Source organism: Arachis ipaensis, chromosome B2 (genome assembly GCF_059453495.1).
Source record: "Arachis ipaensis isolate K30076 ecotype BB chromosome B2, ASM5945349v1, whole genome shotgun sequence".
NCBI lineage: Eukaryota > Viridiplantae > Streptophyta > Magnoliopsida > Fabales > Fabaceae > Arachis > Arachis ipaensis.
Genome location: NC_142437.1, coordinates 6765001 through 6834731, shown reverse-complemented (window position 1 = coordinate 6834731; position 69731 = coordinate 6765001). Strand labels below are relative to the sequence as shown.

The 69731-nt window shown below is 31.8% G+C and overlaps 5 protein-coding genes across 5 annotated transcripts; 3 read left to right on the top strand and 2 right to left on the bottom strand.

Annotated features, from left to right (window-relative positions):
• Positions 1 to 19011: 19011 nt before the first annotated feature.
• LOC107626706 (uncharacterized) lies at positions 19012 to 20033 on the bottom strand. Its single transcript, XM_016329604.3, has 2 exons — positions 19802 to 20033; positions 19012 to 19721 (listed from the first exon to the last, which is right to left on the bottom strand). Exons 1-2 carry the CDS (start codon positions 20004 to 20006, stop codon positions 19012 to 19014), a joined length of 915 nt encoding a protein of 304 aa, XP_016185090.2. The 5' UTR covers positions 20007 to 20033.
• A 10027-nt stretch (positions 20034 to 30060) lies between these two features.
• Positions 30061 to 35983, top strand: LOC107628145 (protein DMR6-LIKE OXYGENASE 1-like). Its single transcript, XM_016330943.3, has 4 exons — positions 30061 to 30419; positions 31199 to 31446; positions 33155 to 33476; positions 35487 to 35983. Exons 1-4 carry the CDS (start codon positions 30177 to 30179, stop codon positions 35730 to 35732), a joined length of 1059 nt encoding a protein of 352 aa, XP_016186429.1. The 5' UTR covers positions 30061 to 30176; the 3' UTR covers positions 35733 to 35983.
• A 9802-nt stretch (positions 35984 to 45785) lies between these two features.
• LOC107626705 (isoflavone 3'-O-methyltransferase 4) lies at positions 45786 to 49893 on the top strand. The gene is made up of 5 exons (XM_088505492.1): positions 45786 to 46274; positions 47350 to 47512; positions 48339 to 48649; positions 48830 to 48894; positions 49394 to 49893. The coding sequence occupies exons 1-5, from the start codon at positions 45953 to 45955 to the stop codon at positions 49688 to 49690; spliced, it is 1158 nt and encodes a 385-aa protein (XP_088361618.1). The 5' UTR covers positions 45786 to 45952; the 3' UTR covers positions 49691 to 49893.
• Positions 49894 to 55247: 5354 nt separating this feature from the next.
• Positions 55248 to 56914, bottom strand: LOC148572932 (uncharacterized). The gene has a single exon (XM_088503519.1). The coding sequence runs from the start codon at positions 56912 to 56914 to the stop codon at positions 55403 to 55405; it is 1512 nt and encodes a 503-aa protein (XP_088359645.1). The 3' UTR covers positions 55248 to 55402.
• A 5851-nt stretch (positions 56915 to 62765) lies between these two features.
• Positions 62766 to 66839, top strand: LOC148572931 (isoflavone 3'-O-methyltransferase 4-like). The gene is made up of 5 exons (XM_088506385.1): positions 62766 to 63209; positions 64029 to 64194; positions 65234 to 65544; positions 65625 to 65689; positions 66399 to 66839. Exons 1-5 carry the CDS (start codon positions 62888 to 62890, stop codon positions 66693 to 66695), a joined length of 1161 nt encoding a protein of 386 aa, XP_088362511.1. The 5' UTR covers positions 62766 to 62887; the 3' UTR covers positions 66696 to 66839.
• The last annotated feature ends 2892 nt before the right edge of the window (positions 66840 to 69731 follow it).

The following is a 69731-nucleotide window of genomic DNA, read 5'->3' as shown; positions in this document are numbered from 1 at the left end:
AAATGAAGAAAATCAAGTATATTATTTCTAATTTTTAGATTTGGGCATTTTATTGAAAATAATTTGTGAAATTGATGAGAAAATAGTATTTTCTATATACAATTAGTGTTGGATTTAGTTTGGGTTTCAATTACTACATTACCACATTATACCTATTTTTTTGGGTGAAATTACAGATATGCCCCTAACCCTAATTTTTGAAAATGAAACCCTAACCCTGAAAACCCTAACCCGACCCATTTCACCCACACGCAATTCCCTAATGTTATAGTAGCAGCAGCTGCTGCCCCTCTCTGTACCAACACACACACATGGTTCCCAAACCAAACGAAAAGAGAGAAGCAGAGGCAGATTGAGGGAGGAGGAAAGGCGGCGTGGTGGACGCCACTGCCACCGTCGCCGCCGCTGCTGACAAGGAGGGGAAAGATATATGAGGGCCGAGAAAGGAGAAGGAGGAGAGAAAGGCTCGCGCCGGCATGCGGGCTTCACTGCCGCCATCGCGCCGTCGCCTGACCGAGGGAGAAGACCGTCGCGCCTCACTGCCTCGCCACCGCCGAACTCGCGCGCAGAGAGAGAGAAGATGCACGAAAGGGAGCCACCGCGGGGAAGCCATCACCGCCTGTCACCATCGCCGAGCGTGGGGCCTTCGCCGTTCTCCTCGTCGCCGACCAGCTTGTCGCATCACTGCTGACGCGCCGTCACCGCGCCGTCATCCTCGTCACAGAGCCAGCCGCCGCCGAGCTTCCACAGCCGTCGCGTTTCACCGCGGTTGAGGGCGTCTCCATCACCGCAACTTGGCCGACGGTGCTGCCAAACTGCTGCTCTGCGGTGCTTAGTTGGAGCTTCTGTTACTGTTGCCGGAGACCTGTGGTGGCCGAAAAGCACCACTGTTGTCGCTGCCGAAGGAGGAAGAAACCGTGTTGCGGTTCTGGCCGCCAGGAGCAGTCTTGTGGCCACCGGAAACACCGCTTGGGATGCCGCTTCATGGCTCAGTCACTTCTCCTTAGTTGCGGTAAGAGTTACATTTCTGGAACCCTTGAAAATCTGCACTGTTATAATTGGGTAGAAATCCTAAGGTTTTGATAACATAGGGCTGAGTTCGAGTCATTGCCTGTCGCGGTTAGAGCTGTTGTTGCTGTTATGAGTAGCTGGAGCTGAGGCTGCCTCCGCCGCTGGAGAACGCTCTGCCGGTAAGGGTTTTAATTGTAGTTTCTGTCCTTTTTGAATTCCGGGAATACTATAGTCACTGCGTGTTGGTTTCAGATGTCGTAATCGGAATTTGTCGCCACTGCCGCTTGAGGTGGCTGCCGGGCTGTTGCCGAGCGGGCCCGGAGACCGCCGCTGTTTCGATTCAGCCGTCCTTTCTTAGTTTCGGTAAGTAATTATGTTTTGAAAGCCTTACGTTAGTGTCCCGTACGTGTATTAAAGCCTTTACGGTATTAATGTCCTTAGAGTTTAGTAACTGAGGTTGCTTGTGGTAATTTAGAGCTGTTTACACTGCTGCGAAACGTGTGGGGCTGTGCTTTGAAGCTGCCTTTGATTTCGGGTTGAGACGGAAAGGACTCTGTGAGACGTTTGGGTTATGGAATTGCGTTTTGAGGTAGGGGCGCTTTCCAAACACTATGTTTTGTGTATTGGAATTATTACATATGGATACTGGTGTGAGATATTGTGTATTTGGTGATTGTATATGCCTTATGTATTATTTGATTGACTCGAATGACTATGGATGTTGGTTTGGCTGAATTGTTGTGCGGTTTTGTGAAATGTAATGTCTGAAGTTGACTCTTTAAAGATTTAAAATATGAGTTTAATCCGTTGAGGATTGGTTTGAATTGAGTCAATTATTTTGATGATGTGAAAGATAGAATACTCTTGAAATTCAGCTTGGGTTGCTTTAATCGATTTGGTTTTGATAAATGATTTATTGCTGAACCGATTCTTTAAAGCTTTGGAAATGAGTTAAATCGGTTGATATTGAGTTGATTTTGAAATGGTTTTCTTGAGATGTGCCACTGAGGCGACTGTTGGATTTAGCTTGCTTTGAATTGATTTCTGGTTTTGAGCTGTTGAAAAGGAATGAGAAACGGTTTAGTTGGGACCCGAACCGGGTGGCAAAAGTCCAAGTTTTAGGGGAGGTGCTGCCGAAAATTCTACAAAATCCTAGTCTTGTTTAAAAAGTCATTTAAAAGGGGTTGGATTTGAGAAGTGGTATTATTTGATTTGTTAAGAGAATATTTATATTTTCAAGCTTAATTTATTTAGTGAACTTTATGCCTTGGGTTTAACTTATTTAGAAATGAACTATTTTTACCGTTTGAATCACTGAAGGAAAGAATGATGCTCTAATATCGATTTCAATATAAAAAGGAGCTTTTAGTGATTTCAAAGGAATCTAGACTTTTGATTGAGTAATTAAGTTTGAGGCATTTTGGGAAGAGTCAGAAAAATGGGTTCCAAAAAGAAACCTGAAAGTGGTTTGATTCAAATGAACCGGTTCCTTTTCAAATGAGTTGGTTTTTGGACCGGGTTAGAACTTGTGATTTTGTATGGTCGGTTTCATAATAAATTCAGTTTTATTTACTTGAACCGAGAATCTATGATTTTAATAGTTTCAATGAATTCTAAGGAATTGATATAGGTTGACCTTCCCTAAAGACTTGAGATTCTGCCGAGAAACTTTTGTTATAAAATTCCATTGTTGGATGGATGAATTTGAATACTTTGAAATAAATCATTAACTTGCCATGGTTTTGGAAGTTTTGGAAAGAGAAAGCCGAGAGTGGCTTTGTTTTAAAAAGGGAACTTACTTTGAGTAAAAGTGGCTTATGAGCCTGAGATGATTTGAGAAATGAGATCTTTAAAGCCAAGGCTGAAAAGAGTTGAAACTTGATTTCAAAGTGAATGAATTGAGAAAAGTGATTTATGGCTTAAATGCCGATTTATGAATTTGATGATGTCGAATGGTGGAAGTACTATTTTGCTATGAGCCGGAATGGCTGTGTATGCTATTGGACTATGGCTGATTGCCGAATGAGTTGTGAGCCGTATGGCTGATTATGAATTATGAACTTAAGCCGAAGGGCTGTATTTATTGATAAATTGGCTGGTTCTGGAATGAACCGTGAGCCGGATGGCTGAGATGAATGTTGTATGCGAGTATGCTTGTGTTTTCTCTCTGGTTGTAAGGGTGACAGGGCACCGATACCCTCTAATGGCGACAGGGCGCAGATACCCTTTAATGGCGACAGGGCGCAGATACCCTCTAATGGCGACAGGGCGCAGATACCCTCTAATGATAATAAAGCGCACAGAGAGACTGTGTCCGGGTTAGCTACCGGACACGTCGGGTTGGCTTGGTAACCGACAGATGATATCATCAGCCACTAGGGACAGGCATGCATCATATGCATTTGTGTGACATTGATTGGGTGTGCATATTATACTTGGTTTGCCTATGTGATTAATTGCTAACTGTTCTACTTGTAATAACTGTTTGTTTGTGCTTGAACTTTCTATCTGTGTTTGCATCTGGGACACTGTTGGATTGTGGTGATTGGTTGTTGGTTGGATTGTTTAGGTCTAGGGCCGTGGTTGAATTGAGATGTACCGATGGTTGGTTTCGGTATTGTGGTTATGGTTTGGAAATGTGTGAAAGGCTAATTTGGTTCAGCATAGATAAGCCTTTGGAAATGCTTTTGAATATTGTTTTAAATGAACAGTTTTTTCTTTTAGAAAAAGGATTTCAGATTTCTCTTTTATTGTAAACCTTTGTATTTGAAAAGGGGGCATAAGATAGTTATTAATCACTGGTACGGTTTATCTTCATGTATCCTATTACAATAATTCCCAAAAACCCTCTATTGAGAACCCTTTCGAGGATGATGTTCTCACCCCCCTACATTTTTCCCCTTTCAGGATGTGGGCGCAGAAGTTATGAAGAGCTTATTTAATTGTTGTTGTGATGCTCTGTATTGTTTTAGTTATGGTTTACTGCACCCTCGCCTTTATCTTGATATAATCTGTAAGAGGATAGGAATTATATTGGATTATGTTTGTAATATTACTTATATATATATGTATGTATATATATGGATGTATTCTTTATGAGTTTCTGTAAGTTGTATGGTATGTATTGATGTACGTTATCGAACGAAAGTATCTTTGGGAGCGGTATTGCGGTTTAAAGTTTTAAACAGGCTCATATTTTAGTATTAAATAATTTAAAAGTCGTCGTAATGTCCGAGCTATCAGAGTCGCGCAGCCGGAAGCGTGAGCTTTAGTAGTTAGGGTGTTACACGGGATCTCTTGCGGAGGGCCGAGCTGGTATTCTCACACTCTACTGCGACTTCCTGGTCCCGGTGTATTGTTTCGATAGTGCCATTATCGGCATGAGACTTCATGATTAGGATCTTGGTGAAGATGACGGCGGATAGGTTGTTGATCATCTTTTTTCCGAGGATGATGTTGTAGGCAGTGGAGTCCTTGAAGACCACAAACTCGGAGAGGATGATCTTCCTCTGGCTTCTGGTTTCGATGGTTAGTGGTAACACTATGGAATCATCCAGTTTGAGAAACTTGTCTCTGAGTCCGGTAACCCGGTTGTGGTGGGTTTGCAGATTTTTGTTTCAGAGACCCAGCTTGTCGAAGGCTACTCTAAAGAGGATGTTGGAATTAGCTCTGGTGTCGACCAGTATTCTTTTCACAAGTCTGGTTCCGAATTTTGTCGAGATGACGAATGAGGTGTCTTTCACCGAAGTGCCGTGTTGGCAGTCATCGGGAAAAAAATGTGATTGCTGCTCGAACGAAGGAGATTGGTGCTTGGTTTCTTACGGCTAGGACTTTGAGATCCTTTTTTATTTATTGATTTTGACTTTTTCAGCACGTCCTTTCCAATGATGACATTTACGATTATGGTGGGGTTGGTTTCCGGATTTTCTTAGGATGCCTATCGTATCGTCTTCGAGTTGCGTCCTTCACGTTCTTGTGATCTTTCTCTTTCAGTTCTCCGAGGTTCTCGAATGATTTTGACAAACTCGGGGAGTTTGCCGTTCGAATGTCTTATTCGAGGGTGTCTTTTAGGTCGAAGAAATCTTGGATTTTATGCACATATCATCGGTGGTAGTTGCACCTTGTTGCCACCTGTCCGTTACTTTAGCTATCGCGCTTTTGTAAGGATGCCTCGTTCTGCTATTTGGTGGCAGATGTCAGTGATGGGCGCGGGTAGGGGATGTAGTTCGAGAACTTTCCAACCCTAGGTGGTCGGTTGGCATTCACGGGTTTGAGGTGCTCTTTTGGTGTATCTCTTGGTGGTGGGTTACTACGAGGTGCCGTGTTACCGTGCTGCCATTTGTTGGCGGCCACGACTTGGCTTACTTCTTTGTCGTTTATGTATTTTCTTGTGATGCTTTGAATTTCGTGTGTGGTCCAAACTGGTTTGGTGGTGAGGTGTTTCTGGAAGTCTTCATTTATGAGGCCGTTGGTTAGACAGAGACTGACGACCAAGTCCGTGAGTTTGTCGGCCATTAGGCACTCATCGTTAAACCTATCGAGGTATTTTCTTGTGGATTAATCTTCTGTTTGGGTGATTCCGAGCAACATGATGGGGTGTTTTGCTTTAGTGATCCTGGTGGTGCACTGGGCCATGAATTTTCTGGAGATGTCATGAAGGGCGTTGAACCATTTGATTGTGGGACCGGATAAGGTTATCGAGAAGGCTTTACACCGGACCATGTCGGCGGCTCCTTCCAGGTTCATCCTGGGCTCGAAGGCCGTTAGGTGTTCGTGGGATCTTTGGTCCCGTCGTATTTCATGTCGGTGGGCTTGTTGAAGTTCTTCGAGAGTTTGGCTTTCAAGGATTTTTCTGTGAACGGGATGGCTTCCATTATCACGTGCATATTTCCTACTCGTTTGCCTCTCGATGGTGCCGTCGGTCGTCTTCTCTGCGTCGATGTTTCGGGTCTAGGAAAACGCTGCGGTCGTGCCGTTTGCTGTGTCGTTGCTCAGGCAGCCTGGTGTTCCTGGTATTGCGGTGAGATCAGGTCCTGGAGGTCGCTTTGCTTGCGTGCTCTGGGTGGTACCATTCTTTGGGTGTAACTCGGCCTTTGAGGTTTTGCACCCTGAGGCACAACTCTTGGATTATCTGGATCGCCTTCTCTCCCAAGCCGTCGGGTGACCGGGCTTCAGTGAGAGGACGGTTGTCTTCTCTTGGTTATTGCTAGATTGGGGTTTGTTGGCGATGTGCCGCGCTTGTTAACCTCCCGTGGGTGGGAGGAGTGTTATCTTAGAGTTCAGGAGTTGGGCTTCGTGGGTTTGAGTTGGGGTGTTGGCTGGAGGATTACTCCTCAAGGTTCTCCGTCATGCCGCCATGATTTGACAATCCCCCTTATCTATGCAAGACCTTGAGAACTTTCTTGATCTCTTGGCTCCTGAGAGGTCTGAGCTTGGCCACGGTGGTGGCGTTAAAGAGGTCGTTCATGATGAGCTTCCTTATGAATTTTCAGTAAGGTCCGAAAGGGGGATCATGGCGACAGATCGAGTTGTCAAAGGTGAGGTAGCGGATGGCACAGGTTTGGAACCTGGTGTTGAAGGAGGTGAACTCGTGGGTTTGGAGGGAGAGCTTGAAGAGTTCAAAAGAAGAAGCAACCACGGTGAGCATAGAGCCAAAGTAGAGGGAGAAGATGGGGCCATGGCGCTTGGAGAGACGGATGAGGGAGTGGTGAATGAAAGGGGTCTAAGAGGTGGAGGTATCCCACTAAAGGGAGGCGAGATTTTGGGCTCAGAGAATTTGGAATTTCACCGTTGGAGAAGGGCGAAGGTGCATAAAGAGTGTTATCACTAAGAAGGTGATTGCAAGTAACATTGTTCCTTTGGGATTTCGCCGTTGGAATAAGGCGAAGGTGTGTTATCACTGCAAAGGTGATGCAAGTTAAAGAAACATTATTCCTTTTTGCTCTCAGTTACAAGCAAGAAATCAAGTGAGTGAATTTGAGGATTGCACTTCTGGGTTATCCGCCATGCCGCCACGACGTTGCAAATTCCCCACAGACGGCGCCAATGTACTGGATGCCTCCGATACGGGTTGAGAGATGGATCCAGAACTTGCAGGTCGAGGCGGATGCCGGATTATTTGACTGGAGCAATGGGGGTGGTACCTGCAAAGACACTCCGACGCTCAAGTCAGCATGGATCTAAGAGGTAGAAAGTGTGAGGAATGAATGAATATCTGGAGGGACCTGGGTCCTCTATTTATATGTGATGGTAGCTATCTTATCTTATCTTGTTTGGCTAAGATAAGGGAGACGTTTGAATTCGAAAGTTGGTTAGGAACTCTAGTGAGCCGGTTCCGAACCTTCTAGAAGGGCGAAGCGGGTCGAACCCGAGTAACCGAGTTCAGAGACCATTCCGGGCGTAGGATCCGTGGGCCGAATCCGTAACAGAATGTAAAAGTAGAATGATTTTATAGAGAAAGTAATTTTGTTATACATTTAATATCATTAAAAATTTTGAAATATTATATTGTTAAAATCTACTTTAGATTTTTAACAAGAACACTCATTGCCAAAATCTTATAGTTTATCTAGCCTTAGTTTATGAATACAAATTATCATGATTGTCTGATCCCACCAAAATTTAAACGACATATTTCAAGACCAGAATATACTTAGTTTTATTTAGATTTAATTATTTCATTAGATTTTATAATTTTATCAAATTTTTAATTAAATTTTTATAATTTTTTTTAATTGGGTCCTATACTATATCAGATTTTGTAATTAAATTACTATTGTAACAAAAATATTGAATTTGAGTTAACAGAATATTATTCCATTAAACAAAATAGAATATTCAATCAAGTATTAGACATATTTGTTTTGTTATACAGAATATTGTTAATTCCAATATTTTATCACGATAGAAACTTAATTACAAAATTAATATGGTTCAAGGATTTAATTGAAAAAAAAAGTATAAGAATATAATTAAAAATTAGGTAAAATTATAAGAGCCGATAGAATAAATAAATCTTTTATTTATATTAGATGTATAATTATTTATATGTTTTTACTTAATAGTTTAAACTTTATGATAAAAGGTTTAAAATTTGATCATTGTTATCTTAAAAAAAAAGCCAATATAATACAAAAAAAAAAGAGAGACATATACAAAATTTATCCTTTAAACCCTCCAAAAAAAAGTTTTTTATATGAAGAATAATAACATTAGATGTATAACTATTCATATATTTCTATTTAATCATGTAAATTTTTAGAATAAGTGATTTCATAATAATTCAATACTTTACAAATATATAATATTTTCTTAAAACATAAATATTAGGTTTATATTTAATCTAACAAATGTAGTTGTTCTTCATATTTCATAAAGTTGCAATTAGATTCAAATAAATATTACTCCTGAGATATTATGAGTTTCATACCTTATGTAAGAATCTAGTTTTTGATAAATTGGTTTTTTAGACTATTTTGTAATTTATTCTACAAAATGCCAAACCATGGTTCAATAAGAGTTAGTGAGACTCGTTCAATGATTAAAAAAATAAAAAATATTAATTAATAGATCAAACTTAATTTTATGAGGGTAATTATTTTTTTAAGTCAAATTTGGCTAATAAAAAGTAAACACTTGTTTGTTATTGGTTTATTTTTTTTACTAGAGACTTTTTGAGCTGGGATTTAATGACGATTTTGCATATGCCAAAAAAAAGTTAGTAACAAAAAAATTCGAAATCAGTGGTAAAAATAATTTCTACATTTATAATTGTGTCCTAGGATCAATACTAGCAATCCATTCATGATTTATTTGTTTAAAAATAAATCTTAGCCATTAATTATTTTACCACACAGTAAAAGTTATCCTGAATCGAATTTCTGACTAGTATTCTGCAAACGACTCCTAGAAACCCCGAATCCTCTTACTTGACATCCAAGAAACTCACCCCTCCCTCTCAACCTCTGGGCCGATATTATCTTAGTCTCTCACCCCTCTCTGCTATATTTTTAACCCCGAGTAACTAACTGTGGATAAACTCGACATGCAAGCATTGACCAAGTTTCTTCGTTTTTACGCCCCTTCTTCATTAATCATCAGACCTTGACCACAAAATTTTCAGCCTCTTTTATCATCATAAATTTAGCCAAGACTTTGAAATTTGAATTTTTATTTAAAGAAATTTTGCTGACAAATTTTACAAATATTTGTGCATTTTTACTACTTTTTGACCAAATTCTTGAGACAGAAAGAGAGAAAAATACTGCACCTTCTCTCTATATTTCAGCCTTGATTCTAGCAGATTTTCTATTGTTCTTTATGGGTTATTCAAGAATCCAAGCCATACAAACACAATTCCTTTTTCGTTTTTACTAATTCTTGCGTTTTTTTTACCGAAAATTCAGCAAGGTGAGGTCTTGTTCCTTCTCTATTCTTTTTAGTTTTTTAGCAGTGACCATGATAAATTTTTGCTCTTTTTTATGTATATAAAACCTCTCTTAAAGCCCATATAGAGCATACTTAAGGAGCTATATAAAATTCAAGCTAAGAGTGATCAAATTTTAACATATTTTGCGATGCTTTTGGCCAAACAAAAACTGCACCATAGCCAAACGTATTCCAACCTTTGTGGGAGTATTTTCTAGTGTTTAAGAGATCTAGTAACTAAATTAAACAAGAGGTAAGGGTTAGAATTAGTTAGAATATATTTGTGTTTATTTTTTGTGTTCATATGAGTCACTTTGTGGTAAATTTGTACTTATTTTGTAAATCTAAAAATTCTTTGAGTTATCTCTATTTTAGCATGCTAAATATGTGTAATATGTGATAACAGCCAAATATATGAAAGCACTTGGAGTTAAGTTTCAAGCTTTAAAAGTCACTAAAAATAGAGAAAAAATATAAAAACTGCACCTTTGAAAAGTTCTGCCACTAAGAGCACAAAAATTATGGTATAAAAGAGTTAAAAAAAGTTAAAAAATTATTTTAATCTTATGGAACAAGTAGGTAAAAATAAAATGGTGTTATGATTATTTTCGGATAAAAAGAGGATTAAAAATGAGATTTAATTAAAAGAACTGTAAAATTCTGAAATTAGTATTATTAGGGATAAAATAATAATTATATAAAATTATTTGGGTCAAAATTATAATTAAAATAAAGTTTTGCGTCTAACTAAAAGCTGTAGTAAAAGTTATAAGTAAAACGATAAAAAATAGTAACTAAAACCAGTAAATAAATTAATGAAAAATAAAATGGTATTTTAGGTCCTTAGGAGTAAAATTGATATTTAATAAAAATATTAGAGATAATTGGGGCATAGAAAAATATTAGGATAAATTCGGTAAAATTTTGATGCTAAATAAGGTTAAATGAAAAAACTAGAGTACTTAGAGATAAAATGATAATTTTGGACATAAAATAAATGTAAAAATGGTTAATTAACTTAATAAGGATAAACAGATATGTTAGGAAGGATATGAGGATAAAATGGTAAAATAATAACATTAGTGGTGAAAGCGTAACTAAAAGCCTAAAGAAAACGGTAAAAAGAGAAGTTATGTACAAAAGAACAAACTTAAAATTATATAAAGATACTAGGATCAAAATGATTAAATGTGACAAGGTTGAGACTTTTTAAGTAAAGAAATCAGGCACAAATTTTTATAAAAGAAGGACAGAGAAATCTCTTAGAGATAAAGTTTATTTGAAAAGTGACGCGGAAAAAAAAACTGTAAACCCCAAAACTACATTTCTTTTTGTGGACATGATAGAACATGACATTGAGATCGAGACAATAAAATAAAGACACTAAAAATTATTCTTTGTGTATTATGGTTGGATATAATGTATAGACATGGACACGACTAAAATATCATGCAAAATGACTAAAATAGTCCTGTGATTCTAAATTTTTTGCATCAAGCTAAGTATAAACTAATATAATAGAGAATAACAGTATGTGGGAGTATAGAGAATTATAAGAAGAATTGGTCTATGAACCAATAAAGTAAAAATGGCATTGAAGTAACCAAATTAAGAATAAACAAAGTAATGTAAGTAGAAGAGTGAATTAAGCTTCCATTGAATAAACCTGCAGCATATCATAGAGAAGATAATGGACAATAAGAAGGAATGAATTATCAAGCTAAGTAAGAAACTCTATAAGAAGAAGAGAGTACTTGAAAAAAAGAGAAAAAGAAGAAGAACGCGGATAATTGAAAGGGTAGGGAGAAGAGAGTACCTTTCTAAAAACGACGATGCATAGAAGAGGCTCAAATTAGGAAAAATAAGAAGGGGTAATAGTGGAATAACAAAAAATATATATGGACAAAAAAGAAAAAAAATTTATAAAAAAATTCGTATCCACTTTCTCAAATCTCGTGTCCATCATTGTCTTTCATAAAAGAGTGGACACAAAAATAAAGAAAATTATACCGGAGACAATGTATCCAGTGTTTATGTCTCTGCTCTCAAAACCTTTTTAAATATTCACTGTCCATGTCTCTGTGTCTTATCTCCAAAAACAAGCGTAGCCCAAGGTGCTAAAAGATTATCTTGGGAGGAGGAGTGTTTACTCCGACGGAACCAGAACCTTGCTAAGAGATTATCTAAGAAGAAGGAGTTTCTGCTCCGATGGAACCAGAATCATAAGATACGAGTATGCTCACTTTATGTTAAAACCTATTTCTCCAACAGTTAGCATACTATGACATCAAGCTCTGCGACGATTGCCAGTTGCCAGAATGCACGTGACTTTATCCATTAGGCACGTAAGCAGAACGTATGCAGTTGGAAAAACCATATCTAAGACTAGTTCCTAGGTAACGTCGGGTTGCAGATAGTCAACTGACGCATGAGCTCATGGCCTGCATAGGATCAGACATGCATCATACTTAGTTACTGCATTTTTTTGCTTGTGATTGCTTACTGTTATTCTATTGTATACTTGTGACTGTGATTGTTTGTATATTAATCACTGTTATAACCATACAAGCACTTAGAGTTAGGCTGCGAACCCCTTAGATTTTCCGTTTAGTACCCAGTTGGAGAACCTTAGGTTCTCACCTCCTTACTTTTTTCCATTCTGCAAATGCAAATTGGCGAGATATTCTTTGAGTTTCCAGCCTTCAGACGGGTGAGCAACAATAGCATTATTGATGGGCTAGAGAGACTTCTTTTACTTCCACACAACACTTCTGTGTTTCTTCAACTACTAGGAATCGATGACCAGTAGTCGTAGTAGTAGTAATAGTAGCAGCAGTAGTAGTAGTCTTTGCTTTCGCTCTGTATAGAATTTTAGAGGACTATGTACTTTTGTAAATACCTATATAAATAAGTTAGAACAGGTCCCAAATTAGGGTGGCTCTTGTTAGTCAGGACCTGTTAGTATAATAGAGTCTGTAGATATTTTTATCAATAAATAACAACGTAACCCGGTATGAACTATGATGTACGAAATGAGTCTTCAGACATATATGTATGATATTATTATGTTTTTTGCATTTTTTATGCTTCATGTAGATATTATCTATTTAACTATTATCTATTCCATTATATCTATATATCTGACATGCGATCTCGAATAGCGTTACAGATTCATATGTATATATTTAATATAAGGTCTAAAATCTCTAAAATAAATCGTAAAAAAATGCCTGACAACTAACATTAATCATACCGTGTTAGAAATTGGGTCGCTACAACTTAATTAGTCAAATAAAGTTTGGTTGATCCTACCAACAAGTTATACCTGAAATCATTCGCATGAAAACATAAACATCAAAGTTGAACAAATTAACATGCCGAACTTTAATGAATTTATGTCAATGTTTGATTTCGAATTGAATTATAATACTAAAGGCGTAAGCAGCTTCCATAAACTACGTACCTTAAATGATAAAACATAATAGGTAGCCACCAACACACGTTGGCCTTTTGTCGGTAACTACCATAAGACTAAGAGTCTGTAACCCTCTGCATACATACACATGTCATCGCATGCATAATAATAAATTAATAATGATAATAATATTGTCGAAAAAAGAAAAGAAAATCTATTAATTAAATAATTGCATTATTGTGCTCTATGTAACATATTTTCAAACAATAAATCGATTCTCACTTGAGATTTACGTGTCCGGTGTGTAAACAATATGTAAAAACAATAATTCAACAAAACGAGCTTAGTAGTGTAATGTTGGGTTAACAATTGAGAATAATAATGCTAAACTTACAAATATTTTTGGTAATTAAATCTAATTAAGTTAATATAAATTTAGAAAAAAACTAATGCATATATGTATTATGCATTTAAATTTTTCTTTTTTGTACTATTTCGTTAGCATAAAATTTTTGTTAGAAAACATATAAATTTATTGATATATATATATAATACAAAAATTTTTGTACAAAATACAAAAATTTTTACACATAACATATAAACTTATCGATATAGTATAGAATTTTTTTTACATAGCACAAAAACTTATCGATAAATTTTTGCGAATATCACATAAATTTTTATTGCGAATGTGTTTTGTTGGTTGGAAGAGTCAATATTTTGAGTATGTAGTCCTTAAAAAATTTCTGTGCTATATACCAAAATTTTTGTATTGTGCATATTTTGTTGGTTGGATATCAATATTTTAGACATGTGATTCTTTAAAAAATTTTGTATTGTGCACCAAATTTTATGTATTGTGTTTTAAAATTTATGTATTGTGTATATTTTGTTAGTTGGGTATTGATATTCTGGCTATATAGTCTTTCAAAAATTTATGTATTATGCACTAAAATTTTTTGTACTATATACTAAAATTTATGTGTTATGTGTAATTTATTAATTGAGTGTCAAAATTCTAGTTATGTAATTTTTTAAAAAGTTTGTGCTGTGTATTAAAATTTATGTGCTCAATAGTTTTGCTAAACATATATAAGAAGAAGAAGAAAAAAAAGATAATAATAATAATAATGATGATATTAATAAAATTAAAGAGGATAAAGAGAAAAAAAGAACCAGAAGAAATCAAACAAAAGGAAGGATGAGAACTGAGAATATATGCATGTTACCTCCAATCCATGAGTGTTGTATATATTAGATTGAAATCAAGTTATTAGTTGTTAATTTTGAAGCATGTTAACATTTATTATACACTACAAGCTAAGTTTACAACAAAATAACATTTTTGCGACGGTTATTAAACTGTCACTAATTCATTTAGTGCTTTCTTTTCAAATTTTAATTATTTCTTATGTTATTTTATTTTTGTTTTTTTTTTCTGTTACTCTTTTTGCAACAAATGGAAAAATATTAGAATATCAATATTTTTTTAATCAATATTAACCAATATTTTAAGTTAACATCTTATTTTATACTATTAAGACTTAGGATTTAAAAAAGGTAGCATTTAAAATTTAGAGTTGACCAATTATAACTAAAAATAATAAATTTTATTAGTCATATAATATTATTTATATTAAAATACAAATTTTAAATATTTATTACATAGAATAAATTATCAAGGTACTACATAATTAAACACCAACATATTCATTCATGGCTAGCAAGTGCATTGCAAAAGAAAGTTTAAATTAGCTGCATTACTCCATATAATCTGAAAAAATAAACAAAACAAATTTTTGAATAACGTATTATTAGAATAAATAGAAGGAACAAGATGACCAAAGTAAAATAATATATATATTAAAAAAGGTAGGGATATAGTCATATATCAAATTATCAATATTGATATCCAAACAGTCAAAACTCCAAAAGGAAAATTGAAAGGAAAAAAGAAAGGCTAGCAGACAACAATTTCAAAGGACATGACAAATCATTTGATAGGAAAACGTTGAAATTTATGGAATTCTATATATGTCATGGTCATAGCTAGACTGTTCTTTATTTATGTTTTCTTTTTTTTTTCTCTTTTGCTCTTGCTTTATTTATGTTTTGAAAATTTGCAACTTTTACATTATTTAATAAGGTTGATGGTCAAATTTGTTTTTAAAAGATGGATTATTTGTCAAATTCGCTTTTGAATGATTTTTTTAATCAAATTAATCTTTAAAAGATTTAAAATTAATCACATTTATCTTTTCGTTAATGAATGTATGCCATTAAAAAAAAGTTCTAATGGTGATGTTTTGCGCTACAACGTGCGCTTGGTTGCTAAAGACTTCCACCAAATTAAAAGAGAGGATTTTGAATAGGTTTATAGCCCGGTTATTAGGCCTACTGCTATGAGAATTTTATCATTTCTCTGGTTCTAACAAATGATTGGGTGATAAAATTAATTTGGGCTGGTCGAATGGTCATCTCACTCGTCCGCTTAATTAAGTGTCAAGGGTTCGAATCTCACTTTGTGTATGCAGCAATTCATTGACCATCAGCAAACCTTTAAATAGAGTTCCGATCCGCGACGGATTAGTTCTTGACCTGTCGGATTAAGGAATACTATGAACAAAAAAAAATGATTGGGTGATAAAGCAGTTGGAATTTGATAATTCATTTTTCAATGACAAATTGGATGAATGTCTATATGCACCAACCAGAGGATTTTATTTCTACAAATTCAAATTTGGTGTGCAAATTGAATAAAGCAATTTATGGTTTGAAATAGACTCTAGGGGCCTAGTTTCAAACTCTAGCTAAAACATTAAAATCACTCGGATTTGAAAATACAAAATCTTATCATTATTTATTTGTAAAATGTGCTAATTCTTCTGTTATGTATCTCTCTGCCTATGTAGATGATATTATACTAATTGGAACTTGGAAGCTCTAAAACTGATATTGATAATCTTATCAAAGAGCTCAATGACATGTATGTTTCTAGTCAAGAATTTAGGTTAACTAAACTATATTTTTGGACTTTGAGGTTACTTATAATAGAAAGTTAGTTAGCTTTTCATTTATGTTCTAGCTACTTGTAACATTAGGTAGCGTTTAGAAGAGAGACAAATATTGAGAGACTGAGATTGAGAGACGGAGACTGTGACAGATACTAAAATAAATTTCAGTATTGTGTTTGGTATAAAGTGGGAGACAAAAATTGAAATAAAAATGAAGTTCTAATTTAATTTGTACAATGAGTAAAATTAGAATTAATTAATTGAAATGGAGGTATTTTAGGTATAAAATGTTATTAAAGTTTCAGTTTTCGTCCCAAAAAATTTTAATTCCCTGTGTCCCCATTTTTTGGAGGTACTAAAATACTGAAATTTTAGAGACAGAGATTGAAATTTGAGTACTAGTCTCTAGACCAACAAATATGATACTAAATCTCAGTCTACCAGTTTCCGTCCCAATACCTTAAAACAAACGCTATCTAACTAACATCTAAACCAACTTTTTCTCTAACAACAAGAGTAAATTAAACACATAAAACATAAAATTTAAGCAAAATTTAAACCGTAAAATCGTTCGATCTATTAGAATTTTTTTAAAAATTGATTAACTAATTCAAAAATGTAATTTAAATTATTTTTAAAAGCTAAATCAAAATTCTTACTATTATAAAACTAATGATCTCTAAACTAAATTTCAGTTCAAAATGAGAGCTAAAGTAAACTATCAAAAAATAATATATGGACATATTATTCAGATAATTTTTAAATATTTTTTATATTTTATGGTCAGTTCAACTAAATTTGAACCTCAATACAAATTCTCCAATTACCAATGAACCTTAACTCACATGACATATCTCCCTTTCCTCATCTCAAAGGTTGCAAGTTCAAACTCTACCGGTTGCAATCAAGGAGAAAATATGGTAAGTGTGTGAGGAATGTGTGGGTGTGTGAGTGTACCTAGGATTGGAGAAACTTATTAATTTGCAAATCATTTTATAATTTATTTCAAATGTAAATGATATCATTTATGTAATAATATATATATTATTATCTTTTATTAAGTTGAATTAGTCTAATAATTAATTTATTAGTCTATTTAAATAAATATTAAATATTTAAATTTTATTTTTATATATATAATAATTTATTAACTAATAATAAATTTTTAAATAAAATTTTAATTTATAATAGATTAATTCTTAACCTATCGAATTAAAAAATACCGTGAGAACCAAATCCCTTGTCATTCTGTTAAAAAATAATGTGGTTGTATGTCAAACAAAAATGATGTCATAATCGGACGTTAGCTTGTGACACTGGAAATTAAAAATTTAAAACTATGTATGGTACTTTCTAGCGGAATTTATTTTTATTATGGAAAAGCAATTGGTGTTTTGGGAGAATATTGGAGGCTGGGGTGATTTACCGGGTGGTGGAATACGCAGTCAACACGCAGGGGCGTGGTGAAGCTGCTGCGGACCAACGTGTCACCACCACGCAGGGGCGAGGTGAAGCTGGCGGACCAACGTGTCACCACCACGCAGGGGCGTGGTGACGCGTCTGACACCACGCAGGGGCGAGGTGCAGCTGGCGTCGCGGAGTTCCAATGTTCCTTATTCACCTCGGGGGGCGTGCTGCAGGTGCTGGCATGCAGGGGACAGGTTCTCCGGTAAACAGCAAAGCGTGGTGGTGTTCAAGCTCTATATAAGGAGCATTATTCCCCTCCATATGGAAGACAGAAAGGGTGAGTTTGTGAGAGGGTGAGTTTGTGAGAGAGTTTCGAAAGGGTGTTAGTGAGAGGGAAGAAGGGGGTTGCAGAGAAAGGGTGTTGCTGTTAGTGGATAGGGTGAAAAAATAATAGGCAATAAAAAAAATATTATTTTGTATTTATTTTGAAGAACGGTTCGTAATTATAATGTTCCGGAGGAACATATAATAAATTATTTGGATCATCCTATATATGTAAGTTGATAAATTATATTTTTATTGTATATTTTATCTGTTATTTTTTGTTGTTTAATATGTTAAAAAATAATTTTTTGTTAATTTTACATTAATTTTTTAATATAAAAATACTAAAATAAAATATATATTATATTATACTATACTATACGATATACTAAAAGTTTTAAAAAAAAATATCTACGATAAAAATATAAAAATAATACTCTAATAAAATAAAAAATATATATACTGTAAGTAAATAAATATGTATATTTTTAACATATTCAAAAGTTTAACATATAAATGTTAAAGTAATAAATAAATATTAAAAATATATAGAAGTTGTTATTTGTAATATTAAAATATCAGAAAAAATATTTTAACTATTAATGGTACTGCAGTCCACGTTAATAATTTTGATAAATAAAATATTAAAATAAATAAATATGTAAATAATATTATTAATTGAAGTGATTACATACATTTTATAAATAGATATGGTAATATTTGTTTATTAATAAATGAATAGTTATAACTAATATAACAAATATATTTTTGTTGATGTAGTCTAACAGAAATTTGTTGGTGCGTAAATTGGATCCGCCACAGAGTTGGAATCCGAGGGTCGAAAACTACTTACGCGCCACTGAATTCTACCACGTATCTAGGATTGGGATGATAAGAGGATTTCACCCGTTGTTAGCTGCTCTGGTTGAAAGGTGGAGGCCGGAGACTCACACTTTTGTGTTGCCGGTGGGTGAGGTTACAGTGACATTGGAAGATGTCGCACATATATTTGGGTTACCAATTGATGGAGAGCCTGTGAGTGGATGGACTGATAGTAGTAGTGATTTCGTTCAGAGTCAGAGCATGGCAATATTCGGACGTCAACCGGTGCTCAGTCGTAATTCGAAATCCTATATAAAGCTTGGTTGGGTTCGAAGTATCAGAGATGAAGAGCCGTTGGAGGTTGCTGCCGATGTGCCTTATACAAAACATCCACCATGCTCTTGGAAGTTGCCAATCACCTCCGGAACGATTTACTGCTGCTCGAATTGACTCATGCCGGTCCGAGATGATACCCACACCATCTTTTCTAACAACATGCATTCGCAGATTCCTTAGAAAGAAGTGCCACGCATCAGCTGTCTCCCCTTCCACCAAGGCAAAAGCGATAGGCACAATGTTTTGGTTCCCATCCTATGCAACAGCTACCAGAAGTGTACCTTTGTACTTTCCATATAGGTGTGTTCCGTCTACCTGAACTAGGGGCTTGCAATGCATGAATGCCCTAACGCATGGATTGAAACTCCAAAATACGCGATGAAGTATTTTTACCCCTTGCACCTCTTCATTCCCATTGTAGAGTGGGCGTGTTTCTATCTGGACAACTGACCCAGGCATCTTCTGAACCATAACCGAGAGCCACCACGGCAAGGCTTGGTAACTCTCTTCCCAATCACCGAAAACTTTCGCTATGGATTTCTGCTTTGCCAACCAAGCCTTTCGGTAACTGATGGTATAGTTGAACCTTGACTGGACTTCGGCTATTATAGTTTTCACCTTTATGGACGGGTCAGTCTCGACCAATGGCCTTATAGCCTCAGCAACTGTGTCCGAGTCCAACTTGGAATGATCCTGTGAAATCACTCCCATCGTGCACGTGTGCCTACCGTTGTATCTGCGTATCTCCCAACAACCTTTTTTCCGTATCAAGCTGGCTCGGATTAGCCAGTCGCACCCGCGCCCATACATCTTGCATTTTGCATAGAACGTCTGTGGCTCAGACTCATACACGTCGTAGTCAACTCCTCTAGCGATAGTGTAACTTCTAATTGCTACCACGACCGACTTTCTAGAACTGTATTCCATTCCAATCCGAAACTCTCCGTCCTCGGGATCAGCAACGCCTACAGAAAGTGCCCATCATCGTTTATTAATCAATCCAAATTATATATTAAAAAAAACATATTATTCGGTCATCACGTACCTATGTTTAAATATTCCGGAAACTCCGGTGCATGCATGGCGTCGAGATCCAACTCACGCATAAAAGGTGGCACGTTCATCGGTTGACTGCTCGATGGGTGAACCACTACATTATCAGCTGCTGTCTCAACTCCCGCATCACCATCCTGCTCTTCGTCACCGGCTTCATAAGTGGCTTCGAAGTCCTCTTCGCTGTCACTACTCATTCCCTCGTACACTGCAGCTCTATCATCCTCCACCTCTAAGTCATTTTGAATCCCTTCCGCCTCTACGGTTTCAAACTCAACATACAGCTTAATTTGTGGCTGTCGCATCTGAGTCTGCCGGTGAATTTGAAACATATTACGCATAGTCACTTCGTCAGTGACTGGCATGGTATCAAACTGTATTAGACCACCAAAAACTATAACCAGATTCCGGTACAGAATTCTGCTCACTCTCATTAATGTACCGTTCTCCATGCTTTGACAGAGACCGTTCTGAAGTACCATAAACGTCATCGTGCATGGAACCACAAACAAAAACGGATTCTGACACACAAACCTCACTCCCTCATGAGTATTACGTATTATCTCACCGTCACGATACACTACTAACTTTGCGGTATCCTCCATTACACCAGAAACACACTCAAAGAACACTCTCACACTTCCTCAGAATGAAAATGAACCCAGCCACGGCCTTATATATAGAGTAGCATTCACTGCGAACTCCAATCACGTACTGCCACGTGTCAGGACGCCCCTGCATGCTGACTCAGCACGCCCTCACTTGATGCCCTCGTGTACCAATCAAGCTTGGCCACGTGTCCATCACGCCCCACGTGATGCCACATCACCATCACGCCCCCCGTGCTAGGTCAGCACGCCCCCACGTCTTGCCTACGTGGACCATTCCTGCTTCTACACGTCACCATCACGCCCCCGCGTGCTAGACCAGCACGCCCTTGCGTGGTGCCACGTGTCCACCTCAGGCCGCGCCACTTCATCACACGTACCACTTGTCGCAGACAACACGTTCCTGCGTTTTGGGCTTGCATCTATCATTGGGTGAAACACACCATTGCTCCATTTCTGGCCAAAACACCCATTTGCTTCCCATATTCAAATTCTTGAGCCACTTTCTAGATTAGTCTACACTTTTACAAAAGTGATGACTAGAGAACGAAATTGAAAGTCCATAAATAATAGTGATTAAATTAATGAGATATATATAAACTGCACTAAAATGCAATTAACAATGCAATTTATTTTCTACCAAAATGGTGCTGTTTATAGTGATTATCTCTTTAAAATTGCTTATTTATTTTCCATCCTATATATATATCGATACAAAATGCTTATCATCATATCATTTTATATATATCCAACTATTTTCAGGATCATATCCAAATTTTTGAGCCTATGAAATTTGTCGTATTTAAGCTTGATTTGGTAAAATTTTTTAAAGAAGTATTTATATTTTTTAAAAATTTAAGTTTTTTATTTTATGTTTAATAAATAAAAAAAATTATATGCTTGTATTTGTAATTTTTAAAAAATCGAGATACTTTTGAAAATACCTAAAATAGAATTTTTTAAAGTTGATTTATATTTTTTAAAATTTAAAAGTCTAATATAATTTCATATATTAACTAATTTTCAAATTTAATACTTATATTGATGTCTATTATAATATTTTTAAATTTTAAAAATTATTTTACCAAACGTAATTAATGTTGATTGTATTTATTAAAATTTATTTTTAATTTGATTTACCAAACATAAATGTTACAATTTTTAAAAAACCATCTTTTAAAAATTAATTTTTATAAACTACTCTTAAAAAGTAAAAATTTTACCAAACTAAATTTTAATAATTAAAAAGATTTAATCTTGACAATTTTCAAACACATAGGTACCGCCATGTTTGGCTGTTTGTAGTTTGTGCTACGTGGATATTTATTTCTCCAATTATTATTTACCATCTAGCTAGGCCCTGGTACGTTCATGTTTATATATTTCCATGTGTAGAATGTAGATTCCTATTTCCATTTTTTCAAACAATTTATTTTGCTTTAATAATAACATACCAATTATTTATTTCCTGTATGTTGTCAAGACATGTTTGTACTTTTACAAAATGATATGATTCTTTATTTCTTGTTCCGGTAAAGTTTGAGATATTTTGATTTCCTTTACATCATATTTAATTTGTCTCATTTTTTTATTTTTCGAATAAAAACATTTTATTTTAAAATAATATAATTATCAAACGTGATCTAAAAGTTCTGGTGTGAGTTGGACCAGTTCCATGGGGATCCTGGTTTATTCTCCACCACATTTTACAATAACTACAATGGTTACAGTATTTTAAAAAAGCGTGGTTAAAAATTAAAATAATATTTTTTTATTTTTAATAATATTTTATTTTTAATTTAAAAATATTATTAAAATATAAAATATATAATTTTAATTTTAACAATACTTACATAATTATTATAATTATCGAATCATCTTTATTCTAAATTCACCTTTAATTTTATAATATCGCAAGTTATACTTTCATAGACCTTAGAAGAATTCTTACCCACTTTAATTAATAATTTGTTATCACATTTTATTCTTGACATAAAATAATTTAAATTGTAAACTTTCAAAGGAGTTTTGGACTAATGCCTTATAATGATGAGTATTTTGAGAGTATTTATTAAAATTTTTAATAGTAATTTTTAATTATTTTTATATACTAAATATATTAATAACCTAGTTTTTTAAGTAAACTTATAATTTAAAATTTTCATAAATATATTACCAATACTTGTTTAAAACATGGTAATTAAACCAATGTCCTAACGTGGAAATATTTTTTTACTATTAACTCATCACCTACTCACTCCATTGGAAGACTTGCTTGAATACACTGTAAAGGTAATATTCCTTTTCTTTTACAATATCTATCTTAAAATAATTTTGTTGTTGATATTTTAAAATAATTATTTAATTTTAATATCAAAATAGTACTAATTATTTCTGTTGTAAGAATTTTAATTTATTGTGACAATGAATAAATACTAATTGCATACAATTATTTACAAATAATTATGTATCTTCGTATAGTTTTAAGTACTCTTATTAACAAGATTTCATTTATTACTTTTTAAACATACATATATACTTTTTACATTAAACAATTATTTTTTAGAAATAGAGAGAATAATAATAAAATTGTGAAAGAATAGGAAAATAAAAGAATTGTGAAAGAAAAAGATGAAGAAATTTTATTGATTGTTGATTGAATGAATTGTAAACTATGAAGGTAAAATTAAGTATATATAGAGTATTAGCCTATGAAAGATAAAATTAGATAAAGATAAGATATAGATAAAGATAAAGATAACTATAAGATAAGATAAAGACTAAATTATCATTTAATTTGTGTATTCTGTTGGGCTAAATTTGTGGGCCGTGAGACGTCTTTATTGTTGTTATGGGCTAAGGTGAAAGAGTGGTTTAATACGCCCCCGCAAGCTGGAGGATGAAAGATGTCAAGAACACTAAGTTTATTCATATTAAGATGGAAGGGTTGAGGAGACAAAGGCTTGGTGAAGATGTCAGCTAGTTGCCCAGAAGAGGGAATTGGGAGAAGTTTTATCACTTCAGCTTGAGCTTTTTGTCGAACCAAGTGACAATCAACCTCTAAATGTTTGGTCCGTTCATGAAAAACCGGGTTAGCAGCAATATGAAGAGCACTCTGATTATCACAATATAAAACTGGTGGGCGGATAGGAGAGATGCGTAAAAATTGTAACACATTTAGTATCCATTGAAGTTCACAAGTTGTGTTGGCAAGTGCACGATATTCTGCTTCCGTGGAAGAGCGGGCAATGGTGGTTTGTTTCTTGGTCTTCCAAGAGACTAAAGAACTGCCTAAGAAGAAACAATAACCTGTTAAAGATCGCCGAGTGTCAGGACATCCGGCCCAATCAGAGTCACTGAAGCCGAGAAGCTGAATTTCTGATTCCCTTGGAAAGAAAAGTCCTTTGCCGGGACTAGTTTTCATATAACGTAACACATGCTTGGCAGCTTGAAGATGAGATTCAGTAGGAGATGCCATGAATTGACTTAATTATTGAGTGGCATACATGATGTCCGGTCGAGTAGTGGTGAGATAGATAAGACGGCCAACCAAACGACGATATACAAAAGGGTCAGATAGCAAGGGACTTTTGTCTTGATATAGTCTTGTGGTACTATCCATTGGAACAGAGGCAGGTTTAGCACCTAATAAACCAGAATCCTCCAAAAGATCAAGACAATATTTTCTCTGAGATAAGCAAATTTCCTTCTCTGATTGAGCAACTTCAATACCCAAAAAATATTTTAATGGGTCCAAGTCTTTAATTCGGAAGTGTTGGTGTAAAATAGACTTAATGGCAGCAAGTTCAGAAATGGAATTACCAGTGAGAACAATGTCGTCAACATAGACTAAAAGGATAGAAATTTGATCACCAATGAATTTGACAAATAAACTATAATCAGATGAGGTCTGCTGATATCCATGAGATATCAAAAGATGAGAAAGTTTGTCATACCACATACGACTAGATTGTCGTAAACCATACAGTGACTTTAGTAGCTTACATCATTGATTCGGTTGAGGAGATATAAATCCGGGTGGCAGAGTTATATAAACATCCTCAGAAAGATCCCCATGTAAGAAAGCATTATTGACATCCAACTGATGTATAGGCCAAAGCTTCATAGAGGCCAATGCCAAAACTAATCTGATAGTGGCAGGCTTGACAACAGGGGAGAAAGTTTCCAAGAAATCAACACCTTCAGTTTGAGTGAACCCTTTAGCCACAAGGCGTGCTTTATATCGATCAACTGAACCATCAGGCTTGCGTTTGATGCGATAGACCCATTTACAGCCAACCGGCTTAACCCCTGCAGGGCAATCAACAAGACGCCAAGTTTTGTTCAGCTCAAGAGCATCCAACTCATCTTTCATAGCACTACGCCAATTAGAGTGTTGATTGGCGTCCTTAAAAGACTTTGGCTCAACGTCAGAATGTAGAGATAAAAGAAACTTTTTATGTGAAGATGAAAGAGAAGAAAAAGACATGACTGAAGATAAAGGATACTTGCACTTTGAGGGAGATTGATTTGTAGAGATGAGAGAAGAATTACACAAGTAATCAGAGAGATATGCTGGAGGTCGGTGAGGCCGGTCGGAATGACGAGGATGGGATTGCTCAGGTGGTGAAGAAGGTGACGGGGGATGAGAAGGTGATGGTGGACTGGTGTCTAGTGTTGAAAGTGATTCGGTGGTCATGTGTTCAACTTGGTTAGGAAACGATAGTGAGAAAGAAGGAGAGGTTGTTGGAGAAAATAAAGAACTAGGTGGAGTTGGGTCAATGGGTATAGGTGAGAGTTCAACTGGAAGACTAACTGAATCTTGTTTTTGAGAAGGTGTGTTTGGCAATGTTGGGCTGAGTGTCTGGAATTGGACATTTTTTGTGACTAAGGGCAAGATCTTTTCATAAAAAAATCACGTTTCTAGAAATCTCAATTCTTTTATCTTCTAAAATATAAACAATATACCCTTTAAAACCAGATTGAAAGCCAATAAATATAGCCTTTTTGGCTCTTGGATCAAATTTAGATCTATTTGCCATTTGGGTAGAAACAAAACATAAGCATCCAAAAATTTTAATGTCATGATAATTTGGTGGATGATTGAATAAAATCTCAAATGGTGTTTTAAAATTAATTGCGGATAATGGAACTCTATTAAGTAAATAAACAGCATGTCTAACAGCATAAGACCAAAAATATGATGGTAAATTAGATTGAAACATAAGAGCACGAGCTATATTCAAAATATGTTGATGCTTGCGTTCTACCCTTCCATTTTGTTGAGGAGTTTCAACACAACTACGTTGATGAATAATGCCCTTTGAAGCATAAAAATTAAGTAAAATAAATTCTGGTCCATTATCGGAACGAATAGTTTTGACTTTAGAGTTGAATTGTGTTTCAATTAAAGTAATAAAATTTTTTATTTGATTCTGTACTTCTCCTTTTGATTTTAATAAAGTAACCCATGTAAAACGGTTAAAATCATCAACAATAGTAAAAAAATATTTATGATTATGAATAGAATTTTGTCGAAACGGACCCCAAATATCAAAGTGTAATAAATCAAAACTTGCATTGGCTTTGTTAAAACTTTGAGAAAATGAAAGTTTCTTTTGTTTAAAAAGATGACAAATGTCACAAGCCTCATCATGATGCATAGAGATAAAAGGAATTTGTTTATGTAAATGATTAAGTCTTTGCCCAGAAAGGTGTCCTAAACGAAAATGCCATATATTGGAAGGTGTAATGGGTGGAGATTGGATGGAATTTATGGAGTGTGTAGTGGATGAATTTTTACCGAAATTGGGTTCAAAGACATATAATCCCTCTCTCATTCTGGCCAAATCAATTGTCCCCAAATTGTTGCTCTGTAGAGTGCAAAAAGAAGATGAAAAAGTGAGTTCACATATGAGTGCTGAAGTAATTTTTGAAACAGAGATAATATTAAAGTTGAAATGAGGTAAATAAAGAACATCATGAAGAACCAAGGATGGTGAAAATTGAACGATGCCTTTATAAGAAACAGTAGTTCGAGAACCATTTGGTAAATGAACAATAATAGGAGAAATTTATGTGTAAGAAATAAACCAAGACAAATTTGATGCAATGTGATCTGTGGCACCAGAATCAATGATCCAAGTATTCAAGAATGAATCTCGATTTGAAGAATTGTTAACAGTAGAAAAGGTATTGAAAGAACAAAGATAATGAGTAGTTGAACTTGGCAGAAGCTCAAGTTGGTTTGAAGGACGAGCTTCTTCATTGAAAGGAAGTGCCATGAAAGAAAAGTGTTGGGCTGGCGAAAGATCCAAAAGAGACTCCGGATGAAGTTGCTGGTGTGCCCTTTCTCCTTGATCCATGGATGTCAGCAGAGCTCAAGAGGAGCTCTGATACCATAATAAAATTGTGAAAGAATAGGAAAATAAAAGAATTGTGAAAGAAAAAGATGAAAAAATTTTATTGATTGTTGATTGAATGAATTATAAACTATGAAGGTAAAATTAAGTATATATAGAGTATTGGCCTATGAAAGATAAAAGTAGATAAAGATAAGATATAGATAAAGATAAAGATAATTATAAGATAAGATAAAGACTAAATTATCATTTAATTTGTGGGTCGTGAGACGTCTTTATTGTTGTCATGGGCTAAGGTGGAAGAGTGGTTTAATAAATAATAAACTAAAGACGCATGTTAATACATGGGTTAATTAATGTTCAAAATTGTTCATTAAAAATTACAATTGTTTTAAAGAGATTGATATATCACTATACCACAGCCAATAGATTACAGTGATTTTGGAGAGCTATTGTGGCGGTTTCAAATTGTTGTTACACAATTTAGTGGTACTTGGTAGAATATCCTTCATCTTTTTTTTAATTGTTGGATTACAAACTCTACCCAAAGTGAAGAGAAAAGACACAAACAATGCCTATTCGTCAGTCATGATTTTCTTCATATTATCATCAAGGATAATGATCAATAATAAGATATCACTACTAATCTAAAAAAATTAACAAGAACTAAAATATCACACCTAATACAAAGTCTAACACCAAAGTTAATAAGAAGAGTTCTCCCATTAAATACTAAGATTATAATAATTTTTACTAAGATATCTCTACTATTTATTGCATCATACTAAGACTATACTCTTCCAGTAAAAATTGGACGAATATTTTAATATACTCTACTAAAATATTAATTTTAGAATCTGTATTTAAAAATACATAAAAGTACAGTAATATTTTTTTTTAATGTTCACAAAATAATCATCTATTGCTATATACTGTTTTGAAATAACATATTCAACACAAATTTATCGAAAACATTCATTTTCAATGTTTATAGCAAATTCTAGACTATTTGTAATCTCTCATTTAAGATGTCAGAAAAATAATTTAGTAGTTAACGACTAGTATAACTGCTGCTAAACTAAATATTGTGACTATTTTTGTGGTAGTGTATCAAATAATACAAATGTGAAACAAATTAATAGTTTTTATGAAATAATAATTGACATAATAATTGTCAATTAGATAATAATGTGTAATATATTAAGTGAAGGATTTATGAAATAATATATATGAATATGAAGAAGGCAAGACGCAAAACCAACATAAAAGGTGACAAAGGCATGTGAGGTCATCCATTATTAATTTGTGTGCCAGGATTTATGGTTTATTATTCATTTCTGAAAAAAAATAAATTGCTTCGAAACTTGTGAAAAGCCTTTCAGTGTTTCTTTTAATAAGCCTACATTAATTGAATTATTGAAGTGCTATTTTAATTTGTATACATACATTTGTATAAAAAATCGTTTTAAATTTTATTAATAATCAATTCAAAATAATTAAAATTTCATTTTTAGTTATGAAATACGTATTTATCTCCGGCCTTTAATTAATATAATATATAATTAAGCCAAAGATTCAATAGCTGTATTTAGTCGAGGGTTATTTAGGGCCAATTTAGATAAATTTTTTAAATAATTTTTTTTAAAAAAAGAGTTTAAAATATAAAAATTTTTATTAATAGCAGCTTATAAATAAATTATTTTGTATTTGAAAAGTTATTATAAAAGTACTTGTTTTAAAGTTGTGTATTAAATAAAAGTGATAAAATAACTTTAAAAAGGAAAAAAGTCAAATTTTTTAACTTCTTAAAAAAATCGATCTAAAATAACTTTTTGGGAAGTTAAAAGTATATCTAAAAAATTGTACTAAAATTATATATAAACACTATTAATGTGACTTTTTATAAGTTAAAAAAAATAACTTTAAAAGTTTTTTAGACGGATCATTAGTCATTTAATAATCTCTTTTATAATAATACAGTGATGTAATACGCATAAGTTATTTTGTAATTAAATTCAATTAAATTGATATAAGTTTAATAAAAAATACGTATATATATTATATCACCACTTTTTCGATTACAAGATTTATATTTAGCTGAGAAAATTTTTTAATAAAAATTTTAAAAAACTTTCAAAATATACTTTATTTATAGCAATTTATAAAATTCTCCCTAATAGTTAATTCAATTAAAATTTAAAATCTCACTAAAAAAACTTCTTTTTCTGAATTTTCAAAAAACTGAGAGATTGAGTCAGAGAGAAGAGAAGAAAATGATAACAAAACCTTAAGTTTTTTACCGTCGGTGTAGTTGCTGTTGCAGTTGCCGTTTTTGCTGTCGTTGCTGCCATAGTTGTCGCAAGAAGCTTTTCAATCGAGTCACCTTCTCTATTAACATTGTGGTTTTAGATCTGTTAATTCTGTAGCCATTGTTGTTGCTGCAGATACAAAGCTTTTGAATTGAGTCACCGCCTCTATCAACATTCTACTAGTCACCAAAAAAATAATACATATACAATAAAATAATGTGATTCTAGTCATTCTACAAACGTTTTATGATAAATAAAAATCTTTAAGAGTAAAATTATAAAAAAGTAAATTTATTTAGAATAAAAGTAATGTGATTAAGTGTAATTTACTTAAATGTGATTAAAAAATAATTGAATAACTATGTACCGTAAAAAATCGATATTATTGAAGGATAAAATTAAAATTTATTTCTATGTATCGTTTTTATCCCCAACGTTTTTGTCATATTTAAGTCCCTAATGTTTCAAAATCATCTCAATTTTGTCCCATCGTCAATTCTGTTAACAGATCCCTAACGGTAAGACAATATTGAGTCAATTTTGAAACATTAGAAACTTAAATAGGACGATTTAAACGTTAGAAACAATTTTAAAACTTACCCCAAATATTAGGGACAAAAATAATACTTTACTACTCTTATAAAATATCTATAAAAAGAAAGTGAAAATTTATTTAAAAATAAAGTGTTCGGTCTAAAATTTTTTAGAAACAAATTTAAATACTTACTCTAAATCTAATTGACAAATATAGATATATCAATACTCTTGAAATATATTATTCTAAGATGATATATATATATATATATATATATATATATATATATATATATAGCAATATTACGTCATGGTGATAGCAATGAATGAAGTCATGGTTACAACGTAAGCTTATTGAGATTAACAATGAAATGAATGAATACCACTGCACCATATGCTACCTTATAATAATTTGCTTCCTTGTCCCTATATAAATTTAAGAACCATATTCATCATCATTCAAAATTCATTCAACTCCATCACATAAGAGATATTTTTCTTTTGTTGATACAAAGTTCAATTTGATTATAAATTTTTCTTCTTCAAATAATTAAATGGCAAACACCAAGCCATTACTCTTAGCTGACCAAGTCACAAACATGAAACATATTCCTTTGAATTTCATTAGGCCCCTTAATGACCGTCCTAATCTTCAAAACCTTCAATCCTCCAATGATAACAATGAATCCATCCCCATCATTGATCTTCAAGGTTTAGATGAAGATAATGATGCCTCCAACCGTTCTCAAATCATCCACAACATTGGCCAAGCTTGTCAAGATTATGGCTTCTTCCAAGTAAAACTCATATCAAATCCTTTTATTTTAACTTTGTTTATGTTAGGTTTAATTACTCCGTCAAGTCTCTATAATTTCACTTAATTTTCAATTAAATCTCTATATTTTTTTATTTTGTAATTAAGTTCCTGCCGTGATAAATAAATGTTAGAATTAACGGAATATTCTCTTAAACAAAACAAATATGCCTAACACTTGACTGAATATTCCTAATAGTTTAACAGAATATTCTATTAATTTCAATATTTTTCTCACGGTAGAAATTTAGTTATAAAATTTGATATGGTACAAGGACCCAATTAAAAAGAAAAAATATATAGGACCTAATTGAAAATTCGATGAAATTAAATTATAGAAACTGAAAGAGTAATTAAATCTCTTTAAATTATTATTCAATTCTATTATTATATTGTTGGAAGATTTTTTCAATAATTTTTTACATTTTTATTTGTGTTTACGTGTCAACTTAGCCAAAATACACTAATTGTGTATTTGTTTCATATTTTCTTTTTTTTTTCTTTGTCTAAAATTTTTTAGTTATGCTAGTTCTGATTCTATATCACGGAATTACTTATTCTAAAAATTTACATGAATAGAAAAAAAAAATCACATGTATAAATAATTATGTCTGTAATGATATATAAAATTTAGTAGCCATTATTATTGTTATATACTTATATATGATATATCATTAGTTTCATAGGTGTTGTATTTATTAATCTTTGATTAATCAATATTATTTCTTTCTATGCTTTTTTTTTCTTTCTCTTCTTCTTAAGATTGTGAATCATGGGGTTCCGGAGGATGTTGTTGGGAAGATGATGAAAGTGGGAAAGGCATTCTTTGATTTGCCGGAGAGTGAGAGGATGAAGAATTATTCAGATGATCCTTCAAAAACAACGAGACTCTCAACAAGTTTTAATGTTAAGACTGAGAAAGTTGCAAATTGGAGAGATTTTTTGAGGCTCCATTGCCACCCTCTTGAAGATTACATTCAAGAATGGCCTACCAACCCTCCTTCTTTCAGGTTCTAAAGCAAAAAAAGATAACTTATTTTATTGATAATTCATTATTTCATATAATAGTTTACTAAAATAAAGTATATATATAGTTACAATAACTTTACATATATGTTTAAAAAAGAACATTGTTTTATGAAGAGTGTTAGGGCCAGTAATTTTTGTGTTTTATAACCATTAATTGGTTATTAATAGTATTTTTAATGGTGTGAGATTACATCAAATAGTGGAAAATCACTCACTTTTCTTTTAATGCATGATTAAGTGCTAGTCACAAAATACAAAAGTTGCTGTCCCCTAGACTTTCTCTTGTTTTATTTAACCATCACTTAACTCAAAATTTTGTTTGTTAGTAATTATTATAGTAATAGTAATATTATGTGTATGTATGCATTTTCTACCCACATCAATCTTATAAATTGTCATTTTTTTGGGAGGGGGCTACTTGTCCCTCAAGTAATGTACTCATTTTTTTAAAATTCTTATGTACATTATATAAAAAAATAATTTTTTCCATCAAATTAATTTTATCACTACAAAAATAGTTAAAGGAGAGAGTTGAAATATTATAAAAATAAATAAATAATTATCAATTAATATATAATAAAAATTATATACACCTCACATAGTTGAAAAATTAAAAAAAAAATGTTAAAAAGAAGCACAGAAAAAAAGTAAATGAAGAGTTTGAATTTTGGAATAATGAGTATATGAATGATTCTCATGAATAAATAAAACAAACCTAATAAAGTTATTAATTTTTCTTGCTTTAAAGAGCTATAATTAAGAAAAATCAAAATACTTGTGTGTAAGAAAATAATATTTGTATATCAACTTAGATATTTCATTTTAATTTTATACACTTATTCTAGGTTTAATTACTTTGTTAGTCTTTATAATTTTACTAATTTCTTTTAATTAAACCCTTGTAGTTTAAAAAATTGTAATTGAATTCTGATATTATATTAGATAAAAATCTGTGATTAGATTCTTAATAATAGTTATTTTTCAGAAAAAAATATTTATTTTAAAACATTTGTTTAGCTTTTAGAATAGTTTATACTTCATCTTACATCAAATACAAAAATAAATATTTTAAAAATAATTTATATTTTAAAAAAATAAAAAGACATTATTAAAATTCTTTTTAATATAAAAAATTAATTACAAATTTTTAAACTATAAAAATTTAATAAAAATATAAAAACCAAGAGAATAGTTAAACCTTTATTCTATTATTGGTTGTCTTTTAACATTTTTTTCCATCTTTAGATTGAAGGCTGAAGATGTTCTCTAAAATAAAAATACAAACAATAGAAGAAATTTTTTATCTTTAATTATCTTCAGAAGTAAACTTGTTTTTGTATTTCTATTTCAGAGACAGACGGTATCCAAACATAATAAGAAAAGTATAGGATACCAATATATTATCTGCCAACTTATTGTCAATAATAATTAATTATTATATTTTAAACATATATATAAAGAGACACATCCAAAAAATATATCTATAAAGACACTTCTATTGAACACAGCCATAAAAAAGATATTTTTATTAGACACATTCACAAAGACACTTCCATTAAACACGGTTATAAATAAGAGTTGACAAAAGTTGGCAGAAATATTGTTGGTAACGTAGCGGGATTGAAGATAATATTAAGTTTGATAAATATTTCAATAATAAATTATTTGAATGTGTAACATTTAATACAGAGAAGATGTTGGTGAGTATAGCAAACACATGAGGAAATTATCATTGAAATTACTTGAAGCCATATCTGAAAGCTTAGGATTGGAGAAAGATTACATGGAAAAAGCACTTGGAAAACATGGACAACACATGGCAATAAACTACTATCCTCCATGTCCAGAGCCAGATCTAACATATGGTTTGCCAGCACATGCTGACCCAAATGCCATAACCATTTTGCTCCAAAATCATGTCCCTGGCTTGCAAGTTCTCAAGGATGGTCATTGGGTCACAGTCAAACATGTCCCTAACACATTCATTGTCAACATTGGTGACCAAATTCAGGTTCATATTTCTAAACTTTGCATTCAAGTCTTCAATTCCTATATCTACCCTTTTGTGTGTTTGTCCAAATACAACTTTTTGATTTCATGAATTTTATAGTGCAAAGAATTTGATGCTTAATATTTAATAAATAAGTTTGCCAACTTCACCTACTCATTGGTGGGTGTTAAGTCTATTATAGAAATCTATCTAAAAATGGGTCCAAAATAAGTTCATTGAGTTATGAGTTATTATTAAATTTTTATGTTATTTTTATTTGTTTTCTTATCTTTCTCTTTTAGAAAGAAAATTTGTTACGTTTATTTTTTTTCTAAGTTAGTTATGTTTATTTTTTTTTAATAAAATTATCTAGAAATTTTGATTATTTTATCTTATTTTAAAATTTAAAATCAGTTTAGTAATTAATATAAATAGGTAGCATTGCTTTCCCATATACAGCAACTATCTTTTTTTAAAAATAAAATAAGAATTTAATAGTTATGAAAATACTTTTTACACATAAGGTATTGTATTTTTCGTTAATTTAAAATAGTCTAAAATTATCTTATTTTATATTAATCTTTTTATTTGGTATTTTTTAATTATTATTAAAATAATTTTAAATATAATAAATATATAATTATAAATATTACATTATAAAATTATTGATGTTAAATTAAATAAAATAACTTTATGTTATTATTTACCTAATATTACTGTTTTCTTAAAGGATGTGACGTATATAATTAAAGTGTGGATATAAATGGATAGTTATGACCACTTTGATGCCTCAACTATATTTCTTAAATTTTGAAATATAATTAATATTATGATCGTTATGGAAAATAATTTTAAATATGTTATTTTTGACATTTTTTACAACTATTACATGAATAATCACCAATACTACTTATTTTGACTATAGACTACAGAATTGCCAAATTGTATGAGATCCGAAAACGTTTTGTGGATTATACAAAAAATAAATAAATAAATAGTAATGTGTGGGAAAAAATAATTCTTAATTAATTTTTGATACCTCATATAAAACTAAAAATAATATTTTTAAAGCACTGCCTTTGGAAAAGAAAATTACACAAACTTCCAATTTTTTATTCCTATGCTTAAAGAAATAAAATGATGTACTTAATTATAATTTACCCAAAATTTTTATAGTGTTGGTGTATATATTCATTTCAAATATATAGAAGATATAAAGGAAAATGAGATGATATATATTAGGGTTGGTAATATATATCCTACTAGCGGGTACTCAATTCGGACTAACCTGTTCGAGTAGGATTGTCTATCCAATCCGCTGCGGATAGAGTATGATGTGGTATGAGTTTGTCTACGAGTAGGGTAGGGTATGGGTTCAGGGTATACCCTATCCTATTCTACTCGCATCCCTAATATATTATATAATATATATGAAAAAGTTATTTATGCAGTGAAGAAAGTGAGTATTGAATTTACAATCTTTCTCTTACAGAAATTTAAAATAACCACTAAACTAGTTGATGATCATATTATTGTAATTTTATGTTAGATTTCTATAAGATTTTATTGTTTTTAATTTTAATTTAAATTTAATTTTTTATTTTCTATTTTACTAATATGTATGAAATTTGGAATAATTGAATTTTATATTTATTTAAAATTTTTTTATTTTTTCGCGGATAGAGTTAGATAGGGTAGGGTTTGGAACTTTAGCGTGCAGGTAAGATTAGGGTTGAGAGATTCTCAACTCACGAATAAAATAAGATAGAATTAAAAAAAAAAATTTTAACCCGCAGGTAGGATTATAGTAGAATCCAAATCCTACACTACCCTATTCTTTGTCAGTCGTAATATATATATTAGAAAATTTTAAGATGTCATTATCATATAAAAAATTAAACAAAACTTCCTTATTATGGCATAATGTATTAGATGAGATCAAATATCATACAAAGCAACATTCCTTATTATTTATATAGATTTTTTTACAATAATTCATAAATATGAATTAATTTTGCATATTTTTTTTAGGTAATTAGTAATGATAAATACAAGAGTGTATTGCATAGAGCACTGGTAAACTGTGAAAAAGAAAGAATGTCCATTCCAACATTTTATTGTCCATCACCTGAAGCTTTGGTGGGCCCAGCACCTCAACTCATAGACCAACATAATGATCCTCCCAAGTACACAAATTTCACATATGCTGAATATTATCACAAGTTCTGGAACAGGGGACTTTCAAAGGAGACATGTGTGGATTTGTTCAAGGTTTAATTAAACTAGCTGCCTTGTAGTTAAGACCTAATTGAAATGGTATATTAGTATGTTTTTTATGTTGAATTTGAATAAATAGTTTAATTAAATTTTTTTTAAAGTAGTTTATAAATAAGTTATTTTGTTTTTAGTTTTTTAATTTTAAAAGTACTTATTTTAAAAAAAATATGATAAAATTTTTTTTATTATGAAATAAGTTATTTTTTTTAATTTTTTTATAAGCATTTAAATAATTTTTTAAAAAATTACAATTTAATTTTAAAAATTAAATCAGATATTAATACTACTATTTTTTATAAGTCAAAAACTCAAAAAAATAACTTTTGAATCTTTCCAAACGAATCCTTAGTATATTGCATTTAAGTTCAAAATTTGACAATGCTAATTAAGTGATGGATAAAATTTTTTTAAAATATTGTGTGTGAATTTGTGATGTGATGTGTAAACTCAGAGGTTGTCTAATCTAGCCAAAAAAAAAAAAAAAGCTACCTCTAAATAAAATAAACTAATAAGGGTAGTGAAAAAGGATTATTTATTAGTTTAATGAAATGTAGTTGATTTATAATCTCTTCATATGTTTGTTGATGAAAATGTATTCATCTTATACATGGCATGTATTATGGACTATTAATAAATATGATGATTTCTCTATATTTTTATTTCTGTTGATTACATTATGGATATGATATAATTTCTCATTTATTATTAATTATTGTGTCTTAAAAAAAAATAAAAAATATTTTTGTGGACATGAGTACATGACTAACGCTTCTAAATATGTGTATGTGTCGTTTTGTTTGATTTTGTTCTTTTAATTTTCCATACTTTTGATTTTTGAATTTGAAAATAATATATATTATTGATTAATAATTAAAAATGTAAATTTGTTTTTGTAATTAAAAGAGCAATAAAAATATTAAAATAAGTTACTTTATATTTCGATATAAAAAAATATCAAGATATTGTTATAATTTATATAAAAAAAAATACGTACTTTTTGTTTCATGGGCAATGGTAGGTTCTTCAATTTTTGGATTAATGTGAACCCGGCCTAAATATATGGGCCTAATTTGGGCCACATAACTGATCCATCTATGTGTAAGTGCTCCAATTCCTTTCATTGGTGCATAACACCAACCCAAAAAAAAAAAAAAAAACATTGTGTTGGGTGAAAGAAATAAAGATTTCAGAAATTTTGTCTAGTGTTCTTGATGATTTGATATGATTAAGTAGTAGTTACTTGCCTACTAATGGGTTTAAGATTTTTTTTATTGGAAATGCAAGAAAACCAACATTAAGTAGTAGTTATTAGCTTTCTAATCTGTTTAAACAAGTGTCGGGAGTTGAATTTCACTTTAATTTGTGCATACATCGGCTCATTGACTAGCAATAAACTCTTAAATAAAATTTTGATTCGCGATTGATTAGTTTTTAGCCTGCCGAATTAGAAGATATCGTAGAAAGAAAAAAAATAATAATCTCTTTCTATTAATAAAGCTCCCTATTCGAGTAAGAGTGGAGAGTATGGGATGCTTTAACCTTTCTTCTATCAAAACAGAAAAATATTGATCAAGTAACATCCCAACGAAATAAGATATCCAGCACACACAAAAATGACATATATAGGTGGATGAAACTAGGTGAATTATATATGAACAACGAGAAAAATGGACCTTTCTCTAAGCCATTTGATGTAGCCTTATTCTGGATAAGGACAAGAGGATCGCTACCGATGCTTTGTTCATCATTTACTCCCCTTTATTTTAGTGGGCACCAGTCTTCTTCATCTGGCCGCATTGCATCAATATGGATTAAAATAATTCATATTGATGCAATGCGGCCAGATGAAGAAGACTGGCGCCCACTAAAATAAAGGGGAGAACTTCGTATTTTGGTAATTCTGACGGAGTCATCTTTAAGTATCACTCTCCGGAAGGGGGTACCTCTTCTTTCTTTACTTCTTCTTTTTTATTTTCAAATAAAAAAGAAGGGGTCGATTTAGGCTCCTATATTATATATATATATATATATATATATATATATATATATATATATATATATATAATATATTTTTTTAAACATAAACATTTTGATTTTGTTTAAATTTTTACACGTTTTTTTTATTTGTCTTATAGTTTTTTTGAAAAGAGGATAACAAAAATTAAATTTTAGATTTTTTGATTTTTTTATTTGCAAGTTGATTAAACTTATTTTTATACGGTCAATTTCTGGTTTATAACTAATTTTATCTGTGTAATTAATTAAATAATTACTCTCTATCATTTTAAGAGTTTTTTATTTTATGTATGTTATGAAATCACTCATCCCAAAAGTTTAAGCTGATGGGAGAAGACAACATTAATGGTTATATCTCTAACACTCCCCCTCAAACAAGAGCCTCTTTGGGTTCGTTTGATTTTGCATAGGCCTTCTTTTTCTCTTTTATTTGTCTTATGCTATTTTTTCACTTTTGGGGTTCACTAAGGATCGAACTCTTGACCTTTCGGACATAGAGTTCTGATACCATGAAATGGTATCAGATTCAAAGAAGAAGATTAGGGAAGAAAGGAGTTGCAAAGTGAAGGAAGAATGAGAAGCAGAGTTGTTCTGCACTTTTGGTATTGAAGATTGAAAAGGTAAAGTGAAGAAGTGAGTCACATGGGTTCAGTTGTGTGACTTATAGCACAGCTGTTACCCATTATAAACCACACGTGTTTTAACAAACTTAACAAACTGAGCTAACAGAATCAACTTGCTAAGCTAACAACTAACTAAGCTAACAACTAACAACTAACTGTGTGTGTATGTGTGAGCTAAGCTTAACAGAAGGCTAAAGCCAGCTAGCTCCCTTTCTCTTAGCTTACTCTATCATACCCCTGCTGTTCAACTTCCTTTCTAGTGCTCACAGATTCATTTGGCTCATTAGTTATCTTGCCGTTATGACTCCTGCTGTTACTACTGCTGTTTTTGGCCTCTGCTTTCTCATATTGTTCTGAGTTCACTTGTCCCTTTGAACCTTCTTCTTTGCATCTGACAGAGAGAAATTTGTATTGTTCCAAGTCTTCTACCATTAGCTTTGTTCTTGACTCTAGAAAAGCAGCACTGGCAGTGACTTTGTTAGCACATCAGCCAACTGCACAGTTCCAGGAACATGAGTGACTTGAACAGCTTGTTTAGTAACATAGTTCCGAACAAAGTGTAAGTCCGTCTCAAAATGCTTTGACTTTGAGTGTAGGATTGGGTTCGCCGCCAACAATACTGCACTAAGGTTGTCACAGTATATTGAGGGAGATGCTTGAAGTGGACTTCTTAGTTCAATCATGAAATTCTTTATCCAGATCAACTCAGCAACTAAGTCAGCCATAGCCCTATATTCAACTTTAGTGCTGGACCTTGCAACAGCTCCTTGTTTCTTTGAGCTCCACGACACCAAATTTCTTCCAAGAAATGCACAAAATCCTCCAGTTGATTTTCTATCATCTGGATCACCTCTCCAATCCGAGTCACTGTATGCTGCAATATTGTGAGGGCTTGTTCTGTGTAGATGTAACCCGAAGCTTGCTATGCCACTGATGTACCTTAGTACCTTCTTTACCAACTTCCAATGCTCATCCAGAGGTGTGTGCATAAATTGTGAGAGTCTCCTAACACAATAAGATAGCTCCGGCCGAGTGACTGTGAGGTACTGTAGGCTCCCTACAACTGACCTGTAAAGCTTGAGATTGTGAAAGACTGAACCACCAAAGGCAAAGAGTTTGACTTAGGATGGAAGAGGTGTGTGGCAAGGTTTGCAGTTCTCCATGTCTGCCTTTTTTAGTAAGTCTTTAACATACCTTTCTTGGGATAGAACTAGACCACCAATATCAGTCTTGGTTACCTGAATTCCAAGAAAATAGTGTAAATCTCCCAAATTCTTGAGAGCAAATTTGTGATTTAGTTGCTAAATCACTTGGTCAATTGCCTCTTTTGAATCCCCTGTGATTATTATATCATCCACATATACAAGCACAAACATTGTAGAGTTTTGTTTGAAGCTCACAAAAACAGAGACATCAAATTTTATGGCTCTAAATCCAAGGTATTGCAGAGCAGTAGAGAGCTTGTGGTACCAGGCCCTTGGTGCTTGCTTCAGGCCCTAGAGCGCCTTCGTGAGTTTGCACACTAGCTGACCATCTCCTTGCTCATAGCCTCTTGGTTGCCTCATGTATACATCCTCGGTTAAATCACCATGGAGGAATGCATTGTTCACGTCCAGTTGTCTGATTGTCCAACTTCTACTTAAGGCCAAGGTAAGCACAATTCGAATTGAGGTGGGTTTGACAACTGCGCTGTATGTCTCAGTGAAATCGAAGCCTGGCCTTTGTGAAAAGCCCTGTGCCACCAACTTGGCTTTGTATTTTTGGAGGCTGCCATCAGAGTTATACTTAACACGAAACACCCATCTACTGCCTACTGCTTCTCTTCCTTTTGGTAAGGGAACCAGCTTCCAAGTGTGATTTTGGAGAAGAGCATTATACTCTGCATCCATGGCAGCCTTCCAGGCTGGATTTATTAAGGCATCTCTTACTGATCTCGGTTCAAGTTGAGCAGAGAAGACCCTAGGCTTAAACACTCCATTCTTACTTCTTGTGACCATAGGATGAACATTTTGTGGTGCAGGCAGGGGTTCCTCTGCTAGAGGAAGAACAGTTTCAAGGTCTGAGATAGGGATTGGGACTGGTGTGGCTGATGGTGCTGATGGTATAGGAAAGAAGGAGGTGGAATTGGGTGGCTTGTTTGTTATGAATGATGGGTTAGGATTTGAGTTTTGAGTGCAGTGAGTTGAGGTTGGTGGTTGTGGAGAAGGAGAGTTGGTGAAGCTGGGCTGAATAGGAGTTGGTGTATGTGAGGTATCATTGGTGTTTTCTTGTAGGTTATCTGTTGATGCTGAAGTTGGAGCTGCAAGGGTTCTTAGAAGAGGAATGATTGGAACTGACTGAGTTTGGGGTGTGGAGCCTCCTTCTTCTGGCAGAGAGGGTTTGAACTGTCCATTTTTTAAGGGAAACTGGTGTTCATCAAACACCACATTGCTTGTGATCACTACTTTTTCTTGTTTAGTAAGGCATTTGAAGCCTTTATGAATTGTGCTATAGCCTAGGAATACACAAGGTGCTGATCTGAAGTCCAATTTGTGCTTGTTGTAAGGCCTCAAATGAGGAAAACACAGACAGCCGAACACTTTGAGGTTTGTGTAATCAAACTATTTTGCAAACAACTTGTTGAAGGGTGATTGACCTTGCAGCACTTGACTTGGTAGCCTGTTTATCAAGTATACTGCAGTTGAAAAGGCTTCTCCCCAGTATTTTGTTGGCATTCCAGCACCTACAAGTATTGCAAGGCCCTTCTCCACTACGTGTCTGTGCTTCCTTTCAGCACTGCCGTTTTGTTGGTGTTCATGGGGACAGGAGAACCTGTGAATTACTCCTTGTGCCTGCAAATCTTTAGCTAAGCTTGCATATTCAGCAGCATTGTCAGATTGAAGCATCTTAATCTTAGTGTTCAATTGCAATTCAACCATTTGTTGGAAACATTTAAAAACTTATTTAACTTGAGACCGAGTTTTAATGAGATAGAGCCAGGTATATCTACTATAGGCATCAATGAAATTCACAAAGTAATAGTTGCCATTCAAATCAGAAATAGGAGCAGGGCCCCAAACATCTGTGTAGACTAACTGTAAAGGTGCAGTATAGACAATATTAGAAGGAGGATAAGGGAGGCAGTAAGACTTCCCAATACAACATGACTCACAAGGACTTTTATTAAAAGAGGCAACAATGTTACAGGACTTTAAGACAGCAGTAAAAATATTATTGGAAGGTGGCCTAGTCTATTGTGCCAAAGAAGAAATTGGTTATTATCAGATGTGGAGACAGTTGAGACAAACGCAGCTGAGTTTCTTGATGGAGTGAAGTTGAGGAACTTGTACATTCCCTGTTCAACCTCCCCATGTATAACAATCTGTTTAGTTGCCTGAGATTTTACACAGTAGCCATTAGAGTAAAATTCAAAGTAAACATCATTGTCACAACAGAATTTGTACACACTTACTAAATTCTTTGTAATATTAGGGACATGAAGTAGTTTGTGCAGCAGGAAGTTTTTGTTACTTAAATCAGTTTTAAAATAAGAGTTTCCAACAAGGTTAATGTGCAAACCTGATCCGTTCCCAACTATGACTTGATCTGTGCCTTTATAGTTGCTTTTCTCACTCAAGTTTTGCTGGTCTGATGTCATGTGGTGTGAGGCACCCGAATCTGGATACCAGTTTTGGTCTTATATGGTTGCTGGAGTTGGCTTGAATTTCTTGCAGTGGCTGTGCACCTGACCTATTGTGTTGTGTTCTTGAATCATCATTCTTCTCATACCTATACCAACACGTCTTGGCAGTGTGTCCAGGTTTATCACATACTTAACAAACTGGTCTAGCATCATATCTTGAATTGTTTCCCCCTTGAGTTCTTGAATTGTAATATTGTCTACTATTTTCATTGCTAACATTGTTCCCATCAGTTCTTGAATTGTAACTGTTTGGACCAAATTACTGTCCACTTTCATTATAGAAGCTTCTGCCGCCTCTCATGTTCCTGCCACCACCACGAGTGCCACCTCGAAATCCACCTCTGTTGTTAAAGTTCTGTGAGTATCCTTGTGTGCTCTGTGCTACATTGGCTTGTATAAAGGAGTCTGACTTTCTAAACCTTTCAAGCATGCTTTCATGAGTCAACAACAATGATTCTAGCTCTCCAACAGTGATGCTCACTGGTCTTGCAACCACAGAGGTGATTACAGTGCCATATTCCTCAGTCAGACCATTCAAAATTGCAATAACATGATCACTCTCCCTCATTGGTTCTCCTACAGAGGCTAGGGCATCAATTGTCCTTTTAAAGCTAACACATACTCACTGACAGAATTTCCTATCTTGATCGTACTCAATTTGTTCTTTAATTGAATAATTCTTGCTCTAATTTGTGAAGAGAAATGGTCATCTAACCTTTTCCAGACCTCGTAAAAGTAAACACAGCCTACCATCCGAGTTGTGAAGGGCTTGGTCATGGAAGCGAGGAGCCAAGACTTCAACAACGCATCTTGTCTTTTCCAGATCGCGAATTCTGGTGTTATGCATCTAGATCCATCAAGCTGTTGAGGAATTTGTTCTCCCGTGATGTGATGAAGCAGATTGTGACCTTCGATTGTGGACTCCGCTTGATCTTTCCATTGCAAGAAGTTATCGTCATCGAGCTTCATAGAGATTGGCGAAGAGGTGAAGCTTGGTACCATGGCTATGGCTGATTGGTGTGATTGGTGTGATGTAGTTTCTGTCGATGCTGTGCTGTTCGCCATTGAAATTGAAGTATAGTTCTAACTTTTGATACCATGTTATGAAACCACTTATCCCAAAAGTTTAAGCTGATGGGAGAAGGCAACATTAATGATTATATCTCTAACAATGTATAGTCAATGCAATTAAGTATATTATATTATTTGCTATAATGTATATTATATTTTATTGTGTTAAGGTATTATTATTATTATTATTATTATTATTATTATTACTATTATTACTATTATTATTATATATGAGTCAATAATCAATAAGTTAATTAAAGATTCTGAAAATAAGTCATATTAATTTTTAATATGTTTATTTTAAGAGTAAAAATAACAATAAATTAAAAAAAATCAAATATGAATGGGATCATTTTAAATGATTTATATAGATGATTTTTTATTTGCATATGAATAAAATTACACATGTAGTAATATATATTATTAGATTTATATTTCCTAAAAATTTGAGAGTCATGTGATGTTTAAAGAAAATACATTGTTCTCCGGTTTATACACATATTTTATACTATTATCAATAGATAGAGGATGAAATGTTCTATTATTTAATTTTTATTATGTTTTTAGTCAAACGACTAGAAATATAACAAAAATTAAATAATAGATTTAGTGTTTCGTTTTATAATTGTTATTTAGTTAGTTACAATGTAACTACTGTTTTATTGATATAATAAACATATTAATGAAACTTATATTTAACGTCGGTTATTTATTTAAAAGGCTTTCATAGCGTTTTACTAATTTTTTTTATAATTTGTCAATTAAAATGATTATCATATTTTTGTGAATTTGCAAGTCAGAGTATTCTATAAAATTTTGTTATAATAAAGGAATGAAATAGAAATTGTGTTTTTGAATGAGGATGAGCTAGAAAAGAAGAAATGTTGTTCAAAGAGAGAGAAATACATGTAGAAAAAATTTTTTTGTTGACTAAATGCAAAAATAATTGAGAAACATAAATTTATTGCATTAAATAAGAAATTACAAAGAAATAAAATTGACATGAAAAGTAGGTTGATGAGCACTTGATTTTTTATGTTTGTCTTTTGTGCCACTGTGATGATAAGATGTTTGAGAATTCTTTTTATTTTTTCCCTAACATGGAAATCCTATTTTATACACGTATCTTAATTGAGATAAATATTACACTTATGTGAAAAAATAACAATATTTTCTAGTTAATATTATTGAGATAAATGACTTAGAATATATATATTTTTTGACTAATAAGGTGTCTCCTATAATCTAAATAAAATCCATCGAGTATTAACTAGTAGAATTTCTCGATTAAAAATTAAGCAGATATAATTCTAATCGATTATTACAGAATAAAATACAAATTAAAACCTAAATCTAATGCCACGATTAAATAAATCAAATCAAATCCTAAACCTAAATTTGAATAGCAAAATTATTTGTTCTTTATCAATAAGAACTTCTATATAAAAATTTTTTATTTTTAAAAATGAAATACAGTCTACACACAACTCCACTTATATTATTTATACAAAAAATTCATTTTTGTTCAAAAATATATAGAAGACTAGAAGTACTAAATAAAAATCCAACTCTAAGTTATTTGATTATAAAGCCTCTAGTTTCTATGAATAATCTTTTTTGAAACTAGTTTTACTTGTATCTAATATATATGCTTCACCATTATTGGGTTTGATAATAATTGAATTCATCTTAATTTTTTTACCTAGCTTTTGGTTGTCTAACTGTATCTCCCATTTCGACAGATTAATAATTAATTTTTTGTGGATTTAAATTTTATTTAAAAATCTGTCGTTAACTAATAAATTATTATATGCAAAATTTCAATACTTCCTTAACTGACTATTCCAGATTAGTTATTGCTTTACCTACCTATATATCATCATATACGGTGCCGGCCCGGTTTAGCAGCCACATTTTATTACCTTAGAAATTAGAATAATGCATGATAGATGGTACATATGAAAGCTACTTCACAAGTCTTGTATCAAAATATTTCAATATTCTTGTGAGCAATGGTAGACAATCCAAAACTTGAATCAATCATGAATTATAAGGAGGTAAATTTTAGTATAATTAAGTTATAGTAATTATGTAAGTATTATTAAAATTAAAGTAATATTTTTTTCAAATAATTTTTTAAGAAGTATTGTTTAATAATAAAAAATTATTATTTTAAATTTAATAATATTTTTTTAAAATACCGTAATCACTGCTAATTATCGTAGTATAGTCATATTAGAAGGACTTTTATAAAAAATATCTATAAAAGAATATAATGATAATATAAATCTTTTTCCATATATAACATATGGAAAATAATCAAAATATCTACATCTTGTTATGAAAAAAAGAAACTTATTTGTTTAACTATTTTTAGTGCCTCAAACTAATAAGTGTGTTTAACTACTATTTATTAACTCATGCATAAGATTACTTTTCTACATGTTGGTGTTTTAAAATTGTTTGGTGAATAAAGAGTTGCCCTACCTAATCTTGAAGTCATGTTTCGCTACATTATTTGTTTTTCATGCCACGAGGATTGACTATGTAATATGACGATTTTTCTAATAGACTTTTGAATGCTATCACTTCTTTATTTGACTAATAATGTGATTATGCTGACTAGTAATAAAAGCAAAATTTGCTAATGAAGACAAAAATAAATCAAGTAATTAAAATTTATTTGATACAAATCCTCCATTTTATATATATATAACCACACAATTCATGAATCAAAACCAACATACATTATTATTCAATTGTAATATATAGAACATCTTCATCTTCTATATATCTAGGAATAACCCATTGCTATATCTATCATTTTTATGGCTCCATCATTAGAGAGCAATAAAAATGTTGTTATTGATGATGAATCCAATAAGAATCTTCTTAAAGAAGAAGAAGAAGATGGAATGCTTTTTGCAATGGACTTGGGGGTTTTAGTGGCGTTTCCAATGGCTGTTAAGACTGCATTTGAGCTTGGAATCTTCGACATAATAGCCAAAGGTGGTGAACATGCAAAGTTCTCATCTGAAGATATTGCATCAAAGATTGGTAGCACAAACCCTAATGCACCATCAATGGTGGATCGTCTTCTTAGGCTACTTGCAAGTCATTCTTTGCTGTCTTGTTCATCACTTCCTCAAGGTATATACACGAATTTATATATTTATTTTACTCTCATTTCACTGCACTGCCATCGGCTTTTTGTGGCGGTTTTTTATTTTTATATTGTGGTGGTTTTGAATTGTCGCCGGATGATTTAGTGGTGCTTGATAGAGCGCTATCCTTTAAAGGAAAAGTCTAGGGCCAGCAATTTTGTTAAATTCTGGCTAGCATGTAACCAGTAAAAGGAAAGTAAGCCATTGGATGAAATCTCACATCAATCTCACACCATTAAAACCATCATTGATGGCTATTTGATGACTACAAATCACAAAAGTTGCTGGCTCCCTAGCATTCCTCTTCTTTAAGTATCAGAAAATAGTTTTGCGATAATTTTTAACAACTGTTAAAATAATCGCCACTAAACAAAAATTGATTTGCAATAATTTATAACCGCTGCTATATATCGGAATTAATGTAATACTTATTTATTATATTTGTTTCGTATTATGATAAAAAATTATATAAAACTTTTTATTATGTATGTATTAAGAGTTAAAGACCGTTAAACATGTTAACCTAATTTGTCTAAATCTATAGTTTAATTAAATAAAATAATGAGATTTATTTGTATCACCTTTATTAACTGAATTCAATTCTTTAAAAGAATTAAAAAGAGGAAAGATATCTTCATGCAAAAGTAAATAGGTTATTAGTATATATGTATGTATAATATTTAAAAAAAAAAAACACTAATTCTACTTTTTTTGTCCAAATATAATTAACCAGTTTAAATAAATTTTATAACATCAAATATAAGTTAAACAATTAATTACACTATTTTTTAATTAAAACTAAAATATTAAAAAACACATAAGATATAAACATAAAAGTATTATTAACAAACTAGATATGTTTAGTTAATCTCAGAAGTTAAACTGTGTAGACCAATAAACTTAAATGTGCTTAATTTTTTATTTTATAAAGAATCAATAGAATTAAAAAAAAAAAAAAGAATAAAGGAGGTGGTCCCACGAATTTGATAAAAAAAATACCCTAACTTTAATTTATATTATATTTACTCTTATTATTACCACATTTTATTTTCTGGATTCAGTCACCAAAGATGAAGATGATCAAGAACATGGGCTTATTGCATCTGCTCATAAGACTGTGTATAGTCTTACAGCTGCTTCCAAATATTTTGTGACTGATGATGATGGTGTCAATTTTGGACACACTTTGAGCTTGATTCTGGACAAGGTTGTCTTGGAAAGCTGGTCAGTGTTACAATAAATAAATAAATAAATGAAACGACTTTTATTATTATATACATACTATCATTTTCAGCAAAGGTAAGAGAGTAGTGCACGTTATTCCTTTATCATAAACCTCGTGGTTAGGAATATAATGAATTATTAATAATTATATTCAGTAAGTTATTTTCAAGATTTCTTCTTTTTTTTTTTTCCCTCTTTTTGAAAATTTTCTTACATAAATAGAGATTTGAAATGTTATGAAAATTCTTATTTTCTCTTTGATCTATCTTTAAAATTTTTCTCTCACATTTTCCCTTTTTTCTTCCATCACTAAAACTAAAGTCAAAATTACCTTATGAAATAAGAATCTTTTACATAATAGAAAATGAAAAAATATCTCTATATTCATAAAATAGGAAAAAGCATACTCTTTATTCTTAAGATTTGCAATTTTTTTTAAAAATATCTCTAACATTTAATTTTATTCAATTTTGTTCCTAATGTTTTCGATTTATTCAATTTGTTTTAAAATTATTCCTAAGCGTTTTCAATTTTGTCTCCAATATTTTAAATGAAATTAACGTCTAAAGATAATTTTGATACAAATAAAAAACATTAAAGACAAAATTGGATACAATTAAATGTTAGGAATATTTAAAAAAAAAAAAATCACAAACGTTAAAGACAAAAAAACATATTTTATCCTCATAAAATATTAAATAATTGGTTGAAAATTTAAGTTGACTCGCCTATAAGATGTAGATGTGTGTTTTTCTTTGTTCTTTTCCCACTTTATTTATTTTCAATTGACATAATGATATCGAATGATTTTTGAATTGAAATAAAGGAGTGAACTGAAAGGAGCAATATTGGAAGGAGGTGTGCCATTTGTTAGGGCTAATGGGATGCACACATTTGAGTACCCAAGTGTGGATCCAAGGTTCAATGATGTGTTCAACAAAGCTATGATAAGCCACACAACCATAGTGATGAAGAGGGTTCTTGAGTCCTATGAAGGTTTCAACAACATTAACACTCTAATTGATGTTGGTGGTGGTCTTGGTTTCAATCTCAAAATGATCACTTCCAAATATCCAAATATCAATGCTATTAACTTTGACTTGCCTCATGTAATTCAACATGCCCTCACCTATCCCGGTATAATATATTATTATTATTATTATTATTATTATTATTATTATTATTATTATTATTATTATTAGATCTCATTTCCATTTTTATTTAATTATACAATCTAAAATGCATTATTTAAATTATTATTATATATTATTTTTATTCCATTTTTATTTTTTTATATATTTTTTTTATATTTTGTAGGTGTGAAACATGTGGGAGGAGATATGTTTGAGAGTGTTCCTAACGGAGATGCCATTTTCATGAAGGTGATATATATAATATTATTCTATTTTTTTTTTTAAGTTAGGAATGAGACTTAAATCTGAGATCTCTAGATAAAGATAGAAAGATTATACCATTTAAGTTAGTTCGTTGGCATAATATTATAATATTATTCAATTCTTTATGCTGAAATTATCTATCTAATTATATTTATTATTTTATTATGATATATATCATTGCATTCGTTTTTCAATATTTTATCTTTTATAGTGAAATATATGAAAAATATTAAATTAGATATTTTTGTAGCAATTAAAATATTTTTTATCATGTAGTAGAATACTAAAACCAATTACATTTATTATATTAATAAGATAAGTATTTTGTTTTATTATAATAATTTATTATTATAATATTTTATCTAACTTATTACTTTATATAACCCACAAAAAAATAAGGAGGGTAAAAGACAAAATTATATATTTTTCTCATATTTTATATATGGACATGATATGACTTTATTTTTGAAACCAAAAATTTCAGTGGATACTTCATGATTGGAGTGATGAACATTGCTTGAAGGTGTTGAAGAATTGCCATAAAGCCATTCCTGAAGATGGAAAAGTGATTGTTGTAGACACAATGGTTCCGGTTTTTCCGGAGAATAAAACCGCCGCTAAGGTTGCTTTCAAAGCTGACTTATTGATGATGACTCAAAACATTGGAGGAAAAGAGAGAACCAAACATGACTTCATTCATTTGGCCACTGCTTCTGGATTTTCTTCCATCAAATTTGTGTGCTCTGTCTCTGGATATTGGGTTATGGAGTTCTACAAGTAGAGACAAATATGTATCTAGAGTCCTATATTATATTGGTGAGTGTCTCTAAATAAAAAAATATTAAGTAATTTAGATGTTTGGATACAGATAAAATAGAAAAGTTATACATAAATAAAATACTAGATAAATTATCTTAACGCGAAGTCGCTTTGTATTATTGTATATATTACATTCTCCCCTCTATTAACATATTATTGCCCATACATATTTTTACTACCATATAAAATATAAAATATACATTAAAAATAAATTAAATAATTATAAATATATAATAAATAATTTAATAATTAATTTTTTATATAAATATAATATTTTTTATAATAATATTAAATATATACTAAAATCAGGCATCATAATAAAATATATATTAAAATATAAAATATATATTAAAAATAAATTAAATTAAATATATATTTATATATACATATATAGTTACTAAATTTTAGTATATAAATAATATTTTTATATTTTTTATATTGTTTACAAAAAATTAATATACACAAAAATATTAAATTAAAATAATAATTAAATAATCCTTTAGTAAAATTAGAATACTCGTTAGTGTATAGTCTCATAGTTTTAATACTAAGTGAGTAATAAATTAGACATATTAAATTTATTAATCAAAATTGATATCTAACAACACTCCTCAACAATTTAATAGGATAAAATAATACATTTTTACTACGAATCTGAGAAGAATAAAGTATATAATTTATTCCATCTTTTCAGTTTTTTGTTAACTTTTAAAATATATTTTAATTATCAAATTCTAACTTGTTATCATTATTATAATAAACTATAAATGACCTAAGAAACTCATTTTTTCATTCTTTTAATCTTATTGGCCAAAATTTTATTTATCTAAGTTATTATAATCATAGAACTCAAACTCTTTACTAAGAAGTGACAGATTTTTTATTGACTTATCATTAACTCTATAAATATTTAAATCACACCCAATATCCATTTAACTAACACTCTAGGATATTAGGTGTCCAGAATCAAAGTATAATAAATATATTGTTAATTGTCATGACAGTCACAGGTCAAAGAAAATTCTATTACCATGTTCATCTTAAGAATATCCTATTGACAAATATATATGTAGTAATTATAACCATTAGACATTCTCAGAGTGAGTCAGTTTAATAGTTATATCTCTATATGTACCATATATATAATTTGATAAATAATGAGATGTATTAATATTCATCTAACGAAGACTATGTATATATATTTTGATCTTTTTAGATTATTAATATTCTTTTAATAATTTTATAATAAAAAATAATTTAGATTAAATTATAAAAAAATATCTCTCATTATTATGATTACTAGCTATTATAATGATAAATTTTTAAATTTAATCAAAGACTTTATCATATTAATTTTTTAATATAATAACAATAAATTATTTGAAAAATAATAAATTAAATTATGATCATACTATATATTTCTAATATTTCATAGCTATGATAACCATCATTAACATAGTCACACTATAATTATATATTTTTTCCGAGAGAATTACTAAATAGGTGTTAAGAGTAGTTTTTCACAGTATTTATTAATTTTTTTTTTGGTGACTGAAATAAATTAAACAAAGAAAAACAAAAGAAACAAAACAAGGAACTGCTTAAATAGAGGGACAGTCCCGTTTAAGACTACTCTTAAACTCCTCCCAAGGTGAAAGAAGCTCCACATGCGAAAGTTGTAACTTCATCGCCATCTTTGCCATAGTATCTGCCACCGTGTTTGCATCTCTCATAATCAAACGAAAGTCAACACGCCAATTCCAATGCATGATATCTCTTATTTTGAGCACCAGTGGATCAATAAACCTAAAACCATCTTGAGTAACAAGATTAAATGCTTCCACACAATCTGTCTCACAAATAACATCTCGTTGACCCACATCCCAAGCTAAGAGATATCCTCTCCAAATAGCAAACAATTCTCCTTGAAGAATACTATTACTCTCAATCATTCCTAAACACCCCCTTTGCCAGCTCCCATTACAATCTCTAATAACACAAGCAAAACCAACACTATCACCCGAACCAAAATAACTAGCATCACAATTAATCTTAAAAGTACCAATGGATGGGGGATTCCAAAAACCATTTAGAGTAGAGGGAAGGGACATACGTTGTAATTCAAAAATATTTCTAAGCTCCTTTTCTGAAGTTAATGCCAGACAAATGACTTTTTCCGGAGGCCAAGTTTCGTGGGGATTAAAGATGTCGTTATTCCTTGCTCGCCATATCCACCAAAGTCCCGAAAAGAACTTGAACGGGTGCTCTCTGCTATGATACAAGAACCAGTTCTTCAAATCTAAAGGATGACAAGGAATATCCAACCTTTGCCAGACAAGCTGAGCTTTTGGACAATCCCGAATACAATGTATAACCGATTCCTGGCTAGAAAGACATCTTGGACACCTATCCGATGACGACATCCCTCTTCTAAAGCGAAAACTTGCAGTAGGAAGAGCCTCCTTAAGACACAACCAAGCCAAAAACTTATGCTTTTCCGGAACAAGCTGACGCCAAAGCCAAAGCCAATTCTCCCTCTCCTCCCAACCAAACAGCTGCTTACACAACCACAAGTAACCATTGCGTGAGTCATAGACTTTGGCAGCAGACCCACTCCAATACCAACCCACTTCCGGACCTGCTTGTTCATCTGGATTGTAAGAGAGAATATTATCTTTCAGATTTTGAGATAAAGGAGAATAAAGAGTATCCAAATGCCACCTACCAACCGACCAAATATCCTGTATCCGGAGATTCGAATCAGAAATGTGGACATAATCCATCTCATTAGATAACCGTCCTTCTCTCCTCCAGCTAGAAAACCAAAAATTCTGGTTCAAATCTCCAATACACCAAGCAAACCCATCCTTCAACACTTTCCAAGCCTTGCAAAGACACCTCCAAATGGGAGAGTCCTTGTTCTTAGGATAACTAAAACAGTCATATAGAGATGATCGGTATTTGGCATCCAATAATTGGACCCATAGCTTGTTTGGCTGCTGGAAAAAAGTCCAAACTAGCTTCCCAAGAAGAGCAATATTTACACAATAAGGATCTCTAATCCCCAAACCTCCATATTTTTTTGGAGTAACTAGTACCTTCCAACTAACAAGATTCAATCCTCTTCCATCAACTTGTCCTTTCCAAAGAAAATTCCTCATCATAGGCTCCAATTTACTAATGATTCCTTTGGGAAAAATAGAGACCTGCATCTGGTACGTGGGAATAGCAGCGGCAACAGAACTAACCAAGCAGAGTCTACCAGCCCGATTGAGTAAACTCCCTTTCCAGCTTGCTAGCCTACTCCGAATCTTATCCAGGACACCATTGAAAGCTGAACGAGTCACCCTAGAATGGCTAAGGGTAACTCCAAGATACTTGCCCAAATCCTGGACAAATCTGATAGAGGATACCCCAGTGAAAACCTCTTTCCTTGTTGCAGAGACATTCTTGGAGCAAAGCGCTTTAGACTTCTCCACATTAATCTTCATCCCAGATGCTTTGCAAAAAGTCTCTAAAACCAACATCACATTTTGCACTTGTCTCTTTGTAGCTTTACAGAATAGAAGCAAGTCATCCGCAAACATTAAATGGGATATTCTTGGTCCCCCTCTAGAAATAGCAACCGGCTCCCACAAGCCCAAATCAACCTGATGACTAATAAAGCATGCCAGTCGCTCCATACACAACACAAAAAGATAGGGTGACATAGGGTCTCCTTATCTAAGACCTCGGCTAGGAGTAAAGCCATTCAGACGACTCCCATTCCAAAGAATAGATAAGGAAGAAGCAGTGACACAATTCATAATCAAATTAAGTGTAGGAATAGGAAAACCAAAGCTCTTAAGGGTATGAGCTAAAAACCTCCAGTCAACTCTGTCATAAGCTTTCTCCAGATCAATCTTAAAGGCCAGTGTGCCTTTCTTTGATTTAGTCTTCTTCATAAAGTGGAGGACTTCTTGAGCAATAATGATGTTGTCAGGAGTTCCTCGTCCCGGAATAAATCCTCCTTGAAGCGGGCCAACAATCTCCGCAAGATGAGGACGAAGCCTATTAACAAGGACCTTCGTGATGATCTTGTAAACTACATTGCAGAGACTAATCGGCCTGAAATCTTTCATAGATACCGGTGATTCAACCTTTGGAATGAGAACCAGTAAAGTCTCCAACATTCTCGGATCAAGAGTAACACCGGAGAATGCCTGCTTAACCATCTTCCAAACATCAAGACCAATGATCTCCCAATATTCTTTGAAGAAGAAAGCTTGAAACCCATCCGGACCTGGAGCTTTAAAAGAGTTCATGTGAAAAACAGCTGTTTTGACTTCCTCCATAGTAACTGGTGCCGTAAGATTATTGCAAGCTTCCTCATTCAGAGAAGGAAGAGGCACATCACCAAGGCAACCCAAATCAACATCATCCAAATGACAGAATAAGCTTTTATAGAAAGACTCTGCTTCTTGACTCAGAACCTCTGGATCAGTTTCCCACACTCCATCCTTGAGAAAAAGGCCATGAATCTTATTATGCTTCCTTCGCGCAAGAGTTTGAATATGAAAGAATCTTGTATTCCTATCCCCGAACCTTACCCACTGCTCTCTGGACTTTTGGAACCATAGGAGCTCTTCTTGCACTAGAGTATTATTATAATCATCAAGCAACTGTTGCTCTTTCTGACGCAAATAAATACTATCCACCACTTCCAAACGCTTTTGTAAATAATTAATCTGCTGCTCTAATTCACATTTCTTAACAAAAATGTTACCAAATACCTTCGAGTTAAACTCTAGTGAATTCTTCTGTACTTCTGAAAGCTTGCCATGAATTCCTCTATTACCAGACCACCATGACTGATTCACAATATCTTTATACCCAGGATGAGTAGCCCAAGCAGCAACAAATCGGAAAGGTCGATTCCCTTTAGGCTGAGGACGACCTTTACAACGCACCAGAATAGGGCAATGATCAGACTGAAGCCTATTTAAAACTTCTGCATAAGCCTCTGGAAAGATAGATAACCAACTACTATTTATACAGACTCGATCAAGCTTTTTTGCCACATCAACATAATTTTTCACCCTCCTGTACCAAGAAAACTGCCTCCCGATAGTCTTCAGATCAAACAAACCACTATCCCCTAATGAAGTAGCAAACATGTCTGCTCTTTGATGAGAAAATTGACAGCCCTTAGATTCATGAGAAAATTTGACTTCATTAAAATCACCAAGAACAATCCAAGGTCCTTGAAAAACCATGGATTGTGCAACAAGATAATCCCAAAGGAGAACCCTTTTATTAAATTGAGGACTGCCATAAATACCACTACACCTCCAAATTAAATTATCAAAGTGAACCTCAACAGTAACACCTTGATCAAAAGCATCAATGAACTTACAACAAACACCCTTCATAGAGGATAGAAACCAAATACCTCCCTTATGCCCCTCTGCCTCTACTATACCAACAGAGTGATACCCCAACCTTTCCCAAAATAATTTTAAATGCTGAAAAGGGGAGTGAGTTTCAACCACAATAAAGAAAACAGGTCTAAATTTCCTAACAAGTTCCTTACAATGCACCCGGGCTAACTTATTAGAAGCACCCCTAATATTCCAAACAATCATATTTAAACTATCCATAAATAATAGGGACAGAATAAATAAGAACATAAACTCTAAACAGAATCACCAACCTCAATAGGTGGTTTGTCCTGCGGTACTGGCACACTCTGATCCTCAATAATTGCCACCTTTGGACCCCCTGACACTGCATTTGCCATGCTTCCATCTACTAAGGTTTCCTCCGTTGTGCCACCATTTTTATCAACTGGCGAGTTCTGCAAGGAGGAAGGCCGAGGACGCTTCCGTAGAGAAATTCCACGACGTACAGGAGTTCTGCGCGATGGAGATGGCGCAATTTCATGTTTTTCTTGCTTCCCCATCCTAATGCCAGTTGATTTGCCTCCATCACCATGCAAATTGGGCCTTGGAATCCTTCTCGAACCAAACTTGTGCTGCTTTCCATCTTGGTCCTTCAAACCTGATGACTGGCCCATTGTAAATTTTTTCTTACGCAGCACTTGTTGCCAGCCCTCTCCATCATCCATGCATGCCTCATTAACAAGACCATCAGACACGTGAGGAGCCAATGATTCCGTAACCACATCCTTCCCTTTAACAACTCCTAATTTCTCACCCAAATCACGAGCTTCTGATTCAGCCTCTTTTTGAATCTCATGATTGTTGTGTGGCACTAGTGTTGGGGCTTCATTATTTTTTCCATCACCAAAGGAATTTATGTTTCCTTCCAAGGACTCCTTCTCCATGCACAGCGATTTATCATGCCCATACCGTGCACAAGTAGCACAAATCAACTGTAAACTCTCGTACTCCACTTCATAAGTCACACCCTCCACTATAATATGTTTGATTACAGGCAACTCAAGATTAATTTGAACACAAGCTCGGGCATATTTTCCTCTTTCTGCAAGCTTAGTAGCCAAATCTACTTTCACCGGAATCCCAATTGCAGAAGCAATTCGCAGCATTGCTTGTTCCTGGTAGCACCAAATTGGAAGTCTCGAGACTCGAATCCATACCAGCGTTGATCCAAAGGATTTTTCGCATGGCCTAAAATCCACATCCCATGGCTTTACTGCAACATAGTGACCGTCTATCAACCACGGGCCACCAAGAATGACTTTCTCACGATCCCCAGCAATATCAAATTTAACCAAAAAATATCCAAATCCCACATCCAACAAATCAAACCCTCCTTTGATGCGCCATACTATCCGGAGCTTATGCATGAGAGCCGTGTAGCCATAATACTTATCCAGCACCTTGATCACGATGGCTTCCTTATAAGGTTCAGCTAGACAGCTCTTTGCCTCCTTGGTAAAACTGACACTTGGTGGACGAGAATCACCCTGCTTACCTGTCACCGTCGCGATACCATTCTCAGATAAAGACCCTACTAATGCAAAGGCCTTAGACTTTTCTGCACCAATGACTTTATCTCTAAAAGAGACCTTGGATGGCTTTCCTAACCCCTCTCGAGAAGAACCCTCCTTAACACCGGATGCACACCCACCCACGCTCTCCCCCTTATCTCTTCCGATGGCATGGCCATCTTCCTCACCGTGTTTCACCCTCAACCGCTCGCCCCCGCTTTCTCCTTCTCTCATTCTCTTTGAGTACGGAGTACGTACTCTTTCTCTGCACAGTATTTATTAATTTAATAGGTTTAGAATTAATTCATTATGTATTTGAGTTTTATTTAATAATTTATTCTTGGTCAATGAATTACTACATATTTAAAGTAGGATTCGAATTTTTAATATTTATTTAAATAAATAAATAAATTAACGACTTAACTAACTCAAGTTAGTTGAAGAGTATGATATATAAATTACAGTACAACATATTTTTATCTACAACTTACATACATTAATTAATTACTCATTTTAAAAGTATAATCAGTAAATCACGCCTAATTACAGTATAGAAATGAAGATTAATTTAACTTCCCCCATTACATTGAAATGTATCATATTATGAAATCTCTGTGTTTGCATGCCAAAAATAAATATGGAGATAAAATATTCTTGATTTGACAACGAAGAATTCAGCCCAACACTCGTGCATCCTTGCATACTTGCCTTCTTCAGCACCTCACTAGTGTATTTTTGTTGTGACAAAAGCAGCCCACCATCATTTGTCTTTGTATTTGAATTTCAAGAAAGTAATGAAGATCTCTTATGTCTTTGAGTGCAAACTTGTCACTCAACCTTTTAATTATTTCTTTCACATGCTTCTCAGATTTACCGGTGATTATGATATCATCTACAAACACCAACACAAATGTCTTAACTCTACCAATACTTCCAAAAAAAATTGATACATCTGACTTAATTGCCTTAAATTCAATTTCAGCTAATCCATTTGTTAATTTGTGATACCACTCTCTTAGAGCTTATTTTAGTCGATAGACAACCTTGGTTAACTTGCGTACTTATGAAAAATCACTAATTTCATATCCTTTGGATGGTCTCATGTATACTTCTTCGACCAAATCTCTGTATAAAAATGCATTATTCACATCTAGCTGTTTAATAACTCAAGAGTTTTTGCCAAAGCAATTGATAAAAGTAATCTGATTGAAGTGGGTTTTACTACTTGACTATATGTTAGTGAAGTCAAACCCAAGTCTCCGAGCACAACCTTATGCCCTTAACCTTGCTTTGTGTTTTTGCAAGGTTGCATTTAAGTTATACTTGATTTTAAACATCCATCTGCTTCCTATTGGTTCTTTGTTTGGAGGGAGAGTAACCAACTCCCATGTTTTGTTCTTCATTAGTGCTTCATATTCTAACTCCATTGCTTTTTTTCATTCTGGTGAGTTGAGAGCTTGCTGCACACACTACAATAAATTTTTTTAATACTATCGAATTTACTAGCGAAATTACGGAAAAAATATGTTGGTAAATTTATTACCATTAGATTTAGTGTTGGACTAATCAGACAATAAAATCGGATTCTATTAAATAGTTGGCGAAATTATGGAGGTGGTTATCATCGGATAATTTTCGATGGTAACTTTGGTTCCCTGTATTCTATTTTTGTGCCTCATTACCGTCGGATTTATCCCCTGTAAATCTGACTGTAACATATTATTTTATATTTATTAAATTAAAATTTATTGGCAAATTAACCGATAGAAAATTCGATGGTAATTATAATTTTTTTGAACCTGTTAGAACTCAATATAATATACCATCATGAATTGTCAACAATTAATAGTCAAATCCCAATTGGCAAAAATCAAGTAGTATTTTTAATGAAAACTATCAACTATATATAATGTTAAATAACAAATGTATAAAATAAAAACTCAGAGATAAAATATTGTCAAAGAGAGTAAAACAAAACCATAATCCTTACAGGTCCTGATAGTTATCGCTGCTATCATCTCCCTGGTCCTGTTGAGGTGGCAATCTAGGTAGTGGTGTTGGTGCCTGTCCTGGATCTGGTGCAGAGGACGAGGAGCTCCCTCCAGCAGTGGTGCTACCACCAATGCATATCTGGTTACAGTACACCGCCATTTGGTCCGCATTTGCTCAATCTACTCTAGCTCCTACCTAAGCTCCTACCTCAGGGACTCTGTCTTTGCATCGCAGACATCCCTCGCTGCCATGCGTGCAAGGAGCTTGTTATACCTCTCCTTAGCCAGATGCATCTGGTGACTCTGGTCCTAAAGGCTCTGGGTGAGGCTGTGAACCTACTCCTGCAAATCGACGTCCTCAGGATCGGCAATGCTGGTGGCCGAGGTAGACGAAGCCCTCAAGGTAGAGGTGCTGAGGTTTCTGACAAAGAACGACCCCAGCCCATGGACATGATTCTTGTACGGCTCGGATGCGGTATGGTACCATACCGCATCAGGATCGACGACAAAAGCAGAAGAGTTAGTTGTTCCTGTCCCCCCCACCACCCCCACCCCACTCTGTTGAGATTGCTGGGTTGCAATCTTCAAGTTCTGCGTATAGGATTTCTATACCATATTATATGCAAAAGTAATTAGGATGACAATTAATCAAAAACGAATATATGTTATGAAATAAACTATGACGCTTACTCACATAGGGTGTGTTTGGGAAACTCGTTGGAAGGGAAGAAGCACGTTTAAATTTTTTGAAAGCTTTAACTTTTGGTTTGGCAAATTTTTTTCTCTTGAACGCAGAAGTGATTTTGTGCTAAAACCACGTTTTACAAGAAGCAACTATTTTTAGCTTCTGCGTTTGCTTAAGGGGCTTTTGGCCATAGATACTAACTATTTATTTATATTTTACCAATTTTATCCTTTATATATGTTATTGTATTATTTATAAAATTCTTGTTATTTCTATTTATATGAGCCCTATTTTTCTATTATTTATTATTTTTATTTTTTTCAACTGATTATACATTTCTATAATTATGATTTTTGTGTATTATGTTTGTTATTATCTTTTTATAATATGATTTATTGATTCTATTAGGTAAAGTAAATTAAATAAAAAATTAACTGTAAATAATAATAATAGTAAAAAATTATAACATACTAAAAAAAAGAGTACTAAAAATACTAAAAATATATTATATAAAAAGATCAAGAAGAACTTTTAGATTTGTTTCAATCACTATAAAGTAAATATTTAATTTTTTTTATTATTTTCACTACTCTCTTTTATAATTGTAATTCTCGTATTCTATGTTTTAGTGTAATTTTTTATAATATAGATTATGATTCCATTAAAAAAGATAAATTAAATAAAAAATTAATTATAGATAATAATAAAATTATAAACGTTAGATTTCAAATTAATATTAAGAATAAGATTATTGAGAGTACTAGAATAAGAGTACAATATAAAAAAATACTAAAGTAACATTTAATACTTAAAAAATGAAACATATTTGATTAAATATTCTTATATATATATATATATATATATATATATAATTTATATTTTTTATTTTTATTTAAAAATATATTTTGTCTATTTTTATTTTAGTAAGTAAATATTAATTTTATTATAAAATTAACTAATAAGATATATTTAAATATCTAAATTAAAATATAAATTTTTTTTTAAGTTGATGTCTATTTTAGTAATTTTTTATCTAAAAGTGATTTTGAATGGTACAAGCCAAACGACATTTATTTTACTATAATCAATTTTGATACAAAAATTACCAAACATAAATCACTTTAACATAAACTTACTTTTGATCAAAATCAAGTTTGTAAAATCAATTTTATGCGAACTCCCGTTTGCAAACTGTAATCCAAACACACACATAATAATCTACAAATCGCTGATCGAAAAATCTCTCTTTATTCTCCTTCAAAGTGTGAATATACTTGAAGGTCTCTTCCATCCTCACCTCATGATCCAATAACTTAGACTGCACGCATTGAAACAATATGTTAAATCAAGTGACAATTAGCTTAAAAACCAAAGATAAAACGAACTTAACATACTAAAACAATAGGTATCAGTAACTTAGGTGTATTAACACAACTAAGAACAAAAGAGAGATCAGAAGTAAAGGAAAAAAGAGAGAGAAACCGAATCATAGAAGCAGTGATTCAGTGATGTGTAATTGTGAGGTGAGTTGTACAATGAGAGAGGTGTTGCTTTATAGTTACAATAGATTCTAGAACCTAAGGGAACACTACAAGAAAAACGCTGAGTAACGTCAGATTAAGCGTCACAGAATAGCAGCGTTTTTACCGGCAGATTAAGCATGAAATTCGTAGTGTCAAAATATTATCGGCGGATTCTCGTTTCCAACGATAAATTTGCCAGTAATAATGGGAGGAAAAACAGGGAAATAGGCATGACATTTACGGTCGAATTTACAATAAAAAAATTATGACGGTAAATCCACTTATTAGAATGCTGCGTTTTGGTAACCCGCAACATGTTACCGTTGGATTTATTCGCTAGTAAATCTGACGGTAATTATGCCTTAAATTCAAATCGTGAATCTTCTTCCCTCATTTGAATTTCTCTCTCTCTGACCTTCTCGCCTCCCGCTCTCTCCCTCTACCCCTCTCATCTCTCTGGTAAATATTTATACAACAAAATCTAATGGTAAATATTTACCGACGAGATTTATATTGTCGAATTAAAATTGACACAAAATTCGACAATAAACTTATTACTAGCAGATTAATTTTATTTTTTTGTCAATAAATCTGACGTTACTCGATATTTTTTTTAAAGTGGAAGCTTCCTACACCTAGCAAACTCTTAACTGACTCCTAAACTAGAAAAATAACCAACTTTAAAAACAGAAAGGTATGCAAACAAGCTAACTACTTTTTCTAACTAAGTCATTAGAGACAAGCAATGATTGAGACTTAAAACATCTACTATGCAATACTCATAACACACATAATACATATATCATCATACACGATGCCGGCCCGGTTTAGCAGCCACATTTTATTACCTTAGAATAATGCATGATAGATGGTACGTAAGAAACCTACTTCACAAGTCTTGTATAAAAATATTTCAATATTCTTGTGAGCAATGGTAGACAATCCAAAACTTGAATCATTCATGAATGATAAGGAGGTGAATTCTAGTATAATTAAGTTATGATAATTAAGTATGGTTAAAATTAAAGTAATATTTTTTAAATAACTTTTTAAGAAATATTGTTTAATAATAAAAAAATATTATTTTAAATTTAATAATATTTTTTTAAAATACCGTAATCACTATTAATTATTGTAGTATAGTCATATTAGAAGGACTTTTATAAAAAAATATCTATAAAAGAATATAATGGTAATATAACTTTTTTTCCATATATGACATATGGAAAATAATCAAAATATCTACATCTTGTTATGAAAAAAAGAAACTTATTTGTTTAACTATTTTTAGTGCCTCAAACTAATAAGTGTGTTTAACTATTTATTAACTCATGCATAAGATTACTTTTCTACATGTTGGTGTTTTAAAATTGTTTAATTTGGTGAATAAAGAATTGCCCTACCTAATCTTGAAGTCATGTTTCGCTACATTATTTGATTTTCATGCCACGAGGATTGACTATGAAATATGACGATTTTTCTAAGAGACATTTGAATGCTATCACTTCTTTATTTGACTAATAATGTGATTATGCTGACTGGTAATTTTTGAATATCCGATTAATATATTATTAAAACAGCTAATTATTAAAAAAAAACTACAAAGTTAAATGTGAGCAAAAACTTTTAAATAAAATTAATCGAAAATATTTAATAACAAAAAAATTAGTTAAAAATAATTTAAATTTATTTTATTTAATATTAATTAATTTTATTATAATTAATAATAAATATTAAAAAGACAAATTTAAACTGTTCAAATTAATTTTTTATTGTCTTAAGTAAAAGCAAAATTTGCAAATGAAGACAAAAATAAATCAAGTAATTAAAATTTATTTGATACAAATCCTCTATATATATATATATACCATGGTATATATATATATGTATATATAACCACACAATTCATGAATCAAAACCAACATACATTATTATTCAATTGTAATATATAGAACATCTTCATCTTCTATATATCTAGGAATAACCCATTGCTATATCTATCATTTTTATGGCTCCATCATTAGAGAGCAATAAAAATGTTGTTATTGATGATGAATCCAATAAGAATCTTCTTAAAGAAGAAGAAGAAGATGGAATGCTTTTTGCAATGGACTTGGGGATTTTAGTGGCGTTTCCAATGGCTGTTAAGACTGCATTTGAGCTTGGAATCTTCGACATAATGGCCAAAGGTGGTGAACATGCAAAGCTCTCATCTGAAGACATTGCATCACAGATTGGTAGCATAAACCCTAATGCACCATCGATGGTGGATCGCCTTCTTAGGCTCCTTGCAAGTCATTCTTTGTTGTCTTGTTCATCACTTCCTCAAGGTATATATATGTAGCGGCCATGTATTCCTTTTTAAAGCTTTTGGATTTGCTGATTTGGATATACACGAATTTATACATATTTATTTGAGAAAAATCTTAAACGGCTCCTGACAATTATTTTGAAAGACAACGAGGTCTTTAACAAAAAAAATACACAACTCGACTCCTGAGCTTTACTTTTATGGGACTGATTAGCTCCTGTGTCAGTGTTTTTTTTTTTGCACAGAGACTAATCACTCCCATAAAAGTAAAGCTCAGAGGCCGGGTTGAGTATTTCTATTTGTTAAGAGCCTCGTAGTCTTTTCGAAATAATTGTCAAGGACCGAGTTGGATATTCACTCTATTTATTTTATTCTCACTTCACCGCACCGCGGTCCGTATTTTTGTGGCATTTTTTTTTTAATTTTGTGACGGTCTTAAATTGCTGCTAAATTTAACAGCAATCAAGTATCTTTCTTTAAGAAGTTAGAAACTAATTTTAGAATAGTTTTTTAAAATTGCTTGAATAATCACCCTAAACAATTTGCAATGGTTTATAACGGCCACTATCTACTGGAATTGGTGTAGTGTTTATCTATTATATTTGTTTTGTATTAAGATAAAAATTACTTAAATTTTTTTATTATGTATGTATTAAGAATGTTAAACATGTTAGCCTAATTCGTTTAAATACATAGTTTAATTAGTCTCACGAGTTAAATGAATGTATGTGACCAATAAACTTAAATGTGCTTAACTCATATATAAAAAATAAAAAGTTCCTAACTCATATGTATATTTTATTTGCTCTTATTATTACCACATGTTTTCTGCATTCAGTCACCAAAGATGAAAATGATCAAGAACATGAGCTTATTGCATCTCCTCAGAAGATTGTGTATAGTCTTACAGCTGCTGCTTCCAAATATTTTGTGAGTGATGATGATGGTGTCAATTTTGGACACAGTTTGAGCTTGATTCTGGATAAGGTTTTCTTGGAAAGCTGGTCAGTGTTACCAAAACTTTAACGAAATTTTATTATTACAGTGTTTTAAAAAATGTGACTAAAATTAAACTAACGTTTTTTTATTATTAAGTAATGTTTTTTTTTTAAATATTATTAAAAAAATATAATTTTAATTTTAACAACATTTGTATAATTATCATAACTACCATAATATAGTCATACTAAAATTCACCTATATACATACTATCATGTCCAAAAATTATAAAAAAAAAAAAAAAAGAAAACATGTTTTATTTTAATTTACATACTATCATTTTCAGCAAAGAGTAAGAGTATTGCACGTTATTCCTTTGTCATAACTCGTATTGGTAGGAACCCAATCATTCAAAATTATTTTATTTAATTTAATATTTTTTATTTAATGTATGTAATATTTATAATTACATATTTATTATATTTAATATTATTAAATTATATTAGTAGTAATTAATAAAAATTAAAATAATTAATAATTAATAAATATAAAATAAAGTAATTTTAATTTTTTGATGGAAAATTTTTATTATTTTTTTAAATATTTTTTTGTCATAAATATTAGTATATTACTCGTTCTAGTATATATTAGATATTAAGTCCCTAACAAATAATTAGAATCTTTTACATAATAGAAAAACGTAAGAATATCTCTATAGTCATAAAATATTGAAGAGTTTGGTGGAAATTTAAGTTGACTTGCCAATAAGATGTAGATGTGTGTTTTTTCTTTGTTCCTTTCCCACTTTATTTATTTATTTTTAATTTGTATGAATTTTTAGGTGACATAATGATGTTGAATGATTTTTGAATGTATGGAAAAGTATAAGGTACTAATATACTATTTGTTAATTTATTGTTAATAATAATTATATTTTAAATATATATATAAGGAGACATATTTAGAAGATACATTTATAAAGACACTTTTATTAGATACAATTATGAAAAAAAATATTTTTATTAGACACATCCATAAAAATACTTTTATTAAACACATAAACAAGAGTTAACAGAAATTGATAGAATAATTTTATTGGTAAAGGAGTGAACTGAAAGGAGCAATATTGGAAGGAGGTGTGCCATTTGTCAGGGCTAATGGGATGCATGCATTTGAGTACCCAAGTGTGGATCCAAGGTTCAATGATGTGTTCAACAAAGCTATGATAAGCCACACAACCATAGTGATGAAGAGGGTTCTTGAGTCCTATGAAGGTTTCAACAACATTAACACTCTAATTGATGTTGGTGGTGGTCTTGGTTTCAATCTCAAAATGATCACTTCCAAATATCCAAATATCAATGCTATTAACTTTGACTTGCCTCATGTCATTCAACATGCCCTCACCTATCCCGGTATAATATATTATTATTATTATTCCTTTTTTATTTTTTATTGTTATTTTTTATATATATATTTTTTGTATATTTTGTAGGTGTGAAACATGTGGGAGGAGATATGTTTGAGAGTGTTCCTAACGGAGATGCCATTTTCATGAAGGTGATATATATATATATATATGATAAAATATATTTTTTGTTCTAAAGTTTGCCAAAAAATTTAAAAATACTTTTAAGTTATATTTTGTTTCAATTTTATGCAAAAAAAATTTCGATTTGCATCAAATATATCATCGACGGCTAAATTTTCAAAAAATTTAAGACCAATCTAACAATAATGCATAAAATTTATGCTTGATTTATTTGTGTTAAGGGGTTGTTTTTATGAAATTATTGTTTAATCGGTCTTAAAGTTTTTAAAAAATTAGCCATCAAGAGTATATTTGGTGCAAATCGAAAACTTTTGGGACAAAATTAAAACAAAATAAAACTTAAAAATATTTTTAAAACTTTTGTCAAATTTTAGGGACAAAAAATATACTTTATCCTATAAAAAATTATGCATAATATATAATTACATTTTTTTAAATGTTTTATCGTTTATAGTGGAATATATGAAAAATATTAAATTAGATATTTTTGTAGCAATTAAAATTTTTTTTATCATGTGGCTAAATACTAAAACCAATTACATTTGTTATATTAATAAAAGAAGTATTTTATTTTTACTATTATAATATTTTATCTAACTTATTACTTTATATATAACATACAAAAATAAGGAGGGGAAAAGACAAAATTGTATATTTTTCTTATATTTTACATATGGACATGTGACATGACTTTATTTTTGAACCCAAAAATTTCAGTGCATACTTCATGATTGGAGTGATGAACATTGCTTGAAGGTGTTGAAGAATTGCCATAAAGCCATTCCTGAAGATGGAAAAGTGATTGTTGTAGACACAATGGTTCCGGTTTTTCCGGAGAATAAAACCGCCGCTAAGGTTGCTTTCAAAGCTGACTTATTGATGATGACTCAAAACATTGGAGGAAAAGAGAGAACCAAACATGACTTCATTCATTTGGCCACTGCTTCTGGATTTTCTTCCATCAAATTTGTGTGCTCTGTCTCTGGATATTGGGTTATGGAGTTCTACAAGTAGAGACAAATATGTATCTAGAGTCCTATATTATATTGGTGAGTGTCTCTAAATAAAAAAATATTAAGTAATTTAGATGTTTGGATACAGATAAAATAGAAAAGTTATACATAAATAAAATACTAGATAAATTATCTTAACGCAAAGTCGCTTTGTATTATTGTATATATTCCATTCTCCCCTCTATTAACATATTCGAAAAGTCTAGGGCCAGCAACTTTGTTAAATTTTGGCCAGTATGTAACCAGCAAAGAAAAGTGAGCCACTGGATAAAATCTCACACCAATTTCACACCATTAAAACCATCATTAATAACTATTTGATGGCTACAAATCACAAAAATTGCTGGCCCCTAGCATTCCTCTTAACATATTATTGCCCATATATATTTTTACTACCATACCACACATACACTAAAAATTAGTCGCAAAATCAACTCTCAATATAAAATATATATTAAAATATAAAATATATATTAAAAATAAATTAAATAATATATATTTATTATAAATATATAGTAATTAATTTAATAATTAATCTTTTATATAAATATAAATTTTTTTACAATAATATTAAGTATATACTAAAATCAATCATCATAATAAAATATATATTAAAATATAAAATATACATTAAAAATAAATTAAATTAAATATATATTTATATATAAATATATAATGATTAATTTTTGGTATATAAATAATATTTTTGTATTTTTTATATTGTTTGCAAAAAATTAATATACACGAAAATATCAAATTAAAATAATAATTAAATAATTCTTTAGTAAAATTAGAATACTCGTTAGTATATCATAGTTTTAATATTAAATGAGTAATAAATTAGACATTAAATTTATTAATTAAAATTAGCATCTAACAACACTCCTCAACAATCCGATAAGATAAAATAATACATTTTTACTACGAATCTAAGAAGAACAAAGTATAATTTATTCCATCTTTTCAGCTCTTTGTTAACTTTTAAAATATACTTTAATTGTCAAATTCTAACTTGTTACTATTATTATAATGAACTATAAATGACCTAAGAAACTCATCATTTTTTCATTCATTCAATCTTATTGGCCAAAATTTTATTTATCCAAGTTATTATAATCATAAAACTCAAACTCTTTACTAAAAAGTGACAGATTTTTTATTGACTTATCATTAATTCTATAAATATTTAAATCATACCCAATATCCATTCAACTAACACCCTAGGATATTAGGTGTCCGGAATCAAAGTATAATAAATATATTGTTAATTGTCATGATAGTCACAGGTCAAAGAAAACTCTATTACCATGTTCATCTTAAGAATATCGTATTGACAAATATGTAGTAATTATAACCATTAGACATTCTCAAAGTGAGTCAATTCAATAGTTATATCTTTATATGTACTATATATATAATTTAATAAATAATGAGATGTATTAATATTCATCTAACGAAGACTATATATATGTATATATTTTTGATCTTTTTAGATTATTAATATTCTTTTAATAATTTTATAATCAAGAATAATTTAGATTAAATTATAAAAAAAATCACTACAAGAAACAATGTAATTATCGACGCTAAAAATTGACAGTCAAAATTTTCGTCGATAATTTTCGACAGCAAGCTGTTGATAAAATAAAAAATAAAAATTAAAACTAAAATATTAAAATCGACGGCAGAATCGTCTGTTATTTTATAAACTTAAAATATTCTAAAATTAGCATCACATTGCCGACGGAGGGTGGGTTGTGATATTTTTTTCTTTTAAAATCGACAGAAGTGCCATCGATTTTAATATTTATTATATCCACGGTCTTTTGTCGTCGATAAATTTGAACGATAAAGATCTTATTTCAAAGTAGATGGATGGATTAGATTTATTATATAAAATAGACGGTTAAGGTGTTGATTTTTTTATCAAATAAAATCGACAGCATTGTTGTCGATTTATATCATCAAAAAATTTCCCCCGCTTTTACTACCCGCGTCCCTGTGTCGCCCCAATTCACCTCAATTACCTCCCTTTCACCAAATTCGCGCCTGCTCCATTTCACCTCTGCCATTTCACCAACCCTCCCTCTCCGATGCCGCCGCGCCTCTTCACTCCGCTGTCACTGTGTCGTTGCTCTGCTACTTCCGCACCCATCGTTGCCCCGTCACACTCGCGCCGCCATCCCCTGTTTCAAATCGAATACCACCTCCTCTCCGTATGAATCTCTAGCAATTTGTCACATGAACTATTACAAGTGCTACTTTAATTTGCAACACATGATTTCACGGTTCCATTAGTCTTGCAACATCGAATAAGGTTCGATTTTCCTTTTCTCTTTACTTTTCTTTGTTGTTTTCCTTGTTTTGTGAATTGTGATTCTAAATTTCCAATTTTTGAATGGAGTTCTTCTTCTCTTCTCTGTGAATTTTTGATTTCTTTACTTTTTTTGTTCTCTAATTTTTCTCTTGGCTGCACAATTGATTGAGTTTCATTTTTTTCTCAGATTATGTGATTCGTTTTGTTGATTGTAACTTGTGAGTATGCGATTTCAGTTAATATCTTCAGCGTTTCAGAGATGTCGATTATTGGAGCAGATATGCAGACTCTCGGTGATTCTCGCTTGATCCTCATCTTCCTCTCTTCGAGTCTCAAGTAATGAGCACAAACCTTTACTATTAGCGTGATTTTTAATTTCTAATTGTTCCTCTCTTTATTAGTTTATAATATTAGAGTTTTTGTGAGTAGTCTTTGGTACTGGTTATAGAAGCTGCTTAGAAGAATTTCAAGCTTTGAAATTTTCTAATTTGATACATCGTGTCTTAACATTGAAATAGATTTCAATTATTTAATAGCATTATTGTGTTAAATATATTTGTTATCAAGATTCTAATTGTAGTTTATGCAAATTGTAGGTATTATTAACGATGAAGCTGGTTATAGAATGAGTTCTGGCGCTGTGGATGCAGTTGAACATGTGTTGGAGTTTGTGACCGATTCTTTTGATCAATTTGGAAAGCTTGCTGAGGTTAAGGGTGT

Bases quoted from the DNA above. Each gene is read 5' to 3' on its own strand.
- LOC107626706 (XM_016329604.3), bottom strand. From the start codon at position 20,006: ATGAGTAGTGACAGCGAAGAGGACTTCGAAGCCACTTATGAAGCCGGT. The intron at 19,722-19,801 runs GTACGTGATGAC...CACTTTCTGTAG, and splicing joins TCCGGAATATTTAAACATAG to GCGTTGCTGATCCCGAGGAC.
- LOC107628145 (XM_016330943.3), top strand. From the start codon at position 30,177: ATGGCAAACACCAAGCCATTACTCTTAGCTGACCAAGTCACAAACATG. The intron at 30,420-31,198 runs GTAAAACTCATA...CTTCTTCTTAAG, and splicing joins AAGATTATGGCTTCTTCCAA to ATTGTGAATCATGGGGTTCC. The intron at 33,477-35,486 runs GTTCATATTTCT...TATTTTTTTTAG, and splicing joins ACATTGGTGACCAAATTCAG to GTAATTAGTAATGATAAATA.
- LOC107626705 (XM_088505492.1), top strand. From the start codon at position 45,953: ATGGCTCCATCATTAGAGAGCAATAAAAATGTTGTTATTGATGATGAA. The intron at 48,650-48,829 runs GTATAATATATT...TATATTTTGTAG, and splicing joins ACATGCCCTCACCTATCCCG to GTGTGAAACATGTGGGAGGA. The intron at 48,895-49,393 runs GTGATATATATA...CAAAAATTTCAG, and splicing joins GAGATGCCATTTTCATGAAG to TGGATACTTCATGATTGGAG.
- LOC148572932 (XM_088503519.1), bottom strand. From the start codon at position 56,914: ATGAGAGAAGGAGAAAGCGGGGGCGAGCGGTTGAGGGTGAAACACGGT.
- LOC148572931 (XM_088506385.1), top strand. From the start codon at position 62,888: ATGGCTCCATCATTAGAGAGCAATAAAAATGTTGTTATTGATGATGAA. The intron at 63,210-64,028 runs GTATATATATGT...TTCTGCATTCAG, and splicing joins TTGTTCATCACTTCCTCAAG to TCACCAAAGATGAAAATGAT. The intron at 65,690-66,398 runs GTGATATATATA...CAAAAATTTCAG, and splicing joins GAGATGCCATTTTCATGAAG to TGCATACTTCATGATTGGAG.